This window comes from Trachemys scripta, chromosome 2, assembly GCF_013100865.1.
Source record: "Trachemys scripta elegans isolate TJP31775 chromosome 2, CAS_Tse_1.0, whole genome shotgun sequence".
NCBI classification, from domain to species: Eukaryota; Metazoa; Chordata; order Testudines; family Emydidae; genus Trachemys; species Trachemys scripta.
The window spans coordinates 25,648,322-25,720,410 of record NC_048299.1 but is presented as its reverse complement, the minus strand read 5'-3'; positions in this window follow the sequence as shown (position 1 = coordinate 25,720,410).

Sequence of the window (72,089 nt, the reverse complement as noted above, 5' to 3'; positions counted from 1 at the left end):
CATTCTACAAGCAGAACATTTTTTTTCAGCTTCTGGAAGTTTCCCTTCCTTCCAACCAACTCTACTCCATTTAACATGAGTGAAAGATCCTTTGCAGGGTAGGAAAACTGAGTGGGTTATTCCCCATTTCTGTGGACAGCAGTGGCTTGTCTCAACTGTCTTACACCATTCTTTTATATTCAGACATGCATATTCTTGGGGTACCTAACTTCCATGTGTTCTTAAAAGACAGTAGAAAGCAGCAATATTATAATATGCTGTTTTCAGCTCACTTTACTTCATTATTTCCCAATTACATTGGTTTAAAAACGACGGAAGAGCTATAAGTCACTGAAGATCCAGTCCATGCTTTGTTTGAAGTTTTTATAATACCTTATTCAAGTGACCTGTTTGCAGAAGAGAATATCTGCAAAAGATCCTGTCTGATCAAAAGGAAGTTCAAAAAACTTTCCAAAAATAAAAGTAATCTCTTGGCTGAGAACAAGCATGAGAAATTTTAGCAAAAAGGATATTTTTTAAAGTTCTGTGCCCCAACTCAACATTAATTTTCTCTTAATAATTTCTAAAAACATTAAAATGTATAACCTGGGTATTCCTAGACAGAAACCAAAGACAGCTACATTAACTGCACCTTTCCTTATACATTGGATACACTGTGTAGTCACACTGAATGCATTTAAACTGCAACAAGGCACTCATCCCTGACAAACAGGTTGATGGATTATCATCGTAGTGCCTGATCTTGCTGTCATTGAAGTCCATGATAAAACAGTCAGGTGCTTCTAAGAGAACAAGATTAAGACTTTGGAAAGAAAATTATCAAGCCGCCTCATCATGTGAGGAACTGGATGACTCTGTGAGGTCCTGAGTCAATGGGAGTTGGGGACATTCACAAGAGGTGTCCAGAACTTTATAAGAGTACAACCTAGTTCTTAGTTCAGAATTTCTAAGGTGCAGGAACATGGGAATTGCCATTCTGTATCAAACGAGGGCTCCGTTTAGTCCAGCGGTGAGCACTGCCAAGGTAGTGGTGGAGGAAGGTGCAAGAAACCCTGTAGAAAAAAAAATGGAATAATCTATCCATAAGAAACATTTCTTTCTGATTCTCATTTGTTAGAGGTTGATTTATGGCATGAAACATGAAGGTTCTACTCCTTTCCAAAACTGTTGTTTTTTTATCCATTTATTTATTCTTTTAATCCTTACTATTGTAACACTGCATGTTCTTGTTTTAAAAACCAAGCCAGTGGAATGCCTGACAATACAGTATGAACTAAATTAATCATGACAAAAGACACATCAAATTGAAATATTAACCCAGTACTTAGGAAAGGCCTTGAAGGTAGTGAATAATTAGTTTAACCTGGCAATGAACACTGTAAACTTTAACCACAGAGATGGTTAGTGTTATCATATTATATTTTATATGCAGTAAGGACATCAGGTTATCTTGATTATAACAGCAGAAGAGTTTGTAGAATGAGCTCATGTATAAATAGCAGCTCCAAAAACATTGTGAACATTTATGAGGCTCATTATTTATCATTAATTATTTAACTGCAGGTCCCCATGTGGGCAGTGAAATCCTGCTGATTTACCACTGATCAGGAATAAATTACCATTTACAACATGGGGTTTTCATGATTTTCCTTTTGTCATCATAAATAAACTTAACTAATAAGGCTGTTTTCTTCTCCCTATTAAACTTTCTGCTGGCAAGAGGCTTCTCAGCTAGTGACCTAATATGAGGCAAAACAGGGGATAAGTGAAAAGTTGTGTATTTTTATGAAGTCTCAGATTGTTTGCACTAGATCTCAGAACTCAGCAAGGGATCAGTATTTGCTTACATTTACTGGCCAGGTTTTCAAAAGTGCTCAGCACCCACAATTGGAGCCAGATTTTTGCAGAGAGCACAGATCCTACTTAGCCAACTAAATGAAGTCATTTTGGTACCTAAATGAGAATTAGCTCTTTAGAAAATATGCCCATGTAGTTCGGTGCCTAAATCGGAACCACGGAGTGCTCTTCGATAAATCTGTCCCATGGTATTTTAATAGTGGATACTCCCCTACATTACTAAATATTATCATTAATTAGAGCTGGTTGGTACATCTTTGACTAAATATTTTTTGTTGCAAAATGCTGTGTTGTTGAAGCCAAAATGTTTCACAGAGATGCGTAGAATTTGACAAAGTTTTGGTGGGAATGTTTCTTAGATCGAGGGTGGACTCTCTGGTCATTTCCAGAAAGAGAGAGAGAGAGTGAGAGAGGGAGACCCAGTCCCAAATTGAAACCCATATCTTTCTGAGCCAAAATCAAACGTTTCAACATAATTTAGTGTCCCGTGTGGAATGAAAACAAATTTCAAAACCTTAAAAGTTGCCACAAAATGGGACTGTTGTCCTCCAGCCAGCTTTGTCGTTAATGCACAAGGCTGGTCATTTGCGAATGATAATCTTAGTGGGTCTTAATCTTTGCTCAGACTAGTTTTGTACCATTGTAACTCAATGGAAACCAAGTATCAGAGGGGTAGCTGTGTTAGTCTGGATCTGTAAAAAGCAACAAAGAATCCTGTGGCACCTTATAGACTAACAGATGTATTGAAGCATAAGCTTTTGTGGGTAAATACCCACTTCGTCAGACACTTATGCTCCAATATGTCTGTTAGTCTATAAGATGCCACAGGATTCTTTGTCGCTTTCAATTGAAACCAACAGCTCCAGCATTGTAACTGGGGTAGCACCAGATCCTTGTGTGTGTGTGTGTGTGTGTGTGATATTCCACACAATCATATTTCTTGGCAATTTAGCTCATTTCTCATTTACAGCAACATGTAGATTTTCGATAATAATTAAGGAATAGTTGCAAGGTTTATAATTGCAAGAAGGTTGGGCTTTCAGTGTGGCTATCCGTTACTTTGATTTCAATGAAGGCCAGATTCAGTGGAAGTTATAACCCAGACTGAAGGGCATTACAAGCAAAATAACAGATTTCAGAGTAGCAGCCGTGTTAGTCTGTATCCGCAAAAAGAACAGGAGTACTTGTGGCACCTTAGAGACTAACAAATTTATTAGAGCATAAGCTTTCATGGGCTACTGCCCACTTCTTCGGATGCATATAGAGTGAAACATATATTAAGGATATATATATACACACACATACAGAAGTCTATTAATGATGGCTAAGTTGAGAGGCTGATGGGAATAGCTGGAACTTACTTTATCTATTTCTAATATTAATAATTGCAAATCTATCTCGGTTTAGATATTTGACTGTATCTTTCTTGCCCACTACCCCATGCACTTGTCTTACACTGCAAGCTCATCAGAGCAGGGACCATGTCTTTATATGTGGTTGCACAGTGTAATGAGCTCTTGGACTTGATTGGGGTCTGAGGGTCTGCTCTAATATAATATTAAATAACCATTCCAGTGATATAGATTTTTCCCCCCTGTACCATACAAAGTGACAGTAGAACATGAAGAAGAATGAGAAACCTGTGGGTGAGGGGAGTTTTATGTGAAAGCTGTTATCTGCGAAGAATACCTCATCTTTTAATCATAAAATATTAGGACTAATGCTAGGAGTTCAGTAAGGATCCTCAGGTGGTACAAATAACACATGACAGTTTCATATAAAACAAAAGACAAAGCATGGGAGATCTACTATGGAGGCAGGTATCATGATGATTACAGTTTTTTCTAGTAACGATGTGTTACCAACAGCCAGAATGAACTCTTTACTTTGTGGTAATATTACTGGGATACGGTGGCCTATCTCAAATTGATTGGTATTTTTGGTGAAAGGGGGTGAATCAGGAAGTACTATGCTGAATTGCTTCTCTTTTTCCATGTACTATGTATATTTCTTTATCTGATGCCTTGGAACATGAAGAAGCAGAGCAGGGCTAGATCCCTGAGTTTCTAGACTGGATGGGGAAATTATTTATTTAGTCTGCATGAGTGTGAATCTATATTGTGATACCTTGTCTCCACCATATTTATAAATCATCTGAGGAGAGCTGCTGAGAGAAACTTCGATAGAACCATTGGAATATGCAGTTCCATCAAAATCAAAACACTTTGCTAAATCAGGTCAATTTAATCTAAATTTCATTTTGGAAGAAAATCAGGGGGAAAAAAGTTTGGACAATGTTGAAATGTTCCATTTTGACATTTGCAGAATTAAACATTTTGATTTTTTGTTTTAAAATTACTTTTCATTTCACATTTTTAAGATTTTGAATTTGTTCTACTGTGATACAAAACAAAGTTGAAATCAAAATAAAATGTTTTGATCAACCCAAAACAATTTTTTTCAAAATTTTCCTTTGGAGAAGCTCCCTTTTTTTTGGTTCTGTTCCAATTCAGCGCAAAACCAGATTTTGAAATCTCAGAGTTCTTCATTAAAAGAAATGTCCATCATATAGACTGGAGAGACTCCTTAATGACAGAACATACAGCTCTGTTTCCATTCTTTTTCTGTCAACATCTTGCCTAATCATCTCAAATACTGGACCTCTTGATTCATTGGCTTGGGTGGAAATAAGGTTTAACCAAGAAAGTAACACTTGATGGATGGTGTGAACGTGTCACATGCTAGTGAGTGAAAAGTCTTCAATCTGTGTATTAGCAATGTCCTGCCAGTGCTCTGAGAGACAGGTGAGATTACAAAGTGGAGAATCATACTGACAGTACAACTACAAGGAACTACTGGTAGAATTTCCAAGTGGAGTTCAAAGTGCTGGCTTTGAGTTATAAAGTGGTCTGAACCCTGCCTATTTGAGAGACCACCTCTCTCTCAGTGTGATACCTCCATCAGCAGAGATGTTTCAACTGTCAATCTGCTGGTCTAAAAGGGGGTATTCTCTGTGAAGGGTTCTCGATAGTGGAAATAGCAGCCGGTTTGTAGTAGAGTTTGCTTCTCATAGTACCATTGGCTGCACAATTACTCTACAAGTACCAATCATTATATGGTATTTACAGCACATTACGGTGCAGATGGAAAAAATAAAATCACACATTTTCCTCTACCTTGTGTAAACAAGGATGTTTTCCCCATGCCCATGTATGCCTTATGCTCAAACATCTTCCCATATGCTGCCACACTGGGCCTGATCCTGCAAAGACTTATTGTTGCTGCCTATGCCTGGAACTCCAGATCCCATCCACTAGGCTTCCTCCTTCCCCTCTGTTAAGTCCTTTTTCAAAACCCACTTCTTCAAGCTTACTTCCAAACTATTGTTCTAATTAAATCAAATAGCCATGTAAGCTTCTGGGCCTCAACTTTCTATCAACCTTCCCTATCCACTCCCTAGGTTTGTTATCCCCTACTATTGCTGTGATCTTAAATGATGATCAGATGCTCTGACATAGGTGCCTTGGGTAGAAGTGAAGAAGCACATACAGTGTCCCCCATCATGCACTCTGTGAAAAAGCCTGTCGTAATCCCAGCCCCTGCACCTGGGGAAGCATAGGGACTCCTCCCTCTGTGCAACCCAGAAGTGCCCAAGGGATTAGAGTAAGGAGGAGTGATGAGAAGGCGGCTCCCACTCTCCTAAAAACAGAGAGGACCCCCCTCCCACCTGCCTACTGTCCCTGGCTTGGGTAAGCAACACTCCCACACAGCTCCATTACTGAAAACTTCACTTTCTGTTTGTAATCTACCCTAACCACTGGGCACACATTGCTGCCAAGAATCTAGAGTAGGGGTGGGTCCATACTTCCCCTTTCAACAGTCCATACAGGCTGAGTTTACAGGCTTGGACTCCAAAGGGGAGTAAGAGAGGTCACATTCCCTGTGTATGCTCTGAAGCTCTAGGGGATTTTGCTTCCCTAAACCACCACTCTGCTCCCAACACAGGGCTCTGCCTAAGTGGCATGACAGAGCCCTTAGACCCTAAGCTGTTCTGGGAAAGGAATCTGTCTTTACTTGCTCTGTAAAGAGGCATACACATCTATACTGTCCTAGAAACATTTAAATGTCTTAACAGCTTTCTGAAATAGGCATAAAATATGAACCAGGACAAAAAAAGATACAAAGACACTGGCAAGAAACAAGGAGGAGTTTAGACTAGATGTCTGCACTACCATGATTTATGAAATGCAGCTAATAATACTGTGTCATGTAAGAACATGCTGTTGATTGACTGGCCTCCGTCGGTCTGAGTAATGTTCTGTTTATATCAGACACCAGTGTTTTCTGGAAAAAAGTAAACCTTTTTAGAGTAAGTGTGAAAAATAAAGCATGCCAAATAATTAGTGTAATGATGGAAATAGCTGGGGATGCAGCATAAAATTTCATATTAAATCAAAGTCAAAGTGCCTCTTGGCCTGATTTGCTAATGCTTTCTGCAACCGTAAAATTTGGCTACAACAGTGCAATACAATACTGGTGAGAAAACTCAAAGATTATTACCATGCTCCTTTAAAAGACTAATACTAAAGCTAAATAACCAAGGCATGTAAAGCAATGACTGCTTACTTCCCTACCCAGTGAAGAAACACAAACGGGGCTGCTTATGAAAACGAGAGAGCCACGTTCTTGTTAATGTTGTACAAAACTGAAATGTTTCATCTGGCAAATCTCCTGGAAGGGGCAGGCCCAGGGAACTTTGCCTTCTTGGCAGGCTTTTTGCTGGCTTTTATTTGAGCCTATGAAGATTATACTTCTTCACTTTAGAGGAGGACACAAGGCAACCCTGTGATAAAAAAAAAAATGTCAAAGTCATTGTCTTGATGGACCCAACAAAGAGCACACAAGTTAGTAATCAAAGTAATGAGTTCAAGGTCCCTAAGGTCCCTCTAACCCTTTTATCCCTCTTCCCCGGCCATTCTGATGGCTCAGACAGCTACCGTCTACGTTTTCTCCCCACCCTACCCGCCTGTCTCTGAAACACAAAATAGAACTGCACTTAAAAGTGCTGTTAGATTTTCTACTTAATTAAATGACCTTATGAAATGAGCTCTTATGAAGAAAACAGCACTGCACATCTAATGCAATTTATTGTTTCATTTAGCATATACATACACATATGATATTGTTTCCTTCTTGATGCTAGTGTGATTTCTGACTTGGTGGCACTGCAAGACTGCTTTTCAGAGCAAGCTGCACTCTGAGCTCATTGTTTTATGATTTTACACCCTCTCCCAGCTATCATGCTGCTGTATTTTCAATTGCAGTCTTAGCAAATTTTAACAGTTGCCATCTGCAGCAAAATAAAATGCTGGTTTTTGCAAACAAAAATAAAAAAAAATGAAGTTTCTCCTTTAAGTACCAGACTAGGTACAAATTCTATCATGATGTGTTGCTATCATTATCCTTTTACAGACTGTGTATCTCTACATACCTGATGTTTTGCCTTAAAGAAACATGTTAACACCTGCAAGGAAAGCATTTAAAGATAGACTGTCTTGGAATCCAAAATCTTGCAAGACTCTCACAAACTCCGTATAACATGTTCCTTTTTCCAAATGGCAAAACAATGAAAAACTGAGTTAATTTACAATATTTTTTTAAACAGATATGACTGATATTTGATACTGATTGTGGAGGGTATGTGCATAACTATCTATATAACCTCAGACATTGTGTCAACTAAACTGACTGTACCCAAAATAATCTGGTTCTGAATGTCTAGGTATTCTGGGTTATAAATGGGAAAAGGTACAGCCTCTGAATCTCTCTACAGCTTTATTCTGCAACTTTTACTAACATGAGTAGTCCTAACTCAAATAGTCTTGTTGAAGTTATCAGGACTACAGCATAGCCATTCCTATGATGGGTCTCACTGAATAGTTAATTATTTAGACAAAGTGGAACAGCTCCAACAGCAAAGATTGAGAGAATCTGAACCTGCCTGATTCTGAAACAAGCACAGCAAGGACTTGATCATTAGTCTCTGATTCCTAAGTGAGTGCCCAAACCACCAGGCTATTGGCTATTTTTACGGCGCCCCCTATGTCTCAGGGGGTTGTGGGAGTGTAGCTGGGAGTGGGTGTGCTCTGCTGTTCATTGTGTGTGTCTTTCTATTGGGGAAATGGGTTTTTTTGTGTGTGTGTTTGTTTATTTTTGTGGGCTTAATTTCAGGATTTCTTTTGTTTTAGCAGCCTTTTGTCTGCCCTCTGGGCTGGCCAGCCAAGGGAGACAGAGACCTCAGTTTGTTGTGGATTCTGAGGGTTTAACTCATGGCCATCGGTTGCGGATTTTGCCTCCAGACTCTGCCTCTGTGGAGGAGTGTGATCCAGCTGTGGGTTAGTTGACCGGGTTTAAAAATATGAGCTACGTCTCTTGCATGAGCTAGGCTGTTATGTTTGTTGCCACACTGAGCCTGGCTGAGCTGTGGAGGGGATTTTTGTGCAGGGTGATTTTGTCCCTGACATGCCCCTCTCAACATCTGCTGTTAAAGTCACTATCTCTAATGTTCCCTCTTTTTTAGGAAATGAGCAGCTGGCTAAAGACCTCAACCAAACTGATCGGCTTGCTGATTGGAGAGGGGAGGTTTTTCAGAGTCATGGTTCCACTGCAAGCACAGGGATTGCCATTCTCATTGTGTGCAGGTGAAATCTTGAGTCGCTGGTTGTGAAGGAAGTTGTTCCACGATGTTTATTGACAGTTCAAGCTACTTTTGAGCAATATCATCTTTCTTTTTTTTTATTAATGCTCTTACTGACGGGAAAGATAAGGTGCATTTTTTTCAACGTTTGGGTGCTCTTTTGACCAATTACTTGACAAGTGACATAATTTCTGGAGGTGATTTTAATTGTACGGAGAAATTGGATAGAGATAATTTGGAACTGTGTCCACTGTCAGCTCAGCGACTTGCAACTCTTATATAGGCTTCTGACCTGATTGACGGATGGCAACATTTTCACCCTTATACACAGCAGTCCATCTGGTTGAGTGCTCTTTCTCTATGACCCATTTGAACCGTTTTTATGTTTTGACTCATCATTTGTGTCATTTGGTTTCTAGTTGTATTGTCTCCATGGGGATTTCATATCATGGTTTGGTCTTATTGGTGTTGTCTCTTCCTTCTATTCAAGACCGCCATCCATAGTGGCATTTTAACATTTGCCTTTTATAAGATGTTCACTTTCGGGACTATTTCAGTTATTTTGGTGGAGCTTAAGTTGCCTCAAAGGGATGTTTTCCCTCCTTGAGGCACTGGTAGGAAGTGGATAAAGTTAATATTAAAGATTTTTTTTGGTCAGCAATACACTCAGCCGACAACACTGGCAGGAGTTAGAGTTGGGGGTTATAGAACCTGAAAAGGCCTTTCATGCCAGTAATGATGCTGGGTTGCATGAGAATTTGAAATGCAAAAAATAGCTCTTGTGGGACATGTTGAATAGCAAGGTTCACAGTGCATTGGTTAGTGCCTGATTTCAAGGCCTTTCTTAAATGGATGCACCTACTCAGGTTTTTTTCGGCCTGGAAAACAAATATGCAGAGCAGAAGATGATTAGCCATTTCAAGATGTCATCGGGCTGAGAGCTTTCAGACATTGTGGGGATTAGGAGATTTGCTGTGAAATTTTTCAAAGACCCATAGGCTGCAGAGCCTGTGTGTCCATCTGAGACTTGACGGCTCCAAAAGGATCTTCCTAGGATCCCAACGTTGGATGTTGACAGATTTGAACAGGACCCGACTCTCTCAGAGTTGACTTCTGCCCTAAATGGCTTTGCTCCAAGAAAGGAACTTGGTACTGATGGTTTGCCTATTGAGTTTCATAAGGCCTTTTGGACACTTCTTGGGCCTACTTGCTCCAGTTTATTCAGGAAAGCATCACAGGGAAGATATTGCCACTCAATTGTTGCTGGCTGTTTCTTACCCTGTTGCCTAAGAAGGGAGACTTTGGGGAGGTGAAAAATTGGAGACTTGTGTCCCTACTTCACTGCGACTATAAACTTTTTTCAAAGGCCTTGACAAATAGACAAATAGAAGGCTGGAGTTCCCAGGGCTGCTTGCGGAACCCCTTGTTTATAACCCTGGCATGAGGATTCCTAATCTTATTTCTAGGAGCCTTGTCTCTTCCCTTATTGCAGCAGGTGTAACAAAACTGGTTTATTCAATTGATGTTATTAAATTTACATGGGTCTCAGCAATCTTCCTTCTCTTGGTATTGACACCTCCTCATCAATTACTGGGAGTGGACCACATCCACCCTGACTGAACTGGCCTTGTCAACACTGGTTCTCCACTTGTAAGGTAACTTCCTTCTCTTCATGTGCCAGTATATTTATGCCTGTATCTGTAATTTTCACTCCATGCATCTGAAGAAGTGGGTTTTTTACCCATGAAAGCTTATGCCAAAATAAATCTGTTAGTCTTTAAGGTGCCACCGACTCCTCGTTGTTTTTATGGGTCTCAGTGTATATCTTGGCTGTCTTTTATGTTCTGTTCATTCCCTCTGGGGCACCTGGCATTGGCCGCTGTCAGAAGACAGGATACTGGGCTAGATGGACCTTTGGACTGACACAATATGGCCATTCTTATGTCAAGCTTGGTTTTCATTTTGTTTGCTGGGAGTCTTGGTTTTTATCAAAGGTGGAATCAGCTCTTTCTAGGGGCGGTATTGCCAGACCAGAGCAGTTGCCTCCTTGAGTGAGCCATTCCTGATTATATTATTGTTTCTATTTTCTTGACTGTTGCTCCTGCTGTGGATTGAGATGTTGACACGCCTGTCAGCTTGCTTTGCTTCAATGCGTCTTCCGAATTTACGTTTAATAGCTTAGGCCATAAGTCATTGTACATGTCTGTGGTAAAGATTTGTCTTTTTCGAACACTTGATGATTATCCCTATGTATGTATCCCCCAGTATGGAGAAGACAGCTTCTGGTGACGAATGCCAGCCAACCAGCCAGCCTGGCAAACTGTATTCAAGCCTCTGATTGCAAAGAGGATGTCTAATCTCCAGTGGAGAATTTTTACAGGGCTATTGTCATGAATGTGTTTGTGCATTGTTTGACCCCAGAAGTGTCTGTGTTGTGTCCTTTTGTGACATGAAGGAGACTATTTTTTCATATGTTTCTTACTTATTCCAGGTTACAGCTATTATTTGTTGTACTTCGGGATATTTTTTGGTTATTGTCCCTTGATTTTGCTCCTACTGTATTTATTTTTACTGTTAAGTATAGGTTCACAAATAGATCTGTGGTATGCCTTACAAACTTTATTTTTGGTCGAGGAAATGTGGCCATTTTAAAAAGTAGATGATGTAATTATTTGGTACAGGGGTTGCTGATGTTCTTCAGGCTTTTTTAGATTTTTAGGTTTTATACCTTCATTTGGAATTTCGATGGATTTAGTCAGCAGTGGGCTATTGGAAACGCACTTTGTACTGTTTGGAATAGCCCATCATTTTTGAATTTGTAATTTATTTTCTTGTTTTTAACTGTGTTTCTGTATTGATTTTATTGAAAGTATTTTAAAACTCAGTCAGTCTCTCTCATTTTTTCACGAAAAAACAAACTTTGAAACCTCAACACTTTTCACAATGTGGAATTGTTGTTCTCCAGCCAGCAAAGTCAGTCACTGTGGTTCAGTGAGGCAAAACAAGATGCTGACATGACATTCAGTCCTTCTAACATAGGTCAAGCAGGTAAGATACACTGTCCCTTATTATCATCATCACCACCATTTTTGATATTTTGAGTATGAAGAACCTCAAAGACAGTATGAGTCATTTTGTAGAGGACTGTGTATAGGCACAATAGTTCATGGAGATGTTTTATCTGACTCAGAGTACCTCAGAAAGGAAGGAGAGCATGCCAAAGCAGAGCAGCAATGTCTTTTTAGAGCTCCAGTATGTGCATCCCCAACACCAGCTCAGTTCAGCTCTGCTGTGCACTGTAGAAGGGGACATTATCATGAACCCTTTGGGCATTGAGACACTCAATTTAAGCAATTTTTATGCTTACTACTGGGAATGTATTTAGCTCTGTGCAGGGGCCTATGGGTGAGAAAGGGAAGCTCCTTGAGACGTAGGACCTTTGTCAGCCACAGTCCTGCCCTATATAGGCACAACAAAGAGTGGAAGTTTAGAGCGGCTGCATTATCCAGTAGTCAGGTATTGTACTAGCACTCAAGAAACTAGAGTTCTAATCCCACCCTTCTAACTGACCTGCTGTCTATCCTTTAGAAAGCTGCTTGACCTCCCTGTGACTCTGTTTCCCCTACCACTGTTTTGTCTCTTTAATGGTAAACTCTCTGGAGGAGAGACACTCTCTTACTATGTGCAGGTATAGCACCTAGCAGCACTGGGACCCAAAATAGGTGTTACTGTAACACAAGTAAGAGGTGAAAGAAAATAAAGGAACATAAAACTAGATGTCTTCTGAAATCTTGTGTTTGATAAGAAATGGCAAAAAGAGCAAAAAGTAAAAAAAAGTTACCCTACCTTATGCCATTTATTACATTTTTCTCTTCACTTGATGAAATACTTACTTCGTGATAATGCTGGATGGAAATAAACAATAGTAACAAGAGAGCTGGCAAATAATTCAAAATTTGTAAATATGATTCAGCATGTGAAAGCATGTCTTATCACCAGCTTACTGCTTATTGTCACTGAATAGATGTATAAGTGTAGCAGATGTGGTTAATTATTACAAGGCCAAGAATGGTAGCTGCAGAATTTCATTTGAAGCTTTTGCAGGCTGCTAAATGAAATTAATGGTTTTGTGATAAACTGATTGCAGTTAATCAATTGAGTAAAACTTCAGGGAGGCTCTGAAAGCAAGACGGATTTGAGAGGGTTTATATTAGTCATGATGGGAGAAGTACAGCTGCTACACATTTGTATAATGGAAATGACCAGCTAATTTGGGAGAAAATTAAGTGAAAGTCTAGTGCTATACAGGAGATTAGTTGATTCTCTTTGGTGTAATACAACTTTGTAATGTGTGTAAAATACAACTGGTTGAGTGTGATGGAAAAATCTGGTGGTAGATGTGAATGTATCAAGATGACTTACAAAAAGTGCAATTTGAATCTACATTCATGATAGATGATATTTAAGCAATGGTTTGATTAAAGCTGCTTGGAAAACAACCTGTTATAGAAAATATTTAATCAAAAATAGTTGTTTTTTTGCAATTTTTTTTCTTTTACAAATGTTAGGTGTTTTCTAAATGTTTTGTATTTTGTGAAATGTTCTGTGATATTTAATTAATATATTGAAAACATTTATAAAAATATTATTTTCAGTTCACTAGAAACTAATTTTCTTATTGGAAATTGGGTTTTCAGTAAACAAAACATTTCTGTAAAAATATTCATAAAAATATAATAGAAAATCTTGTAAAAGATTGATCTATCTTTGCAAAATTAGGATTTTTTTGTTTTGCAATGTTGTTTGCAGTTTTCAACCAGCTCAAATTTTGATTACTACTTTCAAAGACTGTTTTATAGGTTAAATTTGTAGAAGTTCATTTTGGATTATGTAGCTCAGAACACAGTTTATTTTATAGTGCATTGTACTGAGGTATCTTGCTGCATTTACAATGAAATTCACCCCTCTCAGTGTAAATCCTGAGTAATCAATCCATTTCTGTGTTGAAATTTCTTCAAGGGATGGTAGAATGGAATCCTCCCCCACTATTTAAACAGTAAGCTCTTCTGGGTAGGGACTGTCTTGTATTTGTAATGCCTACAATAGTACTTGGATGTCACTGGGGACTCTAGTTGATAGTGTAACACAAATAATAATAAACCCCTGCCAGGGAGCCCCCTCCGTTGCTTCTGTATCATCCCATATGGTTCAGTGCCATCTATGCATAGGTTTTGGACTGCTTAACTCACCTAAGGGTGGTTCTGTTAGTCCCCACACTCCCTCAGATCTGGTCTATTTGATGCCAGAGTGAAGCCCTCATCTATAGAGTATGTGGAGGCCCACCTGTGTGACATTCCATACACGCTTATGGATGTCAAACCACTAAAGTGGTTCAGAGTGTATATAGATTCTCTGAGTTGGGACTGAATTTTACCTTAGTAACAATGCACACTACCACATTAATTCTCATTAGCAGAAGTGAACCAGAGAAAATAGATTTTAAACCTTGAGTTGCAAAAGCAGTCAATGATTCAGCTGGGTGGATGTCAGGAATGACAGGATTCTAAGGGTGTGGTGCACTACATAAAACAAAAATGCCCTGTAGCCAAAAGCCTTAAAACAAAAACGTAGGGACCATAATAAGTCAGTGAGGGAAGACTAGAGCTCCTCTTTGTCTATAGGGAACAAGCTTTTCAATGATGTAGAAAGGTCCAAAACCCTAAATACCTTAAAAGTCAATAGTAAACATTTTAAATCAATCTGAAACCTGACAGGAAGCCAATGGACAGATCAGAAAACAGCACTGATGTGGTGTGATCATTAAGGAGAAGTAAGTCTTATGGTTTTAGCACAATGAATGATTGTAGCCTATACAGCAATGCAATTGAACTAGCAAACAACCAGGATGCATTGTTCTTACTGGAAAGCTAATGTAGAGCAATGTAGAGGGAAATTTGTACAGATTGGCTGCTGCTGCAAATTCTATTTAAGTAAACCGGGCTGAATTCTTTCTGTCAGCAGGGAATTTAGTCCAGTGTTATCTTTCAACATTCTATTGGAAGGATGTTTAGTGTTGTACAGTATCAGAAGTCAGTGATAGATATTGCCTGAATGATTGTCCCCAAAAGCAATTACCACCATTTATATGCCATACAGAGCTGAAATCCCAAAATGGTAGTTGAACACATCTGCTCAAATAGTATGACAAACTCAGATAAACAAAAAGAAAATTATCAAAACAATTTACATATGAGTCAGTTTGCGGCCTCCCTTTTAACAGCCAGAGCAATGGAATGCAATCATTTGTCTTCACAAAGTAATTACTTGTCTTAAATCACTCATATTTAGCCACTGAAGAGGTGTCAGTATGCACAGAGGGAAATGTGGGATTTAACAGAGTGCCAAGAATATATAAAACATGGTTCATTGTTCAGTGAGGAAATGAGATTTGACAATAGGCAGGCTACTTTTAAAATCGGACACACTGGACTTTGTCATAGTAAAATGGACATAAGAAATAAAAGCGCATTTTTTTTCTCAGTGAGGTGATTAACCATCCGGACAAACTATCTAGGGAAATGGTGCTTTCTCCATCTTTTGATATCTTGAAATCAAGAATGGATGCTTTTCTGGAAGGCATGCTTTAGTCAGACACAAGTGCTGGGCTAAATATCAGGGTAAATGGGAGAAATTGGATGTTCTGTGTTATGTAGGAGGTCGGCCAAGATGATCTAATGATCACTTCTGGCCTTAAAATCCATAGCTACAAATCTATGAACATATGCTTCATTTCTTTTGAAGCATATAATCTTCAGTAATTCTTCCATGTAAGATGGGGGTGGATGGGGAAAGGAAAAAGCTTTTTAAAAGGCAGGCTTGGAACTGATGGGTTTTTTTTTATCCAGAACTTGAGGGACAGTCTCGTGGCCAGAGATTGTCTGTGAACACTTGATCTCCTACCTAGACCTAAAGGGTATGCTGGAAAACTGTTTTAAGGTAATAGGTAACATAATTAGAAAAGGGATTTTATCTAATATGAAAGTGTAAAGCCCAAGTTTGCGTCTTTATGTTTATTTTCTGTATTTCTTTGCATTGAATATCTTCTGTATTTCTGAATCTGCAGTTTTTTGGTTTAATAAATGTTTTGTTCATTTTCATCCCAAGTAGGTCTGTGTATGCAAGCTAGGTGGAGTGTGTATGACAGAGAGAGCTGATAATTGGCGGGGGGAGGGGGCGGGGGGCTTGTTTCATGCATTTGGAGGTGACAAACCAGAGGGGTGAAGTTTGAGTGTCTGATAGTGAAGAATTCAGGAAAGCAGATTTGGGGAGACTCAGGATTGGAAGGACTGTTGGTGCCACCCTGGAATGAGTACCTGGGCTGGAAAGAGAGAGGGTGAGACCTTATGCTTGTGGGCTGGCTAGTGCTGTCAGGGATCTTAGCCATAGCCACACAGCACCAAGGTTACAGGGCAGGCAGTGGCAGTACTATCTAAAGAATTCACCTATTGTTATTACTGCAAATACATAATTGTTTACAAATTATTATTTTGACAAAGGGCAAAACTGTGTCTCTCCCTAACACAGCCACACTGGGGAGTAACATGGCTACATGAGGTCACCATACAACCTGGGTGTGGGTGCTGTGAGGTGGGGAGGCAGGGATTTCATGCCCAATACTTCTATCCAAGCAGGTGGCTGGGTAGAAGTATTGGGCATGCAATCCCTGAGGTAGGTCTGTACTATTAATCTCTAAGAAGGGAGCAAGGGCCCGAACATTTAAATCCTTACTCCAGTGAGTAATTTTTAGTCAGTGAAGTAGGTGGGCATTACCCATGTGAATGAGGACTCCTTGTGTGAGTAAAAGGGTTCAGGATTGGGCCCTGATTGCCACAGAAAATTTCCAGTGCCACCAGAAACAGAACCCAGGATTCCTGACTCCCAAACAGAGAATATACTTCCTCCCTTTTAAAGTTACAAACATTTATTACTGTCTTAACGTAAGGCTGTACTAGCAAGCAATGATTCTTGCTTGAAAGCAACTCTTTGCTCTGCTTCCAGGGGAATAAAAGACAATAAAAAATGCAGCAGCCCAGTACTAAAAAATTTGCAGGTCTGTTGTAAATACAGAACCATGAGTAAGTTCTAAGTCTGGAAAAATTAGCTTTCCCATACCTACTCTTTTTTGTTCTCTATTTTTACTCCCAGTCTCCCTCTATCTCTGTGGATACAAGGGGAAAGATCTAGGGATAGGAGGCTGAGAATGGGATGAGAAAACTAGTGCATAGGAAGAAATGATTAACGCTAATGCTGTGGAAGCAGGGCAAGGGGATGGGTATGTATCAGCATTTAGGTGTGTACACTATGTATTCCAGTGACTTGTGTTTTGTCCTGACTTTGTGTGTGCTGTATTGCCTGACTCAGAGGCAAGATAAGGAATCTGTTATTGCTGCCAGCATAAGAACATAAGAATGGTCATACTGGGTCAGACCAATGACCCATCTAGCCCTGTATCTGTCTTTCAACAGTGGACAATACCAGATGCTTCAATGGAAATTGTGATGGGGTGTCCACACCACACAAGACTTGAAGGGGTTAAGATGGCTACGTGGGCCAATTAACTGCTGAGGCTGCACCTCAAGGAGAAGCCATGGAGCAGGGAATTGATTAAATATGAGGCTCAGCTGGACAGGCACAGGAGGGGCCTGTATAAAGCCCAGGAACTGAGAGCAGGAAGAGGCTGGAGGGGAGTAGTCTGCAGTCACTCCCTGAGAGGAGGGAGCTTGAGCTGCAAAACCCAAGGAAAGGGATGGGGGGCAACCAGAAGGTAGAGCTGTGAGGTAGGAAGAAGTCCAGGGGAAGAGCACCATGGTCTGGGAGTGAGCAGGCCATTTTTGCTAGAGATAGGGTCCCTGGATTGGAACCCGGAGTAGAGGCCAGGCCCGGGTTCCCCTACCAGCCACTGGTGGAATGGAATGGTCAGAGCAGGGAAGGAAATGCTGCCATTTTGTATAATGGGATTTTGATACCCGTTGAGGGGAAACATGCATAGTGACCTGGCTGGAGGGCCAGGTAATGAAGAGGGAACACCCTGAGCTGCAGAGGGTGTGAGAGGATGACAGGAGAGACACTTCCAGAGGACAGCGCAATGCTTGGCCAGAGCTAATCCCCAGATCAGGAGGAGGCACCACTAGTGGTGAGTGAACCCTGTCACAGGAATGAACAGGATAGGATAATTATCAAGTTCCCCATTCCATCATCCAGTCTCAGCTTCTGGCATTCAGAGGTTTAGGCTCACCTGGAGCATGGGGTTGTGTCCCTGACAATCTTTGCTAATAGCCATTGTTGGACCCATCCTGCATGAATTTATCTAATTCTTGTTTTAACCCAGTTATAATTTTGGCCTTCATAACATCCTCTGGCAATTTAGTTCCACGGGTTGACTGTGTGTAGTGTGAAGAACTTCCTTTTGTCTGTTTTAAACCTGCTGCCTATTAATTTCATTGGGTAAACCTTGCTTCTTGTGTTATGTGAAGGGGTAAATAACACTTCTCTGTTCACTTTCTCCACACATTTTATGATTTTATAGACCTTGATCATATCCCCCCTTAGGCATCTCTTTTATGAGCTGAACAGTTCCAGTCTATTTAATCTCCATCCTCATATAGAAGCTGTTCTATATCCCTAATATATCCAGAACTGCATGCAGTATTCAAGGTGTGGGCATACCATGGATTTACAATACTTTCTATCTTATTATCTATTCCTTTTCTAAAGGTTTCTAACATTCTGTTTGCCTGACACGGCACATTGAGTGGATGTTTTCAGAGAACTATCCATGGTGACTCCAAGATCTCTTTCTTGAGTGGCAATGCTTATTTAGACCCATTGTTTTATATAGTTGGGATTATTTTTTCCCAATGTGCAGTTCTCCTCTAACTCAGATAGAAAGTTGGAAGCTGAAGAACCAGGGTTCTAGTTCTGGCTCTCTGTGTGTGAGTTAATACAGTCACTATTCCCTTTTTCTGCAATATTTAAGTTAGCTACAGTGGCTCAAAGTTCTTTACAGCTGAGTAACTTACTTCTTTCAAAAATGGAGCCACTCTCCTCCAAGACAGTGGTTTCTAAGCTTCCCAAGGTCAGCAGTGATTGAAAGTCAGAATCCTCTAATATCTGTCTGGTGCCTTCTCTGGTATGAGTAGGTGGTCATAAGCAGCCCCATGTCAGCTTCCAATCAAATGAGACTATATTTTTAATGACTAAAAGACCAAACCCACTTTTTGAAGTGCAGAAAAATATCATATTAATCAACAGCCTTCCAACAGAAGTAGAAAGAGCTTTTCTCCACAGTCATAAGAGCTAGAAACTCTTTAAAATGATTTTGTAAGAATATGATTACAAGAAGACAAACACTAACTATCAGGAGAATTCTGATATAATCACAAGAATTGGCAACGCTAATATCTTTAAGCTCATGAGTAGTCTCATTGAAGTCAAAGTAAATTTAAAATGCTTAAAGATAGGCATGCAAATAAGTGTTTGTTAGATCAGGCCTGTAGAATCTTTCATTGTAATCGAAAAGTAGATAGTTCAGACTGGTAAACTCTTTGTGGTCTGTTTATTTTTATTTATTTTTTTGAACCAAGACCATCATATTCTACAGCCATAACAAAACAGTTTTCAAAATAATGTTAGGAAAATACAGTCTTTCTCAATAATAGTACCTAATACTGATGGCCTTTTTTCAGACTGCTGAGATTAAATCCTTCATTATTGTTTCCAGGTTATTTCCTCTATTAGTTTTTTAAAAAAATATTAGAAGGTAACTGATGTGCTTAAAGTGTGAATTTGATTTTCCACTTAAAGAATATTTCAACTAATTACACATGCTAACCTGCTTACTAACAGGTTATATTTTTATAGGCCAGTTTTTAAAAGTGGGTTCAAATGTAAATGTCGATTTGTTGTTAAAAAATTCTGCGGAATTAACTTTAAGAGTGGATATTTTTTTTCACTGAGAGATATGCAGGAAATCCATCACCAGATATCTCCATGGGATTCTTGTGTAATTGGAGTAAAAAATCCAGATGATGTGTGATTTAATAACACCCTGGTTATTACATCATAAAATAGCAAAACCTTCTGGACAGCTGGAACAATTTTGACACCAGTGCTGTAATTAGATATGTAGAATTGTCTTGTTCAGAAAGTTACTTAAAGCATCAGTCAGGCAAAATGTAATGCACCACTTCCATTAGCCAAAGGCCATAGCACTTGTTTCCATAGCCTGGCAGCCCTGTTCTTTAGAAATTTGGATGGGATTTGAAATCTGGTTCTTGGATGATTAGGTTGACGGTTTGCTATATAGAAAGACAAAAATACTTTGTTAGATTGAGTTTGTCTGCCTTACCATACCACTGTGTTCATGCTACAAATACAAACGTTCAGTTTATATGTCACGGATGGAAACTATTTTATTTTTACAGAGCTCTGACATTTCACTGCATAAATCCTTAAGATACTATTTTCTATTTATAAACAAAAGTTATGAATATTTCAGAGGTAACTTGAATTCCAAAGCCTGAATCCAAGCAGGTTTGTTTTGGGGCCAGATTGTGAACCTCTAATTCACATTGGTGAGCAGCAATTAATTGAGTGATAGGGACTACTTAGGTGAGTAACTGGCCTTTAGTGATTATTTGAATATTTGAGGTGGGAGTTCTACATACTTTTCATTGAAATTAACTAATGCACAATGATAACAGGTGCAATTTGTAACATGAATTTCTTCTAGGCTAAAATGGTGCTTCAAGGAGCTTTTATTGACAAAACTGGATTTGGCAGAAAGATAAAAGCTTGAACTGGAAAACCCTGACTGGTTTGATAAACTGTAGCTGGAAGACTTGGCAACAGTTTACATTTTTAGGAATTATATCTAGAGCTCTTTGTTAAAACAGAGGGATCTAAATAGTTCATGTAAATTCAGAAAACAGAGCACCCTATGATGTTAGTTTGAATTTTTAACCACTATATTAATCAGGCAGGAAGCTGTGCAACCTCTTTGTGTACTATAGAATTATTTTTTACTTCATTAGTAAGACGGTATTAGCTACTTAAATGAATGTGAAACGAGTTAGAGATTTGGCTGGGATTCAGTAACATAAGAAAACACCTCAAGATACAGTCAAGGAGGCTACAATCAAAATTCATCCATGTAAAAGAAATGAATAAAAAAAAACCTTAAAAAGTAACAGAAAATAATATGGCTGAGTAGAGCAGAAAACAAAAGTATGGAAGACATTTAGACAAGGTGGATGTCTCCTTTGAACAGCTCATTTCACTCAGGATGTGCCCTGGGGACTAGAGTTGGCAGAATTGTTAAATAGTTCTTTTGCTTCTATCTATACAGAGGGAAACAAAATCAAGGATCAGTTCTCCAGAGATGACAGAACAAGAGGAAGGAGATAGGGAAGTCAAAGAGTGATTTCATGGAAGGAAAAACAAACATATGGCACCAAGGAAGGTGATTTTTAATTAGAAATTCAAAAGGCGCCCAGAAATGTTTCTGAAGAAGGATAGTATTGAGAAATATTGTGAAGCAGCAGAAATCAGGATAAACCACAATAAGGTATGCACTGGGTGATGGCCCATTGCTATTCTTACCATTTCAGATCTTACTGAAAGACTTACAGCTTTTGGGACAGTGGTTCTTCTGCAGAACCCATTGCTGTGGTATCTGACTGCTTCTTAAATCCCCCAAGTAGCTCCTAAATCCACTGTGTATCCCCACATTTTAACTCATAATTTATACTTAGACATTATCCCATGGCTGCAGGTGCCTAAGGAAGCTCCCAAACTTCCAAACATGATAAGATGGTGATAGTTCTTCCAAGAGTTTGATAAGGAGAACAGGAAAAGGTGGTGCCCCCAGGACACTAAAGAGAGGGAGCAGAAACTGAATTCGGAGCTAAAGGCTGGAGAACTTGGGTGGCAGCTTCTTACCCCTGTGTCCAGACCATCATGGTCATTGCTCCAACAGCTGCAAAGCATCCACTTGGCTTTTCACCTATCCCTGCTGAGCAGCTGTCCAGTAGGGCATGGCAGTGGCTTCTATTTCCGGCTGAACAGTTGATTGACAGGCAATCGAGGAAGGAGCCATTGAGCCTCTCTGTGGCTGTGACATCTCAAAAGCCATAAGTATGAAAGTTGGAGATCTGAGGGGTGCTCTGTTGACTCTATGCTGGTGGCCAGGCGGGTGAAATAAACCAACATAAGGGTTCCTCTTACACCAGTGGGTTAAAATAAGTTTTCGGCTGCTTTGTGCTGCCAAACCACGGAGGGAGATCAGGCTGTGGTCTTTATTCAAAATTAATGAGGAAATGAAATACCAAAGATCGATGGCTCTTTTGCAGATGTTTACACTACAGATAAAGTAGACTTTAATCACTGTACATTATATATACACATTCATAATATGTTGTGTGTGTGCAGTACATGTAATATAGAGTGTGAGTATATTATTTTCAATAATGTGGAAATAAAATAAGTGCTGGAATCTCAGATTTCCTTAGGTAATAAAGTTATTCGAAGAATATTAGTTGACAGCTACACCCACTTGCAGGCATCAACTCTGCAAGGGCTGATATAGATTTTTAAAAGTGCCAGCATTCATCTCTTTCTCTCCCTTAAGTCTTCATTATAATGTATCTCACTATTTTATAGTAACTTTCAGTCTACATTTTGGCAGATGTGACAGGCAGCTGTGACATTGATACCATGAGGGCTGTTCATCTTACCTCCTTGTCTCTCAATGATTCTTAGCACTCATTAATTAATAGAAATATAGAAGGTGCAATCAATTTATTTAATACTGTTAAATAAAAACAAACTTACAAGATACCATCAGCTAAAATTTGACACTGACAATTGTAATTCTAAAAATTGTAATAAAAATCTTCTTTTAAAATAAGAATGCTTCTCAAAGTTTCTTTCATTAACCAAAATATTTTAAGCCAAATAGCAGGGAAGCATGAACAAATCTTGTATATTGCTTTCCAAAATTCAAAGAAACCTTGTAAATATACAGCTTGTGCTTTTCAGCATTTTTTAAGGTGCATTTAAAAATGACATTGCCTTGGAGCATTTGCAATTATTAACAAGGATTTGGAATTTATTATTAATCAGCATTTTATATATATATATATATATATATATATATATATATATATAGTATATTCCTAAATGCAGCACATATGTTCTGCACATTAATTAAATAGCAAAACCAATATCACAAATTGACCCAATTGGGATTGAAGGATTCCATCAAGATCCTAATTAAAGACATTAACAAAATCCCCACCACAAACAGAACTAATCCCTATCTGAAACATCTCCTGTCAGACATGGACCTTCCAATGTGTTCTGAAGCTCAATAGATTTAGGATTTGTCAGATCAGAAACAAGGACCCTAAACCTTGTGCTTGATTTTTGATCTGGGGGACTCAGCTAATCTCAATTGTTGAGACAACACACAAGGAGAGAAGAATTGCTTAAGTAGCAGGATCCAGACAATAGAAGGCTGTATAGATCAAACCAAAACCTTGAATCACGTCTGGAAATAAACTGAGGGCCAACGCAGGATTCAAATCAGAGTGTCACATGCACCCTGCAAGTCAGACAGAAAGCAGGTTGCCACATTCTCCAAATAGTCCCTAGGTGCTGCCTATTTATGGTGCACTGTAGTTGTCCAGCCTTAAATTGATAAAGGCAGGAATCACAAGGTCTGATTTTCATCTGCTGCTTCCTTTGACTTTAGCTGGAGTTTTAGGAACTCAGCACTTCTGAAAATTAGGCTCACTGTCTTCTTTCTCCTTTCCAGCCAAAGCTAGAAAAAAGATGCTCTTGCCTTCCACATTGACCTGACCTTCTTGAAGCAGCTGTGGATCCAACAGGATCCCTGGACTGTACACATTGCAAATAAAAGGAAGACACATCCTTTCAATCAAGGAAGCAAATACTGATTTCAGCATCTGCTCTGGCTCTTTCCTCCAACCTAAACTCTACCTAGTTTCAACTGAGCTTCTGCAAGCTAGGCCTTATTCAAGTCCCAGTCTCAAGATAACTGAGAGATTGCCTCATCCAGATCAAATCAAAAAGTTGTGTAGAGCACTGTGTCACTGGTATAGTAATGGGATATCAGTGCAAATAACTATCTCTTCTATCAGAATAGAACATTATTACACCATCTTCCATGCAGAAGCCTTTGAGAGAGAAATTCCATCATCCAACATAAACCTGGGTCTCCTAAACAGGAAAGAACTGTGACATTTAAGCACCACTTCACCTATGCCTGCTAGTGTCTGCAACTTCAACAACAAAATGGTATGAAAAGGTCAATGGTTTCAAAAGCAAGCAATAGATCAAAGACTCAACATCAGGATTAAAAAGGGTTGTATATGGTGATTTATATTAGAGCTGGCCAGGAAACTGTTTTCCCTCCTATGAGAATTTTTGAGATTTTGATTTTTTTTTTCCCTATAGCAAAGTCAAAATCTCAAACATTTTTGTGAACCAATAATCAACAACAACAACAACAAAATAATTTTGACAATTTCAAAACATTTTGTTTAGATTTTGATCTTTTAAAATTGTTACCTTTTTTGGTTTAAATTAACCAAAAAATTATATGAAAAATCATTTCAAACTAAAGAAAAATGAATCTTTGTTAAAAAAATTTCAAAATAAGCTGTTTTGACAATTTTGAAACTTAAAACATTTTTCTTAAACCTGGAGACTCATTGACAGAGGCCCTTTCCCAAGAACATTTTCCATTTTAACAAATCAGAATTTTCTGATGAAAAACATTTCCCAAAACATTTACCCAGACAATTCCCAGCCAACTTTACTTCACAGTAATAAGAACATGCACATCAAAAACAGAAAACAAGGATTTAGCCTTGAAGGGATTACTTTCTGATGGCATAACAAACACATGCAGTTCTGTCCATGCAAGTGAACATCAGCTGAATTACATGTAGACTATATTATCTGGTAGCTTTTTAGGAATGATTGAAAGAGGAGACTGGAGATGGATTTGGAAGGCTCTGAAAGAACACACACAGTCAGGAGAGGAAGAAGGAAATAATGAGTGAAGAATCTTGGGTAGAGAATAGTTAGTGGGATAGAGTGCAGGAAAAAAATTGGTTATAAATGTAGATTGGAATTAGGTGGTGGGGTGCTTTTAAAGGGATGAGAAGTTAATACTGAAGAAGAAGAGGAGCCAATGTAGAGATTTAAGAAGGGGGGAATGTGTTTTTTTCAATGGGAGAGAAAGGTAAGGTGGGGTGCCGAATTTAGAAAGGAGAGATATAAGCTGAGGAAGCTGGAGATGGTGACGTGAAAAAATATGGTTTCTCGAGTGGGGGAAAAGGTGGGGGAAATGAATATAATCTGATTTCACCTTTATTCTACAGACTCATGGATCTAGCACTGCTACCACAATGGACTGAACTGAACTGAATTTAGTACTGAGTGATTGGCTCATTCCTGCTTTCTCTTTATTAGAGCGGTGAAGCAAATACCCTTCAATTTGCATGTTAAAAAACTGTCGGTTTGAAACTGAGAAAAGATAAAATGCTTAAGAAATGCAATGTCTGTTCTTTCTTCACAATATAAGTGTTATTACAAAAATAAATTATAGCCTCGACTTTCAAGTATGGCTAGTGATTTTGGTGTCTGAATTGACATGCCTTAAAGGGGTCTGTTTATGACGGGTCTCAGTTTGTGAAATAAAAAATGGAGGCATCCAAAATTACTAATTGCTTTTGAAAATTTAGGTTTATATATGTTGTGTGTGTGTGTGTGTGTGTATGTATAGAGTGAATATGTGTGTGCGTACAAACACACACGTCTGGATTGTCAGCCGGTATTCATCATGGTAAATGTACTGAAGTCAACAGAGTTAAGCTGATATATACCAGCTGAGGATATGGCCCATATTATATAAACATTATCTCCTAATATTTACTATACTATTACGATGACTGTAAAAACACATTCTGCTCTAGGCAACGAGTCAGTAAATTCACATATATCGACTTAATCAACAAGACCATGAAAGCAAATACAAAAGTGCAGCACTACTGCAGGTTTGGAACTACTGAAGGACTATTTTATTCCTTGCATCATAAATATCCCTCATGTATTAAGCTAATCCCTTTGGACTAATGCAGGATAGAGAAATAAAAAGACCTTTTTGCATTTAGTCTGAAAACCTTAAATGTCACAAAGAAATACAGCATTAATACTGAATTTTCTGTTTTTAGAGTCAACAACTGAATTCTATAATTTAAATCATACATTTGTTTCTCACTATTTATCCTGCTACTTTATGGCCTTTGGAAATAATTTGGAAGTGTTCAGTGTATAATAGTCAATAAATCATATAAGGGAATAAGAAAAGTGTATTTGTTCTTCAGTAAACATGTGCAGCGCTGTGAAATAAGGGCATTTTTGGAAAGCAAATGAAAACAGAAAAATAATTACACTTGGAGAGTCTCATAATGTCAAACTGCATTGAGCTTATAGAAGTGCTAAAGTATCCAAATATATCTGCCACATTCACAGCTCATTCCAGAAACAGAGCAGATCCTTACTCAATACAGACTTCCTTCTATCTAACTCTTATCTTTACATTCTGATATGTCAATGATGACATACAACAGCCCATGCACCAGTCATCAATGTTTTAATTGATTGTAAATGCAAGTATTTTAAATCTAATCTCAGAAGAGCAAATATTTACCTAGGGTTTATGATCACAGATATACTAGGAGAATAAACAAGCTGTCTGGGATCCACACATCTACAAGTGAATTTGCCTTTTTTTATTTAAAAAGAATTAGGCTACTGAACACTAAAGACAACTTTGTTTCAATGGAAACCTTCAGTGCTCTTTAACCCAGCAACACCAAGGACCACCCACAAAAATGTACTTTGAGAAAAGGGGAACAGCTTTCAGGCTTTTAAAACCTGATAGACATATATTCCCTTTGTTTCTTCTTAAGCAAACCATATACATATTTTGAGTTTTAATATTTTTTTAAAAAAGCATGTTCTCTGGTTTGTTGCATATATATATGCACTGAACAAGGTTATAGGCATTTAATATCGCTAAAAGAACTACCATTTATTGGTCAGGCAAATCTCAAAGAAAATTGTAGGAAATTATCTGCGGATTGCCAGAATGTTGAAAATGATATGAGAAAATGACTAGTACTTTCAAGGGGTATTTCAATAATGACGACTCCATATCACATCCCAAATGTTATACCCAAATTCACAAAAGATGCTGGATAAAAATAAGCATACAGAGGATTGGGCTGTCTAGTTGACAAAGCTAAGCTCAAATCTCTTGCACAGTTATAAGAGCAGTGTAAATCAGAGAGATGGGAAATTTTTTGTATCTTTTTTTACAATTGAGAGATTAGTTACACAATCAGAAGTACTGGAGGCAGGTTAAACTACCTTTATATCAGAGGAGGATGTAAGAAAATTCTAAGATAATCAGATCCTTAGGGAAAGCAAGCAAGCAAAGAGGGTAAGTTGCATGGACTCTTCTACAGAATTGTAGTGCAATAGTGACAATGTGAGGGTAGAAAATGGAAATGAAACAGTAAACTTGCCAAAGGATAAGAAGGACATAATGGAAACCAGTGTTCTATTGCTCAGTGACTTGTATGTTCATAACTTAGGTGCAATACACGTTTCCCCCCTTACGGAGATAATGTGAGTAGCAAGTGATAATTAAATATTTCCACTCACCACTTTGGAAAACAAAACAGACATAAAATTCAGAGCAAACTGCTGGAGGAAGGCCATGATATTGGCTAGCACCTTTGAGTCTTCTAATGGAAACTTTTTGATTTCATGTTAGAAAACTGATCCAAGAGCTATTCTAGGGGCATGTTGCCCAAATTCTGTTATTATGGTGTTATGGAAATGACCTGATTCACTGGATTTTTTTGATAACTGATGCAAACAAATAACTTTTATCACTATGGCCTTGATCCCAAAAATATGCATGTAACTATCTCCATTGAATTCAAGAAGACCAGCAGTGTAATATCATTTTTATACAGACATTCATAGAGGTGCTTTTCACTGCCTCTACATAATGGGGCAAATGCCCAGGTAAGCACAAGTGAGTCTAAGAAGATCCTGAGTCTTAGTTGGTATAATTTAGGTTTTCTTCTAGACCCCCTAATACAGTGGTCCCCAACGCAGTGCCCACGGGCGCTATGAGAAGTCGGGGCCCTGCACCTGCTGGGAACAGAGTACTCCAGGACTGTGGGCACCGGTGTTCTCTGTCCTCGCGGCTTCTCTCCAGCTTCTCTCTTCTCTCTGGATTCATATACATCTCTACCTCGATATAATGCTGTCCTCGGGAGCCAAAAAATCTTACCGAGTTATAGGTGAAACCGTGTTATATCGAACTTGCTTTGATCCACCGGAGTGCGCAGTCCTCCCCCTCCCCCCCCCGGAGCACTGCTTTACCACGTTATATCTGAATTCGTGTTATATCGGGCCGCATTATATTGGGGTAGAGGTGTATTATGTAATATTAAATATGAAGTTTTAATGTAAAAATACAAAATAAGCCTTGAAAAATTGTTGGCGCCCGCCACACTCTTCTGAAAACATGAATGTGCTACTGGCCACAAAAAGGTTGGGGACCACTGCCCTAATATGTGTGCTACACCAGCTTGGACTTTCTCTGGTCTTAGACTTTCTCATGTCTACACTGTACTGTAAACCCAGGGTTAGTGGGACTCGAGTCAGCTGACGTTGAGTTAGAGAATCCAGGGCTTGAGCATTTATACTAATTCTTAACCCTATGTTAAGGTTTGTCTAATGAGGACTTGAACCTGAGGCTTCAGGGTCCACACTAAAACACACAGACCTGACTGAAACTCAGATTCTCTAGCATGCTCCCAAAACATGGCTGCTTTACTCCTTTGACTGTGGTGTCCCTGGACTGTCCACTTTACATGTTATAAGAAATGTGAACAGTTGGCCAACCCATCCTGCCAAGCAGTCTCTTTGGTCTGTGTGCTCCCAGCTACCAGAGTCAGCAACATGGAGGAGGCACATTTTCAAGAACTTCTCTGGCTTTTGCTTTCACTCTTGTGTCAGGAAATGGCCAGAGCTCCATGAGATGTTGGTGGACATTTAAGCAGCATTTTCTGACCTCAAAGCAGAGGTGACATGTAACTGTGGATAGTGTGTGTGTCTGGGGGGGAGCACAACTCAAAGGTTCTGTGGAGGTACATGTATGTAGACAACAGACACTAGCAACTACTTCCCCTTCCTCCTGCTCCCTGTCTTGTGGCTGCCCAGCCCTTGCAGAGCTTGCAGGCATCTCTCCCTGCCTGAACAATCCTCAGTCAATTTAGCAAGTGTTCAAAACAAGGCCAAGAAAAGGGGCAACACAGCTGGGATGCACAGTCCCCCATGCTTCATCAGGGTGGGTGGTGCCAGAGTGGGATAGTGCTTGGGGCTGGATCATCTCAATTGACAAGAAGTTGGAGAATGATTAGTCACTTTTTGTTGGGGGGGGATATGACACCCCCAAATTGCCTTCTTGATAGGCACACTTGAGGCTGTTCTTGTTTCAATGCACTGAAGCAGCAGCAGCAGGGTCTACTATCCCTCTCCCACTCTCCCGCCTCAGCCTGCTCACCTCACTCACCCCCGGTCTCTCAGGCTGGATGGGGTTCCCTCTGAGCTGTTTGGTGCTGAGGACCACATTGCAGCTCCTTTCCCTGATCTTGACGATGTGCCTCTGATTCACCTCAGTGGGTGGGCGGTCTGCAAAGCAGGCAGCAGGAGGCAGTGGGACTCCAGCAGCAGGGAAGGAGAAGCAGCCCCATGTAATGGGGCGGTGGGGCAGTGGGGCGGGGAGATCAGCCTGCAGTCAGCAGTCCTGCTGCTTCTTTCCTCCCTGCGCTGCACAGACACACAGTGAGTGCTGCCACCAGGGGGAGCCACTGCCTTGTCACTGCTGGGAATCCAGGCAAGAGGTGACCTGAGAAATCTGGGGTGGGGGGTGCACATTACCCAGCATGCCCCCCCCCCATGCATCACCTCTGTTTCAAAGGCACCTGACACAGCTCATGGTGGAGCAGGAGGAAGAGGAGAAATACCCCACCAGGCAGACTCGCACTGGATTCTGCTGCTGCTGGATGCTGCTGGACACTCGCTATAGCTGCTGATGTCCCCTTCGTAGACTGGCACTTCTGGGTCACAAGCACAGACTGGTGGGATCCTACTGTCATGCTGACCTGGGATGACCAGCCCTGGGTTCAGAACTTTCACATGAAGAAAGTCACATGTCTGGTGCTTTGTGAGAAGCTTGGCCCTAACCTCCAGAGCCAAGACACATGCTTGCTGGTCCAGGAGTGGGTTGCTGTAGCCATCTGGAAGCTAGCTACCCCAGAATGCTACAGGTCTGTTGCAAACTAGTTTGATGTTGAAAAGTCTACTATGGGTAAAGTGTTGGCAGAAGTTTTTGAGGCAATCAGATGTGTGATTCACTCCAAGGTGGCAGGCATTAAGAATATAAGACTGGCCATACTGGCTCAGACCAAAGGTCCATCTAGCCCAGTATCCTGTCTTCTGACACTGGCCGATGCCAGGTGCTCCAGAGGGAATAAACAGAATAGGTAATTGAGTGATCCATCTCCTGTTGCACATCCCCAGCTTCTGGCAAACAGAGGCTAGGGACACCATCCCTGACCATCCTGGCTGATAGCCATTGATATCCACTATGAACTTATGTAGCTCTTTTTTGAACCCTGTTGTAGTTTTGGCCTTCGTGACATTCTCTGGCAAAGAGTTCCACAAATTGACTGTGTGTTGTGTGAATAAATGCTTCCTTGTGTTTGTTTTAAACCTGCTGCCTATTACTTTCATTTGGTGACCCCCTAGTTCTTGTGTTATGAGAAGGAGTATATAACACTTCCTTATTTACTTTCTCCAAATCAGTCATGATTTTATAGACCTCTCTCATATCTCCCCCAGTCGTCTCTTTTCCAAGTTGAAAAGTCCCAGTCTTATTAATCTCGCCTCATATAGAAGCTGTTCCATACCCCAGTCAATAAAAAATACTCCAGTAGTAATTGCTGACTTTGAGAGAATGGGGTTTCCAAACTGTGCTGGGGCCATTGATGGGACTCATATGCCCATAGTTTGCCCTTCTCAAGGAGTGTACTGGGAAAGTTTATGATGACAGGTTTTTTTGCTGATCAGGAGTCTACATTCATGGACAGGATGGGACACTATTCCCACCAAATGACATTGTCATAAATGGAGTTACTGTTCCCACTGTTATTCTGGGGAAACCAACGTACTCCTTTTTACCCTTGGCTTATGAAACTTCACCCTAATTTAAGAAGCCCTGGCAAAAGGTGGTTTAATTACACTCTGAGCAGGTGCAGAATAGTTATTGAATGTGCATTTGGCAGATTGAAAGCCTGTTGCAGATGTCTACACACAGGGCCAGCTCCAGCTTTTTTGCTACCCCAAGTGGTGAAGCGGAAAAAAAAAAAAAAAGATAAAGCCGATTGGCGGCACTTCGGTGGCAGCTCAATCGCGCCGCTCCATTCTTCAGCAGCAATTCCGTGGCGGTTCCTTCCCTCCCTCTCTTCCACTTTGGCGGCAGCTCAAAGAGGAAGAGAGGGACTGAGGGACCCGCTGCTGAATTGCTTCCGAAGACCCGGACGTGCCACCCCTTCCCATTGGCCACCCCAAGCACCTGCTTTCTTCGCTGGTGCCTAGAGCTGGCCCTGCCTACAAACCCATTTGGATTCCAGTGTCATCAATGCATTACTGTGGTGGTGCTCTTCACAACAAAGGTGAGCCATTTCCCCCTGACTGGACCTAGACAGCGAGGGGCTGCTGAACTGTTACACTCAGCCAAAAAGGGCCCCTACCACAGCTGGAGCTGGATGCACCAGGCAACAGAAGTCACAGATGCTTTGTGCTCCCACATTATGGACTTGCGTGGCCCAATAGAAAAGGGGGAATAGTGCTGTTACCAACTCATCCAGGATTCTCCCAGGGACTAACCCTTTGGTGGTGGTGTGAGCTGACTACACAGAGTCTAGGTCTTCTTTCAAACCTTTATTTAACAGCAAATGGCAATCATACAGTCATTTCCCTGACTATAAGCTAGCTATCTATAACAGCCAAAGCAAATCTGACCCTACAGTGACTGGGGAGCTCAATGGACTGAGATGGATTCACCATCTGAATCTACCTTCCTCAGGTGGATCCTTCTTCCCTCGGCCGCACTCAGCTCCCCCTTCACTGTTTATAGCTTTCCAATGACCAGTGCAGTGAGAGACTTCCTGCCAGCTTTAATGATACATTCAAACTAGCAACAATCAGCTAGAGCAACTGCTAAAACATTTGTTACCTGATCACTGAGAGAGAAAGCAAAGAAAGAAAACCTAATTAAGACTATTCAGTTTTACAGTCAAAGCACGCAGCGAACTCTCAGTCCTGCAATCAGTGAGGCAGGGCAGGTAAACACCAAATGCTCAATACTCAAGTCACCAGTCAGGGTGGCAGAGCAACTCGCCTGCACAAAAAGAGTTCACACTCGGCTCTGAAAACAGCAAGGTTGGCTACACTCAAGCTATTGCAGTGGAGGAGGCACAAGGGAATTCTCTCTGCTCCTGCTATAAGTACCATTCTGAATGTGCGGGAGGGGGGAGAGCTCAGTTATGGGCGGGGCGGGGGGGAGTCAGTGCTTGGGGAAGGATGGGGAGTTTTGTGCCAGGCAGCGTACTTATGAATGACCTGAGCACTGATGAAATTAGGGGTGGGTTATTCACAATATGGATTGTAAGGAATTGATTGAAGTATTAATTGCTATAGAAAACTGTATTGAGGGATAGTCTTTGCATACGGATTCCTAATTGTCCCTGATCATGTATTTGCCTTTGTTATTTTGAATACGCATTGCATGATGTGAAGCAGTGATAGCAATAAACTTTATTGATGAAATAAAAAGCTTTATTGATAAACATGTCTTAGAAAAGTACAACATTCACCATTGCTAGGCAGGCCTGCTGCATTACCATACCCAAACACCAGTAACAACAGAACATTACAGAAAAAATAATAAAAACAAAGTGCATGGAACTATGTACAAGACAGAAACCATGTACTGGTCACCTGCTCTCCTTTCCCTTCTCCCCCCACCCCTTGCCGCTCACTTGGTCCTGTGGGAGGAGGGGTAGAGGCACCCACAGTGGAGGGGGTGAATGTGGAGGGCTGCATGGGGCAAGGTTGTCCTGCCCAGCTGCTCATGGAAGCTCATTGCACGTGCTACTCAGCCAGAGTCTTCCAAACTGCTTCTGTACTTCAGCACAGGGTAACATGCAGGGGACTCAAGCTGTGCTGGCATGTAGCAGGAGTCACTTCTTGCAGTCATTAGGGAGATGAGCCACTCAAATAGTTCTGTTTGCTGAGCTCTGTCCTTCTATCTTAGCTACCGTTCCTGAAACCCCGTCTTCAAGCTGTGCAGCCAGCCTGAGCCTTTTCTCTCGGCATGCCTTTCCTCTACCCGCAAGTCCCTCTGTCTTTGGTAGTGGACCTACTGGTTGGCCCACTCCAGCACTTCAATCATAACTTCATCATGGAAATGCTTCCTCTTGGAACGATCCGTGAAGGTACGTTGGCCCAGGCTTCTGCTGCAGTGTGGCTGACCTATGGAGGTACTACAACCAGTAGATGTCGAGGGTCTTGGAACAACAAGACACAGAGGATTATTGTCTCATTTAGGCCACGAAGGAATCAACAGAGTGCTGCGTTAGCTTCAACATGGCTTACCTTTCTATGGCTGCGTGCAGACACTCAGAACTCCACAGCCATCCTTTCCCCCCTCACAGCACATTTCTGGACAATATTTCAACCCCCTGTTGTCCTTGTGAAAATGATTTTGTCACCTCTGAACTGCATGGACCACCTCTAACTGAAATGGATTCGATTTGTAAATGGAACGCATTTCCATTCCCCCACTCCCACACAGGTCACTGTTTCCAGACGGCTCGACAGACTGCCAAGTGATTACAGAGCAGCATACTTACAGGTATGGCAATGTAAGGTTATTATTTTTTAAGAAACAGGAATGGCCCTGGCTAAAATCTGTCCCTGTCTAGTAAAAATGTTGCTAGTCAGGAATCTCATAACTCTTGCATTGGTTCATAGAGTGGAAATCCTTCCAGTTACTATATTAATAAACATTAGAATGGAGCCAGAAACTTATTACTCTCTGGGATGGTTACCATCCCTTCTATGTCTGCTGCAGGCGCCGCAGCGGGACATTCCTCAGGGGGTATCAACCAGCTCCTGGAATATGGACCTAGAATGTACTGCTGCTGGCTCCCATCAGTCCCCATACTGGATTCTGGGGCCAGCAGGGCACCATCCCAACCTGTGGTCAAACTCCTTATAAAGCTGGCAGGTTATCAACATGTTGTGGTTCTGGTCCTTGGTTTTCTGGTACTCACTCTTGTGGCACGTAATCCACTCCCTGTACCAGTCAGTGGTCCAGTAAATTTTCAATGCTGCCAGCTTCTTCGTTATTTGCTGGTATGTGCGGTCACTCCTGGTAATCCTATAGAATCATAGAATTATAGGGTTAGAAGTGACTGTAAGGGTCATCTAGTCTAACCCCCTGCTAAGATGTAGGATTTGTTGTGTCTAAACCATCCAAGATAGATGGTTCCTTTTGAAACCTCCAGTGAAGGAGATTTCATAACCTCCTCGGCAGTCTGCGCCATTGTCCTACTGTTCTTGCAATTAGGAAGCTTTTCCTGAGATTTAATCTAAATCTGCTATGCTGTAATTTGAACCAATTGCCTCTTGTCCTGCCCTCTGTGGCAGGAGAGAACAACTTGTCTTCATCTTTTTTATGGCAGCCTTTCAAGTATTCAAAGACCGCTATTATGTCCCCTCTTAATTTCCCCTTTTCCAAACTAAACATACCCAGTTTGCCCATGTGCCTTGCATTCCATCCCTTTGATCATCTTTGTCGCTTGCCTCTGGATCCCTTCCAGTTTCTCTACATCCTCTCTATACATTGGTGACCAAAATGGAACACAGTACTCCAGCTGAGGCCTAACCAGTGCTGAGTAGAGTGGTACTATCACCTCCCATGACTTGCATGCTATGCCTCTGTTAATGCAACCTAAAATTGAATTTGCTTTCCCCTCCCCCCCCCACATTGCTGACTCATGTTGAGGTTGCGATCCACCATGACTCCCAGAACCTTCTCAGCAGTGTTGCAGCCAAGCCAGCTACCTCCCATTCTGTATTTTTGCATTTGGTTTTAATTCCCTAAGTGTAGCACCTTACATTTATTTTTGTTGAATTTCATTTAGTTGTCTAATGCCCAGTTCTACCATTTATCTAGATCTCTCTGAATCTTAGCTCTATCCTCCAAAGTGTTGGCAACTCCCTAGCTTTGTGTCATCTGCGAATTTGATCAGTTATGCTCTTTATTCCTACATCCAGATCATTAATAAAGATGTAAAACAACACTGAACCCAGAATAGATCCCTGTCTAACTCCACTTGAGATCTCCTTCCAATCTGACACCATTCCATTAATAGTTACTGTTTGTCTGTGGTTGTTTAACCAGTTATGTATCCTCTTAAATGCCAAGCCTGCATTTCTCCAGCTTATTTATCAGAATGTGATGTGGGACTGTGTCAAAAGCCTTGCTAAAGTCCAGGTACATTATGTCCACTGCATTCCCCCTATCCACCAAACCAGTTACCCTGTCAAGGAAGGAAATCAAGCTGGTTTGGCACAATTTGTTTTTGATAAATCCATGCTGGCTGCTAGTGATTGCCCCTGAATCCTCCGAGTATTCACAGGTAATTGAACATTTTATACATTTCTCTAGTAGCTTCCCAGGTATCAAAGTCAGACTCACTGGTCTATAATTCCCTGGTTCCTCCTTTTTGCCCTTTTGGGCACTACTTTAGCCCTTCCCCAGTCTTCTGACCTCTCCTGTTATCCATGAGTTTGTAAATATTATCGTCAGTGGCTTCGAGATTTCTTTAGCTAATTCCTTTAGCTGAGGTGAATAGCATCAGGCGCTGCTGATTTGAAATCATTTGAATTGGTCAGAAGATCTCTGACAAGTTCTTTACTTATCCTGATCTGCATCTCTTCCCCTTTATTGTTTTTTTTCCTACGGGGCATTATTTTTTTGCTGATTTCCTTACATTCAGTCAACACTGGTGTTTTTACGCAGTACATAGATCGCCACTACTGCCAACATGTCTGTCATTACACAATATATAGCTTGTCACTACTCATTGGCTCTGAGGAAATGAGATAATTATTCCTGCTGTATCCATCCACCGTAAATAACTGAGAGCACTAAGGTGACAGCCATCACAGATTCATCTTCCTCTTTTACTGTATAAAACAATAACAAAGTCATACATTTTCTCAGAGAACTATTCCCAGATAAGATCTCCCTGCGAGGGACCAACATTTCACAGCATTGCGGCCTCCAGGAAAGCAGTATGAACTAAGTGACCCTGACTGGTTTGTCAGTCTGCTGGCAAAAACAAACAAAATGCTAAATATACTCCCGTGAGGTTAGGAGTGTTCAGAAAGCTTCTTTACTGCTGTGTCTCACTTGTTATTTCAGCACTGCTACTGATTTTAAACACTTCAGCTCAAACCAGTGAATCAGAATAGCTCACTCAGTCCTGGAACATCCTGTAGGCCAGCTGCCATTGTGTGATTAGCCAATGGAACCATCAGGACCCAGGCACCAGGGAGTCTACTAGTATTGCAGACTAAGGGTGGCAGTGGTTGTAGCAGTGAATCAGTCAGCCTTCTCTATCGAGTGGTGTCTCTTACCACACAAACTCTGAGATGATGAAAACCAGGCTACTTTATTTGAGAGTACTTGATATTTGTTGCTGCTCTCTAGCTCCACCTACTGGAATTTGCTGAAAACACATCGCTCAAACCTCTTCTCACTCAAACTGTGTGTTAAAGTATGAAGGCAATAAATATTAACAATAAATATGACAATCACTATAATAATAGAAAGAGAGCTGGTCAGGAATATTCTGCCAGAATGTTTTTTTTTGGTCTGAAAATGCTGATTCATTGAAAGTGAAATGTTACTCAATAAACATGCTGTTTTTCATAATTCATTTCTAAACAAAAATCGGAGGGGGGAGGGAGAACCTTTCATTTCAACCTTTTAGAACATAAAGTTTTTGTTTTTTTTTAAATTACTTTGTTTCAATTTTTAATTTTCATATTATAATATAAAATCAGCAAGGTCGAAGCAAACCGCAACATTTCAATTTCATAAAAAAAATGTTGCAATTGACCTTAAATGCATTTCAATTGACCTTAAATACAATATTTTTTTCCTTTGGAAATACAGCTTTCCGGAAACTTCCACTTTTTTCATTTATTTCTGTTCTATAATGAAATCTATTTCAAAGTGACAAAACAAACCTCCAAACAAAAAACTTAGTTCCTTCACATCTCTAAATATAATATAAATAAATGTGATTAGGACTTCTGTTTTCTTGGCAATTAAGGAATACAATAGCCCTGAGGAGGCCAGAAGACCCAGGCTATGACCAATTTACCAATCTGTTGGCAAATACTTTCAATAGTGGGGGATGGTACAGAAAAGAAAGTTCTTCAAAGTGCTTCTGTTTTCCTACCATATTACCTCTGTCTCATATGTATATGGCTGTAGCCAGCTGCTCTTCTTCCAGGCACTGCCTGTGGCTAAACATTGAGAAAGCTGGGAGCTGGTCCTATTTGTATTTAATGTAAAGGAGCTGGAAGTGGGATATCATCTGCGTACTGCTGACACTTCAATCCACTTTGAGTCAACTGCTCTCCTAACAGTTCACATAGATGTTGAATAATATTGGGGAAAGAATTGATCCTGTGGGACTCTGAAAGGGAGGGATTTGGTGGTGGAACAACAGTTGGCCATAATATACCATTAGTTTGGTATGAAAGGAAGGACATAAACCATTATAGGGCATTTCTGATCATTCCTGCAGTTTCGATAGTAGACAAGAAGTAGGTTCTTTGGCTCCTTCACAACAGTGGCATAACCTGAGAGAGATTCTTTGTGCCCAAGTCTGACTGTATCAGAATATTTTCCAGTGTTTTCTAGCACTCAAAATTTCTTCCTTCTCACTTTTTCTGTGGCAGATCATCTGAGAAGCATGGCACAGAGGACATCTGCATGTGCCATAGAGTGGAAGAGGGCACTTTGGTGCTAGTCCGGGAGGGGCTGTAACATCTACATTAACTCCTCTCCTTTTTCATACCTTAGTTGGGTACAGTTTTCTACAAGCACATCTTGAAACATGGCAGGGCCAAGAGTATTGTGGGACAGACCATGTCGCTGATTTCTTCCTTACTTGTATCAGACAGTTTTTATTTCTGTGTGGAGGTGGATGAGGTCTGACCAAAATAGGGTCGGTCTTGTATTTCTTATGTTTACATCCCCTCTGGGGTCTGAATATTGTTTGGAGGATTTGGTTAGGCTGTCATAACAGAGGCATTATCAACATAGATGTTTAAGTCTCCAAAGAAGTTATGTCCTGTGAACTTCATCATCATCATATTAGATGAGGTCTCAACCAGCTTCTTTGTGTTTATAGTTTCGACAGGAAGTGGAATCTTGTCTCTGGTGTCACAAGTTATGGGGATACACTCAAACATTGAGATTCAAGGGAGGTTTTAGTCAATTGGAGCTGTGACAGGAAGGACTTTCTAGCCCCATAAATGGCTCAGAGAACTTCTTCTGGTATATTACCTCATGAGGTTTATTTACAATGTCCTTTTCAATGACCTCTCTGATCCATACATCATAATTATTTACAGTTTCTTTCTCCTTAGTTCTCTGTCCAGGAGAGGAGATGGAAAGGAAGAGATCTCTCTACATGGAGATCCTTCCTGGCTCTGGCTCTGCTAGACTCTCTCTCTCTCTCTCTCTCCACTGCACTTCCTTCCTGTGTCTTCTTGTACCTCCTGTGTTAATGGGCCAATTTGCTCTTTAGTCCTCCCCCAGCCCATTCTAATCCATTAATTAGACTCCATCAGGTCCACCATCGGGGGAATTAATTGGTGTTTAAGTGATCAGAGTGCTGGCTCAGATACTGATTCCCAGCCCTCTGTCATAGGAGCCCAGAAAGGAATAAAAATGGCTACTCCAAATCCAAACCTGTCCTTTTAGGATCTGGATCAGTGGTGTATGAAGTGTTTTGGAGGATAAGATGAGCTGACTCAGGGCCTCCAGGTTTCTGTGGTACAGGTCTGGTCAGAAGACTCATTATTGCATTCAAGAATTCCTCACCCCCTGGGAGTTCTGTATATTTCATAGCATATCATTTGTAGACTATTTTATATTTCATCTTGTTAAACTGATAAATCAGTTAAAAAGAGAATACAGAATATATCGCAACAGGAGTGATGTTAGACATTAATGTCCGTAAAATAATTGGGGAGCTTCAGATAAAAGGAGCTATATAAGTGCAAAGTAGTAGTGTTATTACAAAACTTTTTCACTCTGGACACATTGTAGCCCTGATGTTAGCAAGGTCAATTCGCATGGACTAATGAGGATAGTTTGAACTACCTATAGATATCTGTCATTTCTAACTATGTCACCACAAACTTGCTCCCTGCTAGTGAAACAAACTGTATGGCAGCTACTGTAGGAATTACAGTAACACAAGTTCAAACATGTGGACTAAAGCAGACTCTTGTCTAAGCCAGCAAGATAAGGCCAAAATGATGTTTGTCAGACAGCCCAGTTCTTACCTTAGTCTGTGCCTAAATGATTAAGTATGAGATACAATTCTCTAAATGTTGTACTGTGCTTTTTGTTTTCTTTCTTTCGACTGAATTCAAAGTTGGAAAAAAATCTTTAAAAAAATCTGGTGAGAAGGTGAAAGCCTCTGATGGAGCTCAAGCATACATATAATTGAAGTAAACAGAAATACAAAGAGGCTTCAGGCATTAAGAAACAGAATAAAACACTCTGTGGAATCATTGTGTGTGTGAAAGTATTGACCCTGTGTTAGTGTCCTAGAGGTATTTACTTACACAGTCTCCAAGCTAAGCTCTTTGTCTCACACTTCCAGAAGTGACTAAAGAGCTACTTAACTTGTGAGCCTGCAGAATTTTATCCGCTTATCTAGAATGTGTCATCAGAATCTCAAAAGAGAGAGGAATAAAGGTGTCACTGTCCGGTCAGTTATATTTATGTAGTGGCCATAAGTGTAAAGAGCCTGTTAGTATTTTTATTATAAACCCAAGGGACTCAGCCCAGGTAAAATTTGTTCTGTACAGTAGAGACAAAATAATGGGACAGGAAAGGTGGAATTAAAACCTTATGATAGGTGCACTGTACTTATATAGGTTTATAACTAGAGAGAACAACATATTTTATGCACTGCCTGTCATACTCACCACACCCCAAGGTGCCTTACAGCAGTTCAGTGGCTGCAGCTAGTTAAACCACAAGCAGAAAAGCTGTTCATCTATAAACTGATGAGTTTTTTTTCCAGAGGCAAATACTTGGTTTCATGCGTATTGGGAAGGGTATTTTCAGTAGTCTGCATGGGACAGCCTAAACACAACATTTGATATTGTTGTCATCAAGTTAAATGATATTATCATTGTGCATTGTTAAACACCAACAATATGTGTATAAAGCACAGTAAAAGCATCCTGGTATTATACATGCATAGTTTGAAGCTGAAAACCAAGGAAAAAACCTGCACATTGAGTGTACATTCCTGAAATCAAGAATATTGTAAAAGTGACATTACAGTTTCAATTATATCTAGTTAAATAGTTTTATTTACAGTAATTCAACAGAAACTTGGTATTTGGAATTACTGCAAGATGTCCCATTCTTCTTCAAAGAATCAAAAAGGCAGTATGTGGTCTTGCGACCCTTTTCAGCTGTACAGTGTGTGAATGAGATGCTCCCATAAGCCTATATCATGCATTCTATTCCTATAAGAGACAACTAACAGCATACAAGGGAAAAACAGGAAGTATAAGGATCACAGTTGACTGTCAGCTACTAAGCAAAATGCAACACTTTGAGCGGTCTTTGATGTTGTCCTGGAAGCAGGTAAAGTAACTTGAGTGCACCACAAGTTCCAAAAAACTTACCGTGATGTGAAAAAGTCCACAAAAAGTGAAAGTTGCAAATGACAAGTATTTCCCTACTCAAGTATGTGTAATGGTCAACTATTCTAGAGGCAGACCTTAATGTTATGTGAATGTTGATACTAATGACAGCATTATGAAATAACTTGAGACAAAGTATACTGAAAATAGCACAAGAAACCTTTAGTTAGAAGTGACGGACAAGCTAGATTTTTGAACTACAGGGATATCAAATTGTGAACCCTTCCTTAGAACAAAATGATCCTTCTCCTCCTTCTGGAAATATGTTTACTTTATAGGTGACCTGAGGAGGAAAATAGCTCCCCACTGCCCCCTTTTAAAGGCGAAGATTGTCCTGCTGTCTCAGGAATAGACATGTAGGGGGGATGTGATATGTGCCAGTCCTATCTCTGCTGCAGATTATTTCCCCTGTTAGGCTAGGTCAGCTGCCCTGGCTAGCATATCATTTGGGGGAAGGGAGCATCAAAGATCTACTCATTCTGCGACCCTGCCCACCCACATGGGTGGGAGAGGAAGTAGCAGCCCAGTGGATATTTCTGTCCCTCCTGTGCTGTGACTGGCTATATGAATGTGTGTATTATTTGTTACTCCCCTAACTCCCTTGCATGGATCCATAGCCTGGATTACAAATGAGCCATTAGATTTTAACACCATAAGTGATATACAAAAAAGACATGCAAGATTTTTTACCTTAGAAAAATCAGGAGTGTTATGTCTTGTATTCCCTGTTTTAGTGGAGGTCTCCCATGGAGCCCTAATGTATGTCAGGAATTCTCTCTGTAATTGAAGAAAGGGGTGCAGAATCTTTACCAACCTATCTGAAGCACTCCCCCCTCAACTAACTAGGTCTCAGTCCTTCAGAATCTGCGAGGTAGAATCTTTGAAGAAAAGGAAGGCAAATCACAAATGAATTCCTGATCTAAAACCAAGCAGGAAAAACGCTGAAGAAATAACAAACAACAACCCTCCACCACAATTCCAAAATAACCCAAATCAAAAACAAACAAACAAAAATACCCCACACAACCTTTTCAGACCTTCTTTCTAAATCATTAAAAAAGGAAAGAAAGGGCATGTAACTATTTTTTTTTCCTTTGCAGGTCACCTGGATGGCAGAACTTAATGTGAAAAGTGCTCATTCAACAAAGCATGAAGTTGAATTACAAACTTTGGGACAAGGATCATATCTCCCGATGTAGCTTTACAGGTTCCTCATACAATGGTGGCCTAATCTGGGTAAGGACCTATGGAGGCTACTAAAATATGAATAACAATAACTAAAACCAAGCTTGAGTTTTAGGTTTTCCAATTCTAACATAACTCTAGCTTCCCTGGTCACAGCAAAGCAGAGCTTTAAGTACTTTTAAAGCCCTTTAAACTATTCCCATTATTCTCTATCTTTGAAAAATTGCTTAAGAATACCACCAGCCTTTTGAAGTAATACTGCTCTGTTGGCCAGACTTTATTTTTCTTTTCCTGAGAATAGTCCCTCACAAGCAGACTGAGGCTTGTGAGCCTCAAGGGGCTCTTTAATGTGTCTCTTTGCGGCACATGATATTAAAAAGTGGTGTGATTTAATTATTAACCAATCAGGATGATTTTACTATGTGATTAACAATTATCAACTTGCACTAAGTGATTAACTTACTTGCTGTGAGTCTAATATATCTATATATGAAATATATAGTATTGTAGTAAATGAAACAATGAATTCACACGACTGTGGCTTTTTTGGGTAATGTTAATCACTAATTTGGCTCCTGAACCACTGTGGTCTGAGTATCACTGCTCTAGGGCGTAGGTATAATAAAAAGTAGAGATCCTCTAACTCCGTAGAATAATACTCCTCTCCATTTCTGTTTATGTCTCTGAAGCCATCGTTAAAGTGCTTATGCCTCAACTTAATTTTAATCAAACTGCAGCAAATTACTTGTACCTCCAGTGAACTCTCATGAACAACCCTCTCAAAGCTTTCAAATGTATTGCAGTTTGGCTGAAGACTCCACTTTCAATCTAGCCTGAACGGGTTCATGGGAGAGCCAGGAATGGAAATGCTGATAATTGAGCTACCAAGTGGAGGAAAGTATTGAAGTAAAGAAACAAGATCACTATTTCGTGATCCTATTCCATCCCATCCCAGTATATATATACTTGGGACATACGGGAAAACAAAGACTGGAATATAAGATCAGACACATGGTCTATCTAGTCCTACACAAAGCTACAGAGAAGATACAAGAAACCCTGGACTAGGAATAATCTGCCTGGATTGGAAATTTCTTCCTATCCCTTTGATTTAGTTAGCGGTTGCATTATGTCACATAAGAGCATATATTCCTTATACATAGTGTGCATCCTAGCTAATATAACTGTGATTGAACGTTCTCATTATCCAGATGAATGCATGGTCTTTAGGCGGGGGCTGGGAGGGCTGGCTTCAATTATATTTTCAGTTCTATGGGTTAATTATGTAAAGATAATTTATTTTTGATCAGTTTTACATGTATGGCCTTTCAATTTCATTGAACATTCCCTTGTTCTTGAATCATGAGAAAAAGTAAGTAAGGATACCCGATCTACCTTTGATATGCCATTGAAACTACTCCAGTGTTTCTCAAAATATGGGGCACACCCACCTGAAGCGTGGAGAGTTATCTGGAGGGCACGGACAAATGTTTGATTTGTTCTCCAGAGTCTTAGGTTTTAAACTCAAAAAGAATAAGACTAGCTGCTATGGATGTGAAGAAAATCTTCAAAACCTGAAGTCAGAGTAACCAATGCAGAGACATCTGATTGAGTTTACAGAGAGCCTGAAACAACTGAGGCGTGAACGTCCCCTTTCATTTCAATTGGTGCTAAATCAGATGTGAATTATGATCCCTTAAAAGTCAGCATAATGATTTAATTTCTCAAAGCATGTAAGAAAGAAGAAGTATCATATTATGAAAATCTATAGCATTATTTCCCAAATGGGAGGGTAAGGTAAAGGACTAGCTGTGGAGGGCGATGGTGAAGAAGCTATCTAAGCCTAAATATGACATGACAGGAGTCAACTATGTGGGCATGATTGGCTTCATTTTTCTGAAGGGATATTCAGCTTTCAAAACTTTGGGAAACACTGCATTATTCTGTATGGACCTGATCCAAAGTCCACTGAAGTCAATGGGCATCCATTGACTTCAATGGGTTTTGGATCAGGCCCTATACCTCTATCATGTCTACTCTTGCTAAAATAAACAGTACTAATCTTTTCAATCTTTCTTTGAAGAGAAGTCTTTTCATGCCTAACAACTTACCTATTTCTATTATAGAGATATAGATAGAAACATTGATAAAGGACATTAGGGTTACCATAACTGAACATGGGTGAAATCCTGGCCCCATTAAAGTTAATGACAGAGCTCCCATTCACTGGAACCCATGTTTGTGGGGAAGCAATACCATTGACTTGTATAACACCAATAGTATTAGTTATATTTCCCATCTTGTTATTTAAAGAGCCTAACATGTTGTTTGCTTTTCTGACTTTCACTATATACTGAACAGATTATTTCCTTACACTGTCTACAATAATGCCCAGGTATTTTTCCTGAGTGTTTACAATTTAGAACACAGAAATCTGAAGGTGTATTTCTGATTACACTTCCCAATGTGCCATACCTTGTAATGGCATATTAAACTGCGTCTGCCATCATGTAGCCTATTCATCTAGTGTGTTAGTATTCTTTGGTAGTAGAGTTAGTAACTCAGTTTTGACTAACAAATTTGTATCCAAATCCAAATTTTACATTCTGGCAGTTTGCCCTGTTTGCTAATAATTAATAAATATATTAAATAAAGTTTTTTGTGAGGAATATTTAGACTTCAAATCTGACCAATTTCAAATCTGACCAATTTCAATTTGGAAGGGCCACCACAGTGCCTCATGGGAGTTGTCATTCAGGTGCCTCATGCTCCCACTCTCCTCTGCAGAATAAGCTCCCTGGTTGGATTTCATCTCAATGATGCATTGCAATCTGTCCTCTTGGTGAGGGGAAGTAGAGCATCATGGGAGAGGTAGTCCAGATCAGGAGCCCACCCTAAAAAGAAGCCTGGGAACACATGACAACTCAACTGCCACTCGTGTGAGGCACCATAGTGACATATGAGAATTTAAATATTTCAGGGTTTTGCCTTGAAGTTTTTAATTGAAAATGCAATTTTGTAGAAAAACAGTTTTGACAGAAAAATTTCTACTCGCCTTAATGTTAAACAATGCCAGTTCTTATCTGGATCATTGGGACACCCTTTGGTAACCTTTTGCACTGTTGAATATTGACCATGTAGTCCTACTCTTTGTTTTCTGTCTCAGCCAGTTTCTGATACATGACAGTACTTTATGTCTGTCCTCTTTACCATTTAATTTCCTTAACTGATGAACTTTGACAAAAGCAGTTTGAAAGTCCAAATGAATTATATCTTAGCATTTTTCTTTTTTTTTTATACTGATTTGTTGACATGTTTAAATGGGGTTTTTTAGATTAGAGAGATATGTAATTTTATAGGCTCCATGCTTGTTTGCTTCTACTGTATCATGTCCAACTGGGTGTTTTATAACGGTATGTTTCATTAGTCTTTCAAATAATTTTTCTGCTAGTGAAGTAAAATTTTCTAGTCTTCTATTTCCAGAATGATCTTTAATACCTTCTTTAAAGATAGTTTTCCAATTAGCCCAGGGCAGATATGGTAAAATGTTTCCATGATTTTTTTTCTTTAAGAGAAAAATGGTTACTTTATTGAAAGAATTTCCCTGGGAAAAGTTCATTTTCAACTGAATTTTTCAGCTTTTCACTAGAAACTCTTTTTTAAAAAGTTTTTGAAACTGAAAGACACTTTTTTGTTTAAAAGTAACTTTCTGTTGCAAGCAGGTTTTGTTTTCAGTTTATCAAAAACACACACAGATTTGGTAGAAAAATTATGACAAATGAAATTGTTTTCATTTCCATCAAAATCATCTGAAGGAAAAAAAGAGTTTCCCAATCAGCTGTAGTCCACTGCCACACCAATGACTGCATCACAAAGGATAAAAACGGATGAGATGAATAGTTGGCAAGTATATATCATTTCCCATATTCAAAGCATGGTAAAGACTTTAACTAATCTCTGTCAGGCAGACATTATTAACCCAGGAACTACTATCTACATTTTACAGATGGAGATACAGCACAGAGGGACATTACTTACCCTGTCAGACTCGGGACTAGAACATCAGAGTACATTGTAGTTACCAATTACCAGAGAGTTGTGACAAGAAAAATGGCAGTCTCTCTCTTATCTTCTTCCACCTAATGAACTGGTAAGAGACAGAAACCAAGGGACAGTCAAATTAAAATCTAAGCTGTTTCCTCCTCAACACTTCTCAATGGAGCAGGTTATGGAGTCCATCAATGACTCTGAGCCAGGAAAGAGAGGGGAATAATAGGAAAATTCTACCCTAGAAGTGAAAATCTGAGGGGTTAGGAGCTCCCACTGCACTATATAAGAGATAAAGAGTTACTTTTGAGGACACAATTCATCTGTAAATGGAGAGGCAATGGCTCAAACCCAGATGCTGGTTCATTGCAGGATACTTATTGCTAAAGAACTTTACTTTCTCTCTTTATTTTGGACCATACGTTCTGATTCGGTGGGTGTTCCAGGGCTGGAGCATCTATAGGAAAAAAATAGTGGGGACTCAGCATCCATAAGCGGCCCCGCCGATCACTTCCCACCTCCCTGAGAGTCCCGCCAATCATCTCCTCCTCCTCCCTCCCATGCCTCCAGGCGCCCCCACCCATCATAGATCAGCTGTTCAGCAGCATACAGGAGGCGCTGGCGGAGAGGGGGCAGAGCAAGGACAGGGCGTGCTTGGGGGGAGGGGGCAGAACAGGGCAGGAAGAGGTGGGGTGGGGGTGCAGCAGGGAAGAGGCGGGGTGGGGTCTTGGGGGAAGGGGTGGAGTGGGGGCCGGGCTTGGGGTGGAGGGGGGGGGTAAGCACCCCTGGGGAAATTAGAAAGTTGGCACCTCTGTTTTGAACAACTCTGGGTGATTTCTATCAAAACTAAGCTTCCTATTTATGCAACCCACTGTTTCCGGAGAGGCTAGTCGAATAAGACCAAAACTGAGTTCCACTGTACTCAATGACAAAAATGCCACTGACTTCAACAGCACCAGAATTTGCTAACACAAGAGTCTACAGCACATTTCATTTTAAAAAACAAACAAAATAAAATGTGTTTTTCCCTTTTACTGCACTCCTTTTATTACTGCTTCTCTAGTTTGTAGAGGTTTTATCCAATTTAAACTGTAACAGTGGCTCTGAATGCTGATTTGCAAATACTCAAACCAGTGTCATTTTCAGATAATTAACTTGGCACTTAACAGCCCTGAGATTTACTTTATTGTTGAATTATTGTGAATTGTTATTGTTCAAGATCGATAGTACTAAGGTTTTGTTACCTTCAATAGATTTCTAATACTTCTCTTCATCCTGTTTGTGACAGACTGACAAGATCCTGTAATACCCTGAACAAACCCCATGGGATTAAGTTAAACCTTCTTAAATTAGGATTAATACCTTTGGGGTACATTGTATTAAAAATGCAACTGTATATGCGTTATTGTGGCATTGTATGTAGCTTCTCTGGGAAGCCACCCCAGAGAGATGCACATACATTAGTTAAAATAGTATTCTCCAGGGACCAAGAGACAAAGAAAGGGTTGTCGGATAAATAGCCTAGTTTTAACCTGCCTCAGTGCCTTTTTCCTGATCCACAAAATAGACAGGACCCCTATCCTTAGGGTGGAGTTGGAAGGACTGGGCCTATTGAGGACCCCTAAAACTGGGTGCTTGTTCTGAACTGAAGCAGTGAGGAACTTGTAACCACAAGGAATCCCTTGGGTGAAGGGTTGAAGGACTGCTCCTGCCACAATCCATGTTAGGATGAACTCTGGTAAGCTTTTCAGCATGTGTGTAAGTACTTTTATTGTTTTTAATAGGTTTTTCTCTGTTATGATTTTTACCTTAGGAATAAAGTAGGCTTGCATAGGACGTGCTGTGTGGTACTTTAACTGTAGCAATAGCATCTGTTAACCATTCCCGAAGAGAAAGCAAGCATATGTCCTTGGGCAACCTGGCTGTGCTGGGAGTAGCACAGTGAAAGCAGGGAACTGTGCAGCCTGGAAATACCCCAATCAGAAGGGAGAGAGGTGTGGGTCTCTCTCCAGGAAGGCAGGGAGGGATAGCTCAGTGCGGGGAGGGATAGCTCATTGGCCTGCTAAACCCAGGGTTGTGAGTTTAATCCTTGAGGGGGCCACTTAGGGATCCGGGGCAAAATCAGTACTTGGTCCTGCTAGTGAAGGCAGGGGGCTGGACTCGATGACCTTTCAAGGTCCCTTCCAGTTCTAGGAGATATCCTATCTCCATTTATTTATTTAATGGCTGGGGAGCTGGAAGCAAGAGTGGATGCCTTTGCTGGACCATTGAGAGGAAACACAGGTGCAGCTGCCATGAACTGTGATACTGGTATTGTCATAATTTTCCTTATCAAGATTAAACTAGTGGCCTGATTTTCAAGGGTGTTGAACACTCATAACTAAAGCTGACTAGAGGATGACAATACTTTTGAGTACCTTTTGAGATGTCTAAATTTGGTTTCATTCCAATTCAAACTAAAAATGTATGTGTTTTAGAGCCTGGCAGTTAGGGATGTGGAAGACCCGGGTCTAAACCTTGAATGCTAATCTCACACATACCAATCCAGAATCCTAAGCACCAAGTCATATAATAGAATCATAGACTTAGAATCATAGACTTTAAGGTCAGAAGGGACCATTATGATCATCTAGTCCGACCTCCTGCACAACGCAGGCCACATAGCAAGACAGTGTTGTGTTCAGAGATTGGAACCAAAACCCCTTTTTGACAATGTCTATGTTAAAACTGAAACATCTCCATGAAACATTCTGGTTGCGATAAATCAGCACATTGGCCAAAATTTCATTTAAGTAAAAAATGTTCTGGCCAGTTCTACTCCCATCGAAATCAAAAGTTTTCATTCCTCATTACCTCTGAAACTAAGACAAACATATAATTTCAACAAATTAGGACAATGACCACATGAAGGAGATGTGTAAGAAAGGAGAGGGGCAGTATGTGATTAAGTATCCATTCATCCTGCAACATGAGTTAGCAAGTAAAACACAGAGCTACTGATGGGTGAGTGGGTGGTTTAACTTTTGCTTCGCACATGGTGGAATTTTGTAGATCCCATGTGATGTGCTTACCCCTTTCATCAATAAGGAATGGAACAAAATAGAAAAAGTGATTATCAATAAATAAAATAATATTGTCCCAAAATGCTCCATTATGGGAGCTCCTTGGAGAGTAGGGAGGAAAAAAAGATTTTCATATTCTGGTATAATGAAGTTTGCAGCTTTTGGCTCAGGGTTTATTTTTCAAACAAATCTGCAATGGCAATTTCCGTTCTGAGAACTCTCCCAAAGCAATGTAATTATTGGCAGCATTTCAATATGCATTGAAAATTGAAGCTGAATTAATATTTTATTAATTTTTTGATACTTAAAACCAAAATCTGGAAGATTATTTGACTTTTGGTAGCTGCAGAAAATATTACACACGTCTGAGTTTTTGAGGTTCTATGATACATACTCAGACACTATAGTGATTATATAGTTTTGGAATGTTGAAATGGACTGTGTAATTGATCTACACGCGATAAGTGATGGGAAAGTACATTAAAAGATCCAACTAGTTGGTGAAAAAAAGAATAGTCACTATGTGGGAAATGAATAGAGAAGGAGGGTTAATCACCTAAGCCTGATCTATTCATTTAATTGTTCAGTATTTGGCAGCATTTAAACTACTACTTTGTACCAACTAAGTCACTCTGTACTGTCATACATACTACATACTTACCATACCAGGGCACACCAGGCATTAATTCAGTCTAGTTTCCTAATATTAATTTTAACACCTTCTCTTTCCTGATGTTTCTATTTAATATATATATGCACACACACCATTTTACAATGACTGGTGATCTGCAGTTCTTTTATTACCACCACAGTAATCTATTGATATTGTTCTACATCAACGTGTTGGGTTAGTTCAAACAAAAATGACATAACTAGCTATATGTTTACCATCTAATCAGTACAAATAATTCAAAAGATAAAAAGTTTAACTTTTAAGATTAAAGAACCTAATAAAAAGCTATTAGCACAATGTTTGTTATTAATTATCTAAAATGCAGCAGCACCTAGGTGTTGCAGTGTTTCATTTTAATCTAGTGATAAATTCTTAACTTACAAATTAAAATGACATCCACATTAATTTCTGCCTCGGAACAGGAAAGTTGCTATATTGTTGCAAGTAATATTGTAACCTGCACCTGTTTTAATAATTAGTAAGGAGATTGAGTTGTGCAGAAAAGCTAATTGGAAGTTATTAGGGAGATTTTTCTGAAAGCTAGTCAAATGGTTGTGTGATCACTATTGATTCAGAAAGTTATTTTTTGCAAAAAATAGGTTGAGGTAGGGCTGGGACAAGAAGGTCTATTCAGAGGACATAGAGATGGGAAACAACTGATTTAAATGTGTTTCAGAGTCCCAACATATAGATGTATCACTCCCATTTTTCTCCTTGCTCCTGCTGTCATTGTGCCAACTCCATTGTCATGGGCATTTTTCACTTTTGGCAGCTACTGAACATTGTTTACCAACTGTGACAAAGTTCCTCCTCTACCTTGGTGGGTCCTGCGCTTATTGGCGGATTTGCTCACCTCACAGATTCACCATGTGGGTTGGGAAACTGCCCAGAGACCTTCCCCTCTTGTAGAAGCCACAGTTCAGGTTAAGTCCTCCTGTGTCTGATCAGGAGTTGGGAGGTTTGAGGGGAACCCGGGCCCACCCTCAGTTCCAGCCCAGGGCCCTGTGGACTGCAGTCTAGAGTGTCTCCTGGTACAGCTATGTGACAGCTACAACTCCCTGGGCTACTTCCCCATGGCCTCCTCCCAACACCTTCTTTATCCTAACCACAGGACTTTTCTCCTGGTGTTTGATAATGCTTGTACTCCTCAGTCTTCCAGCAAAATGTCTTCTCACTCTCAGCTCCTAGTGCCTCTTGCTCCCAGCTCCTCGCATGCACACCACAAACTGAAGTGAGGTCCTTTTTAAAGTCTGGTGCCCTGATTAGCCAGCCTGTCCTAACTGATTCTAGCAGTTTCTTAATTGGCTCCAGGTGTCCTAATTATCCTGCCTGCCTTAACTGGTTCTGGCAGGTTCCTGATTACTCTAGTGCAGCCCCTGCTCTGGCCACTCAGGGAACAGAAAACTACTCATCCAGTGACCAGTATATTTGTACTCCTGTACCCCACAGGTACAGGTCTGTCACACAATGTATAAATAAATCCACCCTACGGTTTCAATTGGTTTTAGTATACTTTTTTCAATTCCACATTTAAGCTATTGTGTACAGTTACTACATGCTGTCAAAAAACAGTTGCATCTACATTCCAACCGGAGACAGGTTGAAGAAGGGGAGAAATGATAGATGTCCAAAATTTGCACTGACAAGCCAGGGTCCTGAGGATGAGCAGAAACTGGAATTGGGCAAATAATGAACAAAAGTATTTGTTCAAATGTTTTTATTATACCAACACTGGAAAAGGAACAATTTAGCACAATGGGTTTTTTTGGTTCTTTCCAATACATAATATTTCAGACATCCACAATAGTAATAATAATTATTAATTATATTTCTCTTGCCTAGCAAAGAATGGATGGTGTCCAGTAACAATGTAAATCCAAAGCTGTCACTGGATAGTGCTGGATTCCACATGTTGAACACAAACAAGTTGCTGGGCAACACTTTGAAGTGATCATACTGAATTCTACCACTTCATTAGAGTATTTTAAATCTATCCCCTTCCCCCTGTAATTTATTTAACTTTGTCCAGCATACTTCAGACACTAGGTTATGTAGATTGGTATTCTTATAATATGCTTTCAGAGCACTAGAGGGAGAAAGAGAAGTTAGTTTTGCTGATAAGAAACCAGACTTGAGATGCCAAAGAAGATTAGAAAGTAATGAAGAATGCTGGAATGGAAAATTAATTTAGTGGGGCTATGGTGGTTTAGGAGAAGAGGGTAGGAGGGGAAGCATGTTAATTGTGAGAATAAATCTTACCTTCCGAGTGTTGCAAAAGGTTGTATAGTGCTTTATTCAAATATCGCTGTTTTTACTATTGGCATCATAGGGTGATATAAGATGACAAATAAGAAGAAATTGCCAATAGGCAATACTTGCTCGATAGTGCTGCATTTTAGATTTATCTCTCCCCTCTTTTTATGGAGGTTTTGGTGGGCCTGAAGTTATTACAGATATTTCAGTTGCAAGTCTTTCTAAATTGTCAATGTGACTTGGCATTGCCAATCAATTCATGAAATATCTTATACTATGTAACCCAGACATGAGGATCTGAAGCCAGACATTGTCAAATAAGCAGATACTTATATTTCCTTAGAGATTCCTTTGAAAATGCCTTATGCAGAGGTGTGGGACAGAAAGTCCCATGCCCCCTAAATGAGTGTGTAAAATGCATGGAGCCACCTCTGTTGTGTCTCCTGCACAAGAGACACAGACATTTACAGTAGATGGGTTCAGAAGTGATCCTATGTGTACATGTGTCCCATATGCAGCCTCTGTATTTCCCTGTCACACCAGGAAGGTTGAGGAGGGCTATGTGCCTCCCTGATTCACAAAATTTCCCATTCCCCCTTGGTCTAGAGAAGCTTCATATTGGCTCTCACTACTCAGAACTGTGGCTAGCTGTCACAGTGTATTTATCTATCTATTAACCTCAGGGTCACGCACAGAAAATGTGAAGAATAAAATCCAGTTGCCATTTCTGCAAATGATACATACATTTAATGTCAGTGTTGGACATCTGATTTACTTCCACCATTCAATGTCTTAATTCCTTTTGTCATTTAATCCATTAGTGATGTGGCTACCTCAGGCTAAATCAAAGGAGCTGGAGGATTTGTGGATTCTTCTTCTGTCTGCTCTTTTGAGAGAGACTGGAGTAGGAACTTGAGAGGTTAAAATATTTTGCAGTTCTTCCTGTCATCACAATACAGTAGTTCTTGGCACAAGTGTCTCTCCAGCCAGCCAAAAACATTAACAGCAATAGCAGCAGCTGGTAAGGTACCTAAAACACTAATGAATTATTGCTGATTATTTGTATACTGGTAGACTCCACAGTGAGGTCAGTGCTATCCACTAAAACAGTTTCCCTGCACGACTCACAATCTCAGACAGGGAACATCTGAATGGGACCAGAGACTTTCATTTATTGTATGTTCATATAGCATGTAACACAAAGGAGCCCAACCTGGTTCTGGCCATTAGGTGCTACTGTAATATAAATATTAAATAATGATGTATTTTTATTGACCAATATTGTCTCATTGTTTGTTTCTTTGCACTCCTCCATCCATCTATCCATTATCTTATATTTATACTCTAATTTCCTTCTGTGTTTGCACTGGGGCTCAATGGGGGTCTTGGTTTGTGACTCTGGCTCCTATGTGTTACCAAAATAATAATTAATAATAATTAATTTTATATTTAATCCTCCCAATATTGTAGTATATCTAATTAAGAACCTTAATTTCTATCTCAAACCCCTACAGTCCATTCCCATGGTTGCCAGTTCTTTCTAGAGTCCTGGAGTTTTTTGATGAAAAACTTCCCTTGCATTCACTTTCTGTTATAGTGGAGCTAAGCCCTACCCATATCTTCTTCCTGCTTCCCTTGCCCTCTCCAGAAATAGCTGGGACTTTCTCAGCACTCACCAGGAGCGGGTAACAGCAGGACAGGGTATTTTCCCTGCAGTTCCTCCTCCCACAGGAAAGTCCAGTCCCAAAGGCAGCCAGGACTTCATCAGAAACATTGAAGAGGAGAGGAGCAGGAAAAGGCACAGCCAGAACCTCCTACTCAGCCCATCACTTCACAGCCCCTGGTCCCCAGTGATGTCACTGACATACCCCGGTTGTTGGTGGGTGGGATAGAACTTGGGACCTCTGGAGCTAAATGCATGAGCCTCTACTGCATGAGCTAAAAGCCATGTGGCCCTTAGCTAAGGCTGTAGAGCAGACTCATTAATGTCTTTCTAAGGCCTGGTCTACACTAGGCGTTTATGTCGAAGTTAGCGCCGTTACATCGAATTAACCCTGCACCCGTCCACACCGCGAAGGTATTTAGTTCGACATAGAGGTCTCTTTAATTCGACTTCTGTACTCCTCCCCGACGAGGGGAGTAGCGCTAAATTCGACATGGCCATGTCGAATTAGGCTAGGTGTGGATGGAAATCGACGCTAATAGCTCCAGGAGCTATCCCACAGTGCACCACTCTGTTGACGCTCTGGACAGCAGTAAGAGCTCGGATGTTCTGAACTGCCACACAGGAAAAGCCCCGGGAAAATTTGAATTTGAATTCCTTTTCCTGTCTGGCCAGTTTGAATCTCATTTCCTGTCTGGACATCGTGGCGAGCTCAGCAGCACTGGCAACGATGCAGAGCTCTCCAGCACTGATGGCAGTGCAATCTCAGAATAGAAAGAGGGCCCCAGCATGGACTGATCGGGAAGTCTTGGATCTCATCGCTGTGTGGGGCGATGAGTCCGTGCTTTCCGAGCTGCGATCCAAAAGACGGAATGCAAAGATCTATGAGAAGATCTCTAAAGACATGGCAGAGAGAGGATACAGCCGGGATGTAACGCAGTGCCGCGTGAAAATCAAGGAGCTGAGGCAAGGCTACCAGAAGACCAAAGAGGCAAACGGATGCTCCGGATCCCATCCCCAGACATCCCGTTTCTACGAGGCACTGCATTCCATCCTCGGTGCGGCCGCCACCACTACCCCACCACTGACTGTGGACTCCGAGGATGGGATAGTGTCCACGGCCGGATCCTCGGAGATGTTCGTGGACGGGGAAGATGAGGAAGGAGATGAGGAGGACGAGGCAGTCGACAGCGCTCACAACGCTGATTTCCCCGACAGCCAGGATCTCTTCATCACCCTTACAGAGATCCCCTACCAACCCTCCCCAGCCGTTACCCCGGACACAGAATCTGGTGAAGGATCATCCAGTAAGTGTTGTAAACATCTAAACATTTATTTGTAACAGAACATGATTATTAACAATGTAAAAAATGGGTTTCTCATGATTACTTTGAATAACTTAACGGTTCAGTCATGGGCAGTGCAAGTATTTCAAAAAAATCTAGCAATGTCCGGTTTTGCATGATTGTCCTGCCCAAGCCGCTCTACTGTGTAGTCCCTGCTACTGCAGCTACAGTAAGATGCGGTCTATATGTCCGGGGATGGAGCAGAAATCCTCCTGGGACATCTCAAGGAAGCTCTCCTGCAGGTAATTTGAAATCCGCTGCATTAGGTTCTTGGGGAGAGCGGCCTTATTGGGTCCTCCGTAGTAGGACACGTTGCCGCGCCACGAGACTAGCAAGTACTCCGGAATCATTGCTTGGCACAGCATGGCGGCATACGGCCCTGGTCTTTGGAGGCTTTCCCGGAGCATTCTCTGTCTGTCGCTCTCAGAGATCCTCATGAGGGTGATGTCGCTCATGAAGACCTGCTTTGAATGAGGTAGGGGAATGTTATTAGTGTTGGCTGGTTTGCAGCCACGCGGTGGAGGCGGGAAAGGGTCAGCCGAAAGGGATCGTTCCCGGGGACAGCCGCGAGGGTGTGGGACAGGAGCAAACTTCCTGCTTGCCGGATTGCTGGCAGCAGGGACCGACATTGATTTCAATGTGAAATGAGGCCATTGCTAATATTAAAGTTTTAAGCTGCCACGAATCTACGGCTTACCATGTCTGCGTGCAAGAGCAATTCCGTTGTCCTGACACGGTTCTCAAATGTGGTCCGCAAAACCCCAGACACTGAATGCGAAGGCCGAGAATTCGACCTTGTGCTGAGTGCGCATGTGATAGGTGCTGTGCATGGTCCTGTTCACAGAGAAAGACTATGTTCTTTGTTCACAACTACATTTATCTTTCTGAGGAATTCACTCCCTTTTTCCCATTCCCACAGCCCCATCTGCGACTGTCTCACAACCTAGCCTGTCATCACACTCCCAGAGGCTAGGGAGGATTAGGCATAAGAAGAAGAGGACACGGGAGGACATGTTCTCAGAGCTTATAGCCTGCTCCAGAGCCCAGGCAGCACAGCAGACCCAGTGGCGGGAGAACTTGACCCGAATGCACCAAGCCAACATGGATCGGGAGGAGAGGTGGCGTCAGGAAGACCAGCAGGCGACTCAAACCCTGCTTGGACTACTGAGGGAGCAAACGGACACGCTCCGGCGCCTTGTGGATGTTCTGCAGGAACGGAGGCAGGAGGACAGATCCCCGCTGCAGTCCATCTCTAACCGCCCTCCCCCGCCACCAAGTCCCATACTCCCCTCACCCAAAGTGCACAGAAGGAGAGGCGGCAGAGTCCCTGCTAACTCTCACTCCACCCCTGCAGAGAGCTCGAGCAGCAGAAGGCTCTCATTCCCCAAAGTTTGACAAGTTCTTTCCTTCCCGCCTGACACAAGCCCCCGTCCAAGTTTCACTTCCCAGTTCCATGTGTAGTTGATAATAAAAAATATGTTTCTGTTAACTACTGTTTCGATCATGTTCTTTTGGAGGAGGGGGGGAAAGGGGGTTGGTAATTGGACAGGACAGTCACCTTTGGCAGGGTACATAGTCGGGGGCAGGCACAGCAGCAGGGCACATACATAGTGCAGTGATGCAGTGACTACTTACCCTGGTTAGTCTGGGAGGTTGTTTTCATGTTATGTGGTGGGGGGTGGGTTGCTCTGTGACTTTGTGGCAGGGGAGGGCAGTTAGAGATCTTAAGCGGCGGTCCTTAGGCAGGATCACAGAGCCACACAGCAGGGGATCTGTAACCGTCCTCCCCCTGCCACAAAGTCACATAGACCCCCCATACACACAGTCCCTATCAGGAGGGGTGACAGGCTCCGTTGAAACAACCATCCCACCGCAGCGGAGCCTGTCAGTCCTTGAGTTTAGAAGCTGCATTCGCGCGACTACACTACACCCGCTCCGCACCACAGTCTGCGTCCCAGTTTTAAAAAATTCCCGCGAAAACAGTATTAAAGAAAACGGTGTGCTTTAACAAAGTAGAACTATTTTTATTTTGAAACGTGTGTTGGAAGTGGGGTGAAGGGGGTATGTAACTGGATAGGATAGTCAACATGAACTGGGTAAAGAAACGGGGGCAGGTTCGGCTTCTCTGTACACAAACTTTAAAGTCACAGGTTACCCTGCTCACTCAGGAACTTTGCTTTCAAAGCCTCCCGGATGCACAGCGCTTCCCGCTGGTCTCTTCTAATCGCCCGGCTGTCTGGCTGTGAGTAATCAGCAGCCAGGCTAATTTCCTCAACCTCCCACCCCGCCATAAAGGTCTCCCCCTTGCTCTCACAGAGATTGTGGAGCACACAGCAAGCTGCTATAACAATGGGGATATTGGTTTCGCTGAGATCACAGCGAGTCATCAAGCTTCTCCATCTCCCCTTGAGACGTCCAAAAGCACACTCCACCACCATTCTGCACTTGCTCAGCCGGTAGTTGAAGAGTTCTTTTTCAGTGTCCAGGGCACCTGTATAGGGCTTCATGAGCCAGGGCATTAGCGGGTAGGCTGGGTCCCCGAGGATGACTATAGGCATCTCCACATCCCCAACAGTTATTTTGTGGTCCGGGAAGTAAATACCTTGCTGCAGCCGTCTAAACAGACCAGAGTTCCTGAAAACACGAGCGTCATGAACCTTGCCCGGCCATCCCACGTAGATGTTGGTAAAACGTCCCCTGTGGTCCACCAGTGCTTGCAGCACCATGGAAAAGTAGCCCTTTCTGTTAATGTACTGGCTGGCCTGGTGTTCCGGTGCCAGGATAGGGATGTGAGTTCCATCTATGGCCCCACCGCAGTTTGGGAATCCCATCGCTGCGAAGCCATCTATGATCGCCTCCAAGTTTCCCAGGGTCACTACCTTTGGCAGCAGTACATCAACGATTGCCTTGGCTACTTGCATCACAACAACCCCCACGGTAGATTTGCCCACCCCAAACTGGTTCGCGACTGACCGGTAGCTGTCTGGCGTTGCAAGCTTCCAGAGGGCTATGGCCACTCGCTTCTGGACAGTCAGGGCTGCTCGCATCCGGGTGTCATTGCGCTTCAGGGCAGGGGACAGCAACTCACAAAGTTCAAGGAAAGTTCCCTTCCGCATGCGGAAGTTTCGCAGCCACTGTGATTCATCCCAGACCTGCAGCACTATGCGGTCCCACCACTCAGTGCTTGTTTCCCGTGCCCAGAATCGCCGTTTCACAGCATCAACATGACCCATTGCCACCGTGATGTCCTCGGCGCTGGGTCCCCTGCTTTCTGAGAGGTCTGTGCTACTCTCAGACTTCAGGCCATCACCGCGTTGACGTAGCCTCCTCGCCTGACTTTTCTGCATCTGCCTCAGGGCAACCTGTATGATAAGCTGCGAGGCGTTGAGAGCGGCCACAACTGCAGCGATGGTTGCAGCGGGCTCCATGCTCACAGTTCTCTATGTGTGATGTGGGCAGCATCCACACAATATATATACTACCTGTATGGCCCTGAGGATGTCACATGGGCTGCAGTTGTGTGCTGATTGGGCCATAAGCGGCTGGTGGGCTGCAGGTTGAAAACCCACTGGTCTATACTGAAGCTGGGAGCATAGGGTAGACAGACATGTTAGCTTTGCTCAAGCTGGCATGTTAAAAATAACAGTGTGGCTGAAGGAGCACAGGTGGCGGCTTGGACTAGCTGACCAAGTATGTTCCCACAGGGTTGGGCAGGCTTATACTAGGGCAGTAGCCCAAGCCACTACAGTTACACTGACATTTTTAGTGCACTGGCTTGAACACAGCTAACATGTCTGTCTGTCCATTATGGAAAGTATGCTCCCAGCTATAGTGTAGATATACCTTCAGGTGATGTAGTTTATTGGCCCTGCTTGCAGGCTAGTAGGCTCACTGGGGAAGTGTGTGATGAGAGTCAGTGTGGAAAGAGACAGCTTAAAGGTAATGTTGGTGAGTCTGCCTTAGGGAACTCTCTGTTTTTGGGGTTCTTGTGTTTATCTTTCTGAATTCTAAGAAATAAAGTAGTATTATAGTGCAGCCTTCCAGAAAGGATATTTATGTTTTTATCACTGTGTGTATGCTGTGAACTTAACAGTTAACTTTAGATTAAGGTAAGCAAAACAAGAAAGAACAACAGTAGTGTCTCCATGAAAGGGCACATTATGTATCCTTTATGTAATGTGTATCATTTCTGCTTTGCAAAATAACTCCAAATAACCCCAGAAATTGCCCTTGTAGATGGATGCAGTGCATAGAAAAGAAAGCCACAACAATTACAGTTGCATCACACTTGTACACAGGTATGAAGCTAGCCCTTGAAATGCAAGTCATTAGATGTTTGTAATAGCACAATCTTAAACCTAAATGGAACTGCTGAATTCTGGAACAGCATAGCTTGAGCCTCCTAGAAATCCATTGAGTAGGTGAAATCAGTACAGAAGGATACAAATAATGTTATATTACAAATGTAAGATTATATGTATATCTTGTATATTATAAATGTTAGAAAATCAAGTTATTTAGATGTAAGCAGAATAAGTTGCTTCCCCTGCTCTGAACAAAGTATATACACATTATATCCAAACTTCCCCATACCTGAGTTTGTTGTGGTGGTATTATTTCAGTGAACAACAAAATCAAACTTTGGACTACATTTTACACCTCAAGCATGGGCATTCCCTGCAGGACCCCTCTGTGCCACCTTGTAGTTCTGTCTATCTGTCTCCTGGTTTGATTCAGTTGAGTCCATATCCTAATGATTACATTGGATCTTTATGCCGGATAAGATCAGGTGACCACTGTGCAGCAAAACGTTAAAGAAAGTCTGAGGAATGACATACTGTGAAATCTCTTTTCAATACATGCAGCAGGACATCTTGGGAGGAATTTGCCCTTCTGTGGCAACCACTTGACACTAGTTATAAATGGAAAGGGACCACCATGCTCTCTACAAGGTCAATTCCCTTAGCACAGCAAGAGTGCTGCCAAATACAGAGACAGCTCTGCCCTACACCCTTTAAATCCTCACAGCAATACTTGAATAGGGGAGGATCAAGCCATTGCCTCTCACTGCCTTTGGGGATACAAGCATGAGTTTGATAGATAGGTAGATAAATAGATAGATAGTTTTCATAATTTTAAAACTCTGCAGCCCCTCTTAAGGAATGCTAGAAGAATACAAAGTAGTAAGCCACTTTTCCCTTCCATTCCAGTATAAGGCATTTGTAATGTAATGAAATTTTAACAATTCAGAAATTGCATTGGCAACTAATGTAAGCTCTTAAGAAGCAGTTTAAAGTACTCCTGGGCTTTAATCACTTTAATTTTGTAGACATGGCATTTTCAATATACTCCAATTTTCAATTAACAGGATCTGGGATGCCATTCCACCGAATATTACAATAATCCACTTCAAGGATTAGGAGAAGTGTGGACAGTTAAAGTCAGATCAGCATTAAAGACATTTTAATCTCTGCATTTTAAAGATATTGGCAAAATAGTTCATGTTACTGTTCAACTACAACTGGGGTACTGGAACAATTTGTATAGAGGGGGTGCTATGAGCCATTGAACCAAACCGTGAACCCCATAAATAACGGAAACCAGTTCAAGCCAGGAGGTGCAGTAGCATCCCCAGCACCTCTAGTTCCAGCCCCTATGACTATAACTATTAAAATATATTAGATAACACACAGTCACTCCTTAGTTTGGATATAGGAGAAATGCTCACAGCCTCAATGATGATTGCCAGAATATTCTCATTTATGATTACACAAGATACTGTTCAAAAAATTGGCTGCCATGAGTTGATCCTCTCTATCTGTAATTAAGATTGAACTTTAAGGGGAGTTGGCTGGCCACAGGAGCTATGTCTTCTTTAAAGTCATGATCTAATGGCTGCATTTCCCCCAGAGCTCACACCCAATAGCCAAAATTTTCAAATACAGCTGCATAAAGTCAGGCACCAAAATTCAGATCACTGCAAAGCCCGTGGAGCTAATGGGCAGAATCTGGCTCACTAACTATCTTGCATTAATAAATAATACAGCAAACGCTTTATGACAATAATCCACTTGGCAACATGGATGGGGGGCACTAGGACCCTGTGGCAGCAGTTGATGCCGGGAGCCGGCAGAGCAGAGTCAGCATGAGCTGCAGGCTCTGTGGCCCGGGGCTCAGGGGAGGTGAGTGGGGGCAGCAAGTGGATGCCGGGGGACACTTGGGGGAGGCACGTGGGAGTAGCAGGGGGGGCCGGGGGAGAGACCCAGCCACAAATATTGCTGGAGCCCAGGCAGCACGAGTGTATATAACTCGCCGCCCCAGCCTGCCATCCATCTCCACCCTCTGACAAACAGAGGCTAGGGACACCATTCCTTACCCATCCTGGCTAATAGCCATTAATGGACTTAACCTCAATGAATTTATCTAGTTCTCTTTTAAACGCTGTTATAGTCCTAGCCTTCACAACCTCCTCAGGCAAGGAGTTCCGCAGGTTGACTGTGCGCTGTGTGAAGAAGAACTTCACTTTATTTGTTTTAAACCACAGACTCTTGTTTCATCCTCTAGAGTCTAGTCCAACCTTCCTCATTTCTTATCTCCAGAATAGCCTAAAAAGCAGGTGTGTCAGAAAGCATGCCTAAAATATTGCTGTATCTGGCCTCTGGTGAGTCAAACTGGGGAGTGAATTCTAGAGCCATTTGCCCCTCAGTGAGACTGTACTGTCACAAACTTACTCCCATTTATATCAATACCTTGGAAGAACTAACAAAACACCTCTGAAGACCCATCTCTCTGGAGGCAAGAGGAAGGAGCCAACTGTGATGACATGCCCTGTACACTCCTGTTAGCCCTAAGGCTTCACATATCCAGCAGGTATTTTTTTTAAAACAGGAGCTTAGTGATATTCAATGGAATTCACTTGTCACTGTGGGAAATGCAATGATCTCTGATCTCTCCAGGTGCTGAGCACTAGAGCTGGTCAGAAAATTTTCACTGAGACAGTTCTCTGCTAGAAGATGCTGTTTCAATGAAACATATTTTTTTTTACAAAATCCTAACAATTTGAGGACATATTGGTTTAAAAAAAAAAGGGAAAAAATTACAAAATGTCAAACTGTTCCATTTCAACATTTCCAGAACATTTTCCTTTGGTTCAAAACACTTATTTTGAAATTTAATCTCTCTTTTTTTAAAAAAAAAGTAGAAATCAAAGTGAAACACTGATTGACCTGAACCTATTTTTAAAAATGTTGTGTTGCAATTTTTTTTAAAAAATTGGCCTTTCATTCCAGTTACAGGATGAGTTAGTAAATAAGAGTAATACCTAGTTCTGATATAGCACTTTTCATTGGTAGATCTCAAAAATGCTTTATAAAGGAGGTCAGGATTATTATTATTCCCATTTTATGGATAAGGAAACGGAGGCACCAGGAAGGGATGTTACTTGTCCAAGGACACCCAGGAAACCAGTGGCAGAGTCAGGAACAGAACCCAGGTCTTCTCGGTCTTAATCCAATGCGCTAGTCACTAAAGCAAATCTCAAAATTTTGGGTGAAATGGAAAATCTGTTTTTTGACTAGCTCTATTGAGCGCCTCATGACACTTGTTCTCTGCCCGTCTCTGTTGACGTTGTTAATGGAATACATGTATTATATATATTATTTAATATTTGTTTTATTTACTTTTGATTCCCTTGACCAAGAAACAGAGCCCTCTTGTTCTAGATACAGTACAGGAAAATTAAAAAATAGAAGACTGTCCCTGCCCCAGAGACCTCATGATCTAAAGATACATATTTTTAGCCACTTTAATTACAGTGCAATGAACAGAACACAATGTAACGAACCTTTAAAAACAGCCAACAAAAGTTTTTCTTTGTGAATAGCCAACACCTTTGCCAGTCTTATGAGACTTGTGATTTGTAGTGCAGATTATGAATAAAAACAAATTTTCCCTGCAGACAAATACACAACGGCTCACCATGTAGCAATTTGTAACATAATGTCTGATATAGGATTCTTTCCTAGAGGAATAACTATTTATGAAACTAAAAAAAAGCTAATACTGTCTGGCTCTTTCAAAATACAAAGCCAGAACAACAGTTTCTGTGGCAAAATGCAGTCACTATATAATGCATTCTAATTTGATAGTCTTCTTGAAACCACACTTTCTGTATCCCTCAGGAATTTATGTACATTTTCCTTATCTATCTAATCTATCTATCCATCCATCTGTCCATCCATCCATCCATCTCATTAGGAAACAACGTTTCTCCTGAGACACATCATCATGTTTTTAAGAGAGTGCTGAGAGACAGAGAAACTAAGGGGCAGAATTACATCACTCAGTCAATGCACATTATCAGCAGACACCTACAAATTTGTATAATCCTGAGGTTGGTTAACAGATACTCTATGGAGATTTGTGGCATATATTATGATGGGCAGAATAATGGATTATGGTTTAGGAATTTTACAATTCAGTACAATACATTTCACTGAAGCAGAGGAATGTTAATAATAGACACACATATAAAATGAATTGATTTATCCAGAGACAAGGCTATTCAACCCATACTACTCACTCATTTTTACTTCTGGACTTCAGCTAATAAATGTACTTCAGTTCAAAAAAGAAAAACAAATAAGAATCATATTGACAAATGTCAATATTATACATACAAAAATCTATTATTTCTGTTCTACTTCCCAGGTTCCCTTAAAAATCCAGGACTATCTGATAGTTAAATTTCCAAACTGAGAACAATTAAAAAAAAAAAATTCTGTTTGTTGTTATGTCATGGATACACTTCCCCGTCATTATTTAGAAGCTTATATGGGGCCAGGAAATATAATTTTCATTATATTAATTTAAACATTATTTTTTCAAGAATTTAATCTGAAGTGTTTGTGCTTAAGGGATAATTTCAATAACGCCTCATGCATTCAGCTCTATGATATTGCTGAGTGCCTCCTGGCTTGTACTTCTTGGCTCCCATTGGCTTCAATGTTGAAGGTACTCGGTATGTTGCAGAATCAGGCCACTGATTTGCAGGGAAAATACCCAAGGCTTACTTACTGATAAATGAATCCCGGTCCCACAATATAAGTAACTTCACTTGATAGCTAACATCTAGACCTGATTCTCAAGGTTAAAAATTCTCTCTGTCCTTTCTTACTGAGAAGATTTGTAATGATTTTTGTTTAATTAAGTGACAGAATAAATTGACCAATGCAATCAGGAAGTGTTTTGATCCAGATTATTGGAATGGAAACTATACTCAGCTTTCCCAGTAACTTAGAAGCCAGCATCCTTCTCCATTAGATCTGACAGCTACAATTTACTTTGGACCTCCTGATGTAGGTTGTCACTTCCAACAGGCCAGTATGTACATGACCAGGGGTTACAACATACTGATTCATTAGGTTGCAACCATGAATCTGCCTCTTCAGAGAAAACCCCCATCCATCTCCCTACATTTAGCTGTCATTTCTGCCATGACCGTAATGCTATTATTGTAAGGGCCAAGTCCATTGCTCATGCCAGATGTTGTTAGGAATTCAATCCATCCTATTTGTGAACACTAGTTCCTTCAAACAACAAGATATTGAGTGAATTACATATTGAGTGGTGAGTTTTTTGGCATTTAATTATCCAGCTGACAGGAACATGCTTCTTAATTGATACTGAGGTTACTGGTTAGCATATAAATAAAAGAATGTTATGAAGGACTGGTGGGAGATTAGCAGCTGTGTAAACGTTTCACAGAACTGTAATGACTATGACAAAAATCATTGTGTCTTTACTGGGTATTATTGGGTAACATGCTTTATTGGGTAACATGAACAGGTTTTAAGTAAGAAAACAAACGTTGTTATTCCAATAGGATAAATTCATATTATAATCTTCTTACTAATATTTTTTGGACCAAATCACCCTTAGGATGAGACCTGTGACAGGAAGTTGGAGGGTAGAGGCATAGTACCAGTGACACGTACGTTCCAGGAGCTCATGGCAGGGTAGCCTAAATAAATGGATACAGGAAACGTGTGTTGGGTTGCTCTTGGCTGTTTCCTTAATAAGAAGGGGTGCACACTCCATGTTAGCATGGGTGGCATGCTGTAGTATACATGCTGTGTCCAGTTAGCGTACCACACCTCCTTGGGGATGTGGAGCAATAGCGGACATAATAGTCAGACTTATCTCTTAGTGATCTGTTAAGCACTAGGTAGGAATTCTGCCTCTTTACTACTTGGGTATTCTGAGGTAAAAGATTCCAAGTCCCCTCTTCTTCACCTGCACAACACAAGGCAGGATTTGGTCCACAGGTTTGTTCAAAGGAACATGTGGACACCAAGGATGAACCCAACAGAAATACACATCATCTTGAACCTTTTTTTCAAATTGGAACTGAATCATACCTCAACCTTTTGTGATGTTCAAAAAACAATCATTACCTTTAAATAAATGATCTGTGTCTCTCCACTTTTTGGTTGTATCTGGAAGAGAGTATAGTAACAAAACAAAACAAAAAACGGTATTGGAAGTTCAACCAAAACCAAGTAATATTGTAAATTCCCCAAGAAAGCATTATCTCGTGACACATCCAGGTCCATTTCAATACTAAAACTTTGGGTAAGCTGAACCAAACTGCGGGATTTTTTGAGACTTCTTCATTACTTGTAAACGGTTGATAAAAATAATAAGTTGAAGGCAAGACAGCTCAGTGCCATACATGTTAGCTGGAAAATAAGACAATTTTAGTATTAATAATCTCTACTCCTGTTTTCAGTAAAAAGAAAAAAATCTTTTCTTTTCTGAGAGTAAACACATAGACATTGTTCTTTTATTTTTATCTAGATTAATGATGTAGCCTATATTTTAGGAAATAACTCTGTCACTCATTGACTAACAAGTAGGCTATGTTGTGTCCATTTGCCAGTTTCAACTTCATTGCTGGATGGATGGTAATTCTTTGTAATCATTATATCCCTTTGACAAGTCTGGTTTGCCTGATGTTGTACTAAATCCTCTTTAAAAAAGACAAACAAGTGACAGAACTAGGAATTACTGGTGGTTTCTTGAAAGTAATTGAACTAAAAAATGTCACTTATTTTTAGTGAGAATTTAGCAAGATTATTAATCAGAGTTTAAGATGAAGAATGCTGGGTCACCACAACATTCTGCAGGAATGTATTTATTGAAGTATCATTATTTACTAGAACAATGTTTTAGAACTTTATCTGGTATCTGCCTTTTCTGCTCCTGCTCTTATTTTGTGAAAATCATGGCCCTCCAAGATGAGGTTATCCCAATTAGCAACTGTATGTGGCCCTATTAGATTGCCACTCTTGCACATTAAGAACTAGACTTTAATCATTTTATAGATTCCAGTGGGTTTCACTCACTTCACTCAAGGGAGTACCATACTCCCTTCAATCTTTAAACTTTTTTTAAAACCTTTAAACATTGTGAGCAACAGTTATCAACATTTAGTTAAGAGCCATTCCTAACTCTACACTGAAATTCCAGCAATGATAATATTAGGCTGCTGACATCTGAGGATTCCATTTGCTGTATAGCAGTTCTCTGTAGTTGGGCGAATACTGAAACTCATGACTAACCACCTCCCAGCTCCGCTAGTTTTATGCTAGTTAAAATGGTGAAGCTCTTTAAGGGGTGGGATATCACTATGTGATAGGCACTATACACATTTCAATTACTATTAATTATTCATTCCTAATTCTAAATGATAATGCTGATGAACCAACAGCTTTATGTTAAAGAGTACCAGTTACAACCCATAATTTCCATGCAAATACTGCAAAATCTCAAATTCTTTGTAGAGCTGGGTGAACACTGAAAACAAAAATATTAATGATTCCTTTCTCTGGATTTCCTCACCTTGTCTGTTCTTTCTTATGTCTTTCTTTAAATTGTCAGGTCTTGGGGCAGGGCATGTTTCCTGTTTTATACAGTACCAGGCACATGATCACTGCTTCACAAATGACTAACAATAATAATCCACCCCAGAGACAGAAATGACATATCCAAACATATCTAAACAACACAGCTTGAATTTTGAATATCAAATACTTGCGACAAACAGCTACCAAACAATATGCATACCAAGAATCGCTCTCAGAAATTAGCAGGAAATAATTTCAGATATACTTAATTCAAGAAAATTGCAATCTATTTGCAAATAGCAAGGAATGATATTCACTGAAGGGAAGATTTTCAAAAGCGCGTAAGAGATTTAGGAGCATGAGTCCTATTTTAGGTGGGACTCATGGTCCTACGTCCCTTAGGAACTCAGCAAAATCCCCAACCACTGAATAAATTACAATTTACAAGTTATTGACCCAGATACAGTTAAAACTGAAGCATGTTTATCCTATAAATGAACAGCATATTTTGTTCAGGAAGCCACAACGGTCATTAGTCATTAGTGTGACTTAACCAGTTCTAGTGGTATTTGTAACCGGCCTTATCTCGTGCTTAAGTGCTTGGAATATATTGGATTTTTTTTTTTAAATTAAGTGAGACTGATCAGGGTGTCAGAGTCAATGCTGAGGAATTTTCCATCTGCTTTGCTGGAAATATCAGTCTGATCTGGTCAAGCCTGGGTGTCATTGTACGCACGGTGTCCAGAGAGGAGTTTGTAAATTTGCCTGGCTGAATTTCTCTGTTATGCTCAGTGTAATCTTAGATGAGATGGGAAAGTTACACTTTATGCCTTGTAATCCAAGTCCTCACCCCTCACGGCTGGCAATCCTAGCTGAGGGAGTGAGTGGATGAGAATGTTTAACTTCCTCCCTTTAAAGTGCTAGTTACTAAATGCAGTGATGAGGCTCCTGCTCAAAAGGATATTCCTTGGCCTGAACAGCCTTGTCAGTCATCCACCATTACCTAGGCTCCTACTTTGGGGAAAGATTACCAAGACAGTAGTGTTGGAACAACTCTGCTTACAACTTGTTGTTGCATGTGTTTTCAGTTCCAACTAGTCTGGTTGTAGAGGTGGCAAGAAAAGGGAGAATATTTTGTTTTCTGATGTCCATGTTGATTGTTATAGCTGTCATCACAGCCTCTGACACTATTGGTTCTAAGGTTCTATTAACTCATCTGCAGAGTCTTGTAAGTGTGATTGGAGCAACCCTTTAGTAGATTCCTTCCTTCTTCACTGAGAGGCACCAAAAAGGAAGTATTGAGGACTTACCCTTTCCCCTTCAAATATTCTCCCATGTGGTGCTCCTTGGGATTCCATCCTATCACTTCTCCTGTTCAATACACATGAATGACTGCCGTCAAGAGATAGATGTTGTGGTATTCACTGTTCCACTATGGGATATTAGTTCCTCTGTTTCTTCCTCCAGACTATATTAAAGCAATGACTTCTACTTTGGGTTTTAGCTCAAAAGCAACTAGAAACTTCAGAAGCTGCAGAATGCATCAGCTTACACTTTCAGGCTGTGATCCCACAAAATACTTAAACATGACCTTAACGTCAAGCACCCATGTGTGCTCATGGCCTTTGCTGAATCAGGGTCCATGGGCCTTATCCAAAGCCTATTGAAGTCAATGGGGGGTCTTCCATTGACTTCAATGGGCTTTGAGACAGGCCTTATGTGCAGAGAACATCAGTATTCTGTGTACTGCACTGTCTACCTCATCTCTTCCAAGGTGTTTGCAACTGATAAGTTTATATATGTCTAGAATCAGTTATATCTTATAGGGATCGACTCTCCTTAGCACTTGCTGACAATTGCTGGGGTAAAAGCCCTGATCATAGAAGTAGGGCGTTCTCACTGGAAGCAGTAGCATAGCTAGCGGGGTGCAGGGGAAGCAGCCACTTCCCCTGCCTTTCCAAAAGCGGCCGAAGGAGTGAGGGGGGGCGCAGGCTGGCGGCCTGCAGCACAGCCAGCTGCCATGGGGGGCTGCGGGCGTGGCCGGAGCAGTGGGGGGGCATGGCCGGAGGAGCGGGGGGGGGGGGGCTGGCCGGGAGGGGCGGGGGGGGCTAGGGGGGGATTGGAGGGGGGGGGACCTGGGGGGGGGGGGGGGTGCCTTTTTTATGTTTGCTCCCCCTCCTCTTAGAAGCTGGCTATGCCACTGACTGGAAGACCCATGCTTCTTGAAACTGCTCCTTCTGGCAATCCACCATATGTCAACATTAGCAGTGAGATGTATGTGTCTAGTGCAGCTTTTATATGGGCCTCCAGATCACTTTAGAGATGGAACATGTGTTATGCCTTGTACCTGTAACTTGTGTATATTGCGTTGATTTCATTTTCTTTCCAAGATATGGCACCCAGATGCTGAGGTGATGGGGCAATTTAGAAATAGGTGAATACCTAAATACATGAATGAATAAATACATGAAAAATAAAGTGAGTCCCACTTAACGAACTCAGAAAGTTATGAGACAAGGTGGGAAACTGGAAGTGTAGAGTTCACTTTGTCCACTATGTGTTTAACCATGATGTCAGTGAGCCCTATTGTTATAAATAATAACAATATATGTGCATAGGAAAACAAGTGCTGTGAGGCTTTGTTCCAATTTTCAGCGCCGGCCTGATGTAGTTTGAGCCTTCTGGAGACTAGTTTTATAGTGTTACACAAGAGCAATGCCTGGTGCAAGCTGAAAGAGAGCAATGCAGACTATAATGAGGATGTAATTTTAAAGAGTTGGGCACAGTGTTGCACAGGGACTAGAGAGATCCTGGCCAATATCCATGACCAGGAAATCCACAGATAGAAGTGTTTTAAGGCTGAAGTGGTTTCATGTTGCATGAAGATAAATCCTAAAAAGTTGTACTCGGGCTTTTAATATGATACCAGTAAAATGAGAACAGATTTTCTGTTTCTCAGGCTGTGCCTCACTACAAGCCTTTATAGACTCTTGCTGGGTGAAATCTGAAATTCCAGCTAAATGAAACATTCATCTACTTGACAGTTTGTGGTGAATTGCGGCTTCTGTTTTCCGTCAGTATGAATTATGTGTGTTTGGGAAAAAGCTTCCAAATTTCAATTGGTTCATCTTAATTTTCTTTCTTAGACCAGATGGATCTTGTTAATAAAATGGTTGTATCTGTACCTAATGGAACCTCAAATTGTTTTAATCAATTTCAATTGAGATAAATATTTGAAGCATTAAAGCTCTCTCCACTTTTCATTGTTTTTTAAAATGAAGTTGATTCTGGATATCAACAGTGTGCTGCTCAGTTTATTCCGTTTTTTCCCAGTCCAATTACAAAGCAGAATCCCCATGCATTAATTGGCATGTACATAAAAGATTCTACATGTTGCCTATGCAGCACAGAGGCAACGAAGTTTAATTAAATTGTAAAAAGCAATTTGTAACTAATTATATTTGCTGTGTTTTAGATGGTGCTGGTTTACTGGCCTAAGGACGGGGGGGGGGGGGGGGGGGGGGGGTTTCTTGTGCAGGTTTATTGCATAGCAACCTTCCCCCCTCCTAGATAAAACATCTTTCCTATAATAATTGAATATAGGTTTTAGTACTGATTATTTTACAGCATTCTGTGTACTGACTAACCAATCTGAAACAGGCTGCAGCCTGTCAGAGACTTTATGGCTTGCTCCAGAGCTCACTGAAGTCAAAGGAATCTTTCCATTGAGTTCAATGGACTTTGGTTCAGGCCATTTATGCCTAAGTCTTGATATACTTTATTTTCACAATAAGTACCTCTAACTATTTATTTCAGTACAGCCTCTCTTATGTTTCATCTTGTTCACATATGTCAGTGACTCTAGCAATCCTCTCTCCCCCTTGCTTGTGAAATATCATTTTATGGTTTGAATCCAGCCCAGATGGATAGTGACAAATTGTATGAATAAATTTGCATGAACTTATTTGTAATTCTGTCTTATTTTCTGAATAATTTTACTGCATAATTCTTGGACTGTGAATGATTCACATGCGGTTTGTTGTGGCTATTCAGTATTCCAAATGTGTTAGCATTTTTTGGACCCCCACCAGCAGGATGCTTAATGTTGTTTGTCTCTGAATGGATGAGTAACTATTAGAAGCAGGTTTCTGGTGTGAATCCTCACATTTAGAGTTCAAACTTTGCTTTTGCTCATACTCACCAAAACCTCTCTGTTGATGAACATTTCTGGAAATAAATGAACAAATGTTTGCTATCATATTTCTTGAAAGCAAAGCTGATCAGGAATGGTCAGAAAGCTTTTTTGTTGAAAAATACCAATTCATACAAATGGAAACTTTTTGTCCGAAAAGGTCAGTTTCAGCAAATTTCTCAACTCAAAAGCATTTGAGAAAAATTTTGTAATTATTGAAATAACCTGTTTTGACTTTTTCAAAACTAACATTTTGGTCTTCCAAGGAATGTTTACACTGCAATGTAAGCCTGGGTTCCGACTCAGACTCAAGCCCTAACCCCCCTTCCATTCACACACAAATCTCTTGGACTCGGGCTTGGATTCAGAATTCTTGGACCTCATGGGGTGGAGGGTTCGAACCCAAGTCCAGACAGGACCCAGGGATCAAGCCCTATCTTTTTGAAATGTGGATATGGCCATGCTAGATTTGGGCCCTGCAAGTCTGCCAATGCTATCCCCAAATCCCACGGCCAGTGTTCTCTATCCCATGAATTGCCAACTGACTCCCAAGAAATGGAGGCAACCCCCCCTTCTTCAAGTACAGCATGGCATTTAGCCCTTCCATTTTATTGTGACCGCTGAGCTGCAAATACAGTGAATCTTCTCCTGCATTTGCAATGGATACCGACCAGACCAATTTGTTTGCCAAATGTGCTACTTCTGGTCATAGGAGCACAGCCAAATTTTGATGCATCTCTGGTGTGAGGCAAGCAAAAGATTTGATTTTAGTAAGAGTACCAGAAATGACTACTCCTACCAGCAAATAGTGAAGAAGATGGCAGTATTGGAAATTTACCTGACCAGTTACCAATGCAGGGAATGGATTAAATGGCTCAAGATTGACTACCACAAAATCAGATACCAGAAACGTACCCCTGGGAAC